The 72089-nt window shown below is 38.4% G+C and overlaps 1 protein-coding gene across 6 annotated transcripts; it reads left to right on the top strand.

Annotated features, from left to right (window-relative positions):
* The first annotated feature begins 12660 nt into the window (after nt 1–12660).
* Nucleotides 12661–66258, top strand: ephb3b (eph receptor B3b). 6 transcript variants are annotated; one of them, XM_039668633.2, is made up of 16 exons: nt 12661–13177; nt 42383–42447; nt 46798–47470; nt 51026–51181; nt 52067–52402; nt 53861–53985; nt 54358–54520; nt 54695–54803; nt 55735–55787; nt 55897–56019; nt 57033–57280; nt 57605–57820; nt 57923–58072; nt 58157–58350; nt 60007–60162; nt 62054–66258. In XM_039668633.2, the coding sequence occupies exons 1-16, from the start codon at nt 13114–13116 to the stop codon at nt 62160–62162; spliced, it is 2940 nt and encodes a 979-aa protein (XP_039524567.2). In that variant the 5' UTR covers nt 12661–13113; the 3' UTR covers nt 62163–66258. The 6 variants fall into 6 exon arrangements, with proteins under 6 accessions (XP_039524567.2, XP_039524565.2, XP_039524566.2 ...); XM_039668631.2 differs by having other exon boundaries at nt 55897–56103; XM_039668632.2 differs by having other exon boundaries at nt 55885–56019.
* The last annotated feature ends 5831 nt before the right edge of the window (nt 66259–72089 follow it).

Below are 72089 nucleotides of genomic sequence, written 5' to 3'. Positions count from 1 at the left end.
TTTATTACATTCTTTAAATTAGTTTTTGTACATTTTTATTTCAGTTTTAGTTGTAGTCATTTTAGTACTTATATTATGTTGGCCAAAAAAAATAAAAAAAATAAAACTAATCAATACAGAAATAGAAATAATATCAAATAAATAAATATTTTATTTTATACATTTTGTTTAATCTCAGTTAAATTTAGCTTTATTTTAAATAATGTAAGTGTTTTAATTATTTATTTAGCACAATTAAAACAACACCAAGTTGACCAATGTGCTTTATAGTCACACAGACAAAAAATAAAAAGATTATATATATAGACAAGCATCACATGGGCAACACATATAATAAAACCATCATTGAACTTTAGATTTATCCTACACAGAAAGACAAAAAGGCAATAAAAATGTAAATTTAACAGTTCCTTGCATGTATTGCACTTAAGACTGAATTAACTTTTCATTTTGTGGATGCCTAATACATTTTTTTTTTTTTGTGGACAAAATAACCCCAATGTGTCACAAAAGTCTCGGTCTTCAAATAAATGTATTTTGCCCCTAAAGTGGTTGTTATAAATCATGCATTTATAAATGCATTTTTGCATTTATGCAAAAAAAAAATGCATTTTTGTCATTTATTTATGAACATTTCCAATGATGAAATGCAACTGGGTTCTGTCCTCTGTCATGTTTTTTTTGTTTGTTTTTTTTTTGTTTTTTTTTGCATACAAACTACATAACCCAACAGCGACCATTAGAAAACAAAACATTGCAAAGAAAAATGAGTTCCAACTAAGATATAGGCGTGTAAACATGAGGTCTGTATATAATTGCCTATAGTGTTCCTTATATGCAAATACAAAGGTGCATCTTGCACTTATTGGTTCCGTGTTTGAAGTGTGCACAATGATGTTAAATGTAATCTGAAGTAGGTGGTTTTAACGATGGTGGTCGGGACACAGTTCGTGGCTGAATAGGTGTATCACAGAACACAATGGCAGCTAGTTTTCAAGTAGATCTGAAATCATAGCTAATAACTTGGCAGCACTTAGACCTTCTTATGACAAACTTTAAAAAGATAGCAGGGCTTGTATATGTTGCAGCGGAGACTCGGCTTGTTTATCTGTGGGTGGGCGTGGAAAGTGTCAGCGTGGCGCTGAAAGAAACCCAGTATTTACTGCATGTCAACAGTGAGGAAATCCAAACACTGAAGCGTTCAATCCGTCATGTGACATCATACCAGTGAACCGGGCCAAAAGTGTACCAGCTTAATTCAGTCAATAAATACGCCCAATCTTCAGGGAGGATGAAGTCAATTTTGACAAAAATTGCATTTTATTTGAGACCGTCTGTTTGCTCTTTCCATCTAACAGTATCCAATATCCAATATCGGATATACGATATACAATATCCAATATCCATCTAAAATATTGCAAGCTCAATAAAAACTATTGCTTTTTAATTGGCTTTCTTGAGTTGCTGCATACTGTAAAAAAAAAAAAATCATGATTTGTTATCATAAAGTTTTTTTCTTCAACTCAACTTAGATAATTTATGTGGTTCGTTCAGATAACATAATATTTGAGTTTACATCAATCTCCGTTGTATTAACTCAATTTTTCAATTTCAATGAACTTAAAGTTTTATGGCAACCAGGTTACTTAATTTTTTTAAGTTAAACCAACAATATATATATATATATATATATATTACAGTGACGTCTTTTGCAGAATGCAGCTGGCATCTAATGCATCAAAAAAATGTAAGTATTTTGTTGTTGTTTTTTTGTTGTTGTTTTTCTTATGGATCAGTTGTTGTGTCTATATATCTATTTTACTTTATTTTCCATCCAACCATCCATTCTCCAGATGGTTTATCATCTGTAAGTTTGCAGTTTAATTTAATTTAATTTAATTTTATTTTATTTAAGAAATAATATAAGTATATATCTCTAAGAAAGAAATTAAAAGAAAGATATCTATACCATCTACCAGTGATAATCATGCATTTATTAAATAAAAAGGTATTACAAATGTATAACAAATAATATTAAACGGAGCAATTCCATGAGGGTCCTCACACCATCGGTGCTCAGGCCCTAAATATATTTTATATAAATATAAATATTTTATATACAATATTCAATAATATATTTACTCCAAAAATACATTTATTTAATAATAATAATAATAATAATAATAATAATATACTTTATATAGTATAATTATTATTATTTGTATTATTATTTAAATAAAAGATTACCAATTTAAATATTTTGATCGCATTGGATTTTCAATGCAAAAAGTGTTTGTTTATTTGTCTGTTTTACTTTTAGTTTACATTGCATTCATACTTCTTGGAGGAACGTTCAATATTAATGAGCATGACACTACTGATTAGAAGCCTGTCCTATTTGAGGCAACAGGGACAGCATCTGTCCTCAGACCGAATCAGGCAGTCTGTGTAACCTAGTCGTGTACTTTACTCAGAAATTAGACTAAACAAGGGACCAGGTGAGCTTTAAAACACCAGAGAGAGAGAGAGAGAGGGAGAGAGAGAGAGAGAGAGAGAGAGAGAGAAAGAGCGAGCCTGTTGACTGTCACAGCCAGGGTCCACTTTGAAATACCAGGTGCTTGCTTGGTGACGCCAGGCGTCCTGCGTGTTTATATTTCATCATAGGAGCCAAGAGAAACTCCAGACACCCTTGTTCTGTGGTTTGTGAACGCTACACCTTCCCTAAGGTACGGCAGCAGAGATGGCTGACCGCTCAAAGCCCATGATGGCCCAAAGTGAGCCTGATGTCTTTCCCTACAGTCTGTCAATGACCACACACAGCCAAGCGTAATGTTCCCGTTTTCCACCACTTGACCTCAGCATTCTTCAACTAAAATTTGTGGGCAAAAAAAGTCCATTGTCTCTCATTAATAGTGTAGTGATGTATGAAGCCCAGCTCACACTTTCACAGCAAGCTGCTTTCTGTTGTTCAACACTGTGAATCTGCTTCAACTCACTGCTTGATCTGCATTTCAAAACATTTCGTCCTTATTCCATTCCCAATCGTATGGAATTTTATTCCTGCCACAAAATTAAAAAAATTAAAAATGGTAATTGTGACTTTTTGTTAAAAAATTTCTCTAGCAATTGTGAGTTACATTTAGCTATTCTGTGTTTTTTTCCCTAAGAATCCTGATTCTAAGCAATTCTGACTCTGAATTATGAGTTTCAGAATGAGTTTCGCAATTCTGACATTTTTTAAGAATTCTGAGTTAACAATTCACAATTCTTACTTTTTTAAAGAATTCTGAGTTTACAATTCGCAATTCTGACAATTTTTTAGGAATTCTTTGTTTAAAATTCGCAATTTGTACTTTTTTTCTTCCTAATTCTGACTTTTTTTTAGAAAAATGTGTTTACATTTCACAATTCTGACATTTTTTAAGAATTCTGAGTTTACAATTCGCAATTCTGACATTTTTTAAGAATTGTGAGTTTAAAATTCGCAATTCTGACATTTTTAAGAATTCTGAGTTTACAATTCACAATTCAGACATCTTTTAAGAATTCTGAGTTTACAATTCACAATTCTGATATTTTTTTAAGAATTCTGAGTTTACAATTTGCAATTCTGACAATTTTTTAAGAATTCTGAGTTTACAATTCGCAATTCTAACATTTTTTAAGAATTCTGAGTTTAAAATTTGCAACATTACATTACATTTGACATTTGGAATTTTCACAATTTTGAGTTTTTTTTTCTGAGTTCACATTTCGCAATTCTGACTTTTTTCTCAAAATTCAGAGTTTACATCTTTCAATTCTTTTATTTTCCCCAAAATTTTTAGACACCTGACCTGACTGCACATGCAGAATTCTGAGGAAAAACTCACAATTACTTAAGTATAAAAGTCATCTACAGTAAGCTTGCATACAATTGAGTGTATTCCAGTTGAAATGGCTGCATTTGGCCTGAAATGTGACCGCAACTTTAGAGGTGAAACAAACTGCAGTGACATGAAACTTTAATTGAAGTTGTTTTCCGCAACAATTCAGGGCTTGTGCACTGACAAACGTTGCTTAAGGGCAGTTTTATATCAGATTTATTATTTCATAGTTTTCTATCAGCTGCGAGCAGTTAATCTTTTGCGTTTGATGGATTGCTATCTGTCAGTCTCATTTCCAGCACCTGTAAGATGCACAAAACAGGGCTGGTTGTCTGATTGCCGTCTTGGCAGCGACGGGACCTGTGTGTGTGTGTGTGTGTGTGTGTATGGGTGGGGGTACGTGTGGATTACCTTCTCTCGCAGGAATCTTACCCTTTCTTGGGTTGGAGTTCTGTGTCACAACACGCTCCAGTGAGATTTACAGGCCACACATTCTACAATTGATATGAACCATAGTTTCCATGCTAATCCTGACTATGGGAGCCAAAAGAGTGCCTTTAACATATGTGTGTAACTCACAAGATATACGTTCAAGACTTCAGGCATTTTCTAGAGTCTAAAATGAAGGGTTGATAATAATGGGCTGATGTGGTGCTCTTTTAAAGTTTATTATCCCATGTAATTTCATTAGCAGTCCCAGATATTCATATAAAGTGTGGTCTAGCACAAATACATATCTCTATGTTTGAATAGACACTGAAACGTACATAAAAAGCATACTGACAGCATCCAAAATGTAAGAATTTTATGTATTGACAACTTTAGAGAAGTATTTATGTCTATGGAGCATTTGAAGTTCAAAAAATATTGAATTTATTGAAATAAAAGGTTGATTTTATTGAATATTTGCTCAATGCCATTACATGTACTGTCCTTTAGTTGACATTATACAGTTTAATTCTGTTCTGTGAGATTTCTGGTGCTGTATTCTTGTCACGTAAAACTTATTTCAAAGGATTTCATCACATTTCCCAAGCCTAAAACTTAAGACGGTAGCATTGTATGAAAATTGTGTCTTTAAAGGGTTAGTTCACCCAAAAATGAAAATTCTGTCAGTATTTACTCACCCTCATGTTGTTCCAACCCCGTAAGACTTTTGTTCATCTTCAGAACACAAATTAAGATATTTTTGATGAAATCTGAGAGCTGGATCACTCCTGCATACTAGTCCATAGGCTTCTTGAGGAATTGAAACTTGCAGGCATCGAAAAGTTATTAAAGACATCGTTAAAATAGTCAAGTGACTTCAGTGGCTCAATCTTAACTCTATCAAACGACGAGAATACTTTTTGTGCGCAAAAACAAACAAAAATAACGACTTTATTTCAACTATTCACTTCCTTTTGGGCCTCTTCCTTCTCTTAATGGTCACACTTCAGTTGCTTCTGTTCTAGTACCATATAATAAATGACAGGTTAATTTAGGCAGAGAGGATTTACTGTTTCACTGTATTTTTGATCAAATAAATGAAGCCTTTAGTGAGCATAAGAGACTTATTTCAAAAACATAACAAAAAAATAAAATTAACCTCTTGTCCAAACTTTTGACTGGCTCAGAAATACTAATAAAGTCATGCTGGATAACCCTGTTGTTCTCCAGTACTCGTGAAGAAGACCAACCAGCATCACTGGTTTATGGCTCACTGCCTCAATATCTCTCTCATACTGTTGCATGTTTATTGAGTTCAGGCAGTTTTTCCTGCAGTCGCAAGTGAACTTTATCTGCATTTGGGTTGCGTTCATAAACGTTGCTCAATATCTCCAGGTGTTCGCTATGAAACGAGTTGCAATAAGATTAACGAGTTCCCCCAAAACAATCCGACACTTGGAGACGAAGAACAATGATCAAGTGTGTGGATGTTTTGTCATGCCGGGGTTTCTCCCTCCTGAACGCATGCATCAGTCAACAGCCCCCTGCTTAGAAGATCCCGGGGAACATCAGTTTGTGCGTCCCGGCTGTGCCCAAACATCCCCGACGACTCTGGTTCCCATTACCCAGGAGTTCCTGAGCCGAGAAACATGGGTGGTTTGATCACACGCTGCACGGCCATGGGGGAGCATGTTAGAAGTAGCATGGCCTTAACTCAAACCAGACGTACTTGCGGCTAGGTGCATTACAGTAAATACTAAAGAGAGCTTTTCGCGAAAGGTGCGAGAATAACTCTCTGAAAAACATAAAACGAATTAAACGAGATCTGCACAATCGCGAGGGGCTCGATGACAGATGGGCTTTTAATACCCGTATGTGTAATGGACTTTTCTGGATGAAAAACTTATCAACTTCCCTGACCTCTGGATCACCTCAATCCCATAACAAGCGAGTGATCGTATCCGCAATGCATTTGGAAATGAAAGTGAATTCCCCCTTGCCCCCTAACGTCCCGCTTCCTCTCAGGCTTTAGAGGGTGTGTTGACATTGACCTATTGTGATCGACTCTTAATAGCCGCTGTACTGGTATTGCAGTGGTATTACGGTATATGTAGGAGAGGCCAAAGGTCAAATAGGAGAGGCAGAATGAGATTGAGGGAACGTCACTCAGTACTTACATTCGGTTTCGATTCTACGTTCAGTATTGGTGGGGTCTGAGTGGCTATTTGTCATTGTAAAGATGTTTTACTATGGATATTATATTATGAGTCAGACATGACTTTTTTTATAAGACCTTTTTGGCACCGATCTGAAAACTGAATGCCAGCGTTCAGTTCTGAGAACTGTATCATTGTTGTCTGTTGGCATCGCCTCTCTCTGTGGCATAGCAATTATATTTTGTTCTGTCAGACAATGGATTTGCAAAGCCCTATACTTAAAACGGGTGAAACATGTCAGCAACCATTTCACGCTATATGCTCTTATGCACAAGAGTCTATACATGTCAAGTATGTGTGTGTGTGTGTGTGTACCTACTTAGCCAAAATTTTGGGCAAATTTGTACACCGAGTTTACTTTTCGCAATTCTGACATTTTTTTTTTTTTTTTAAGAATTCTGACTTTTGTTTTCCAGAATTCTGAGTTTACATTTCGCAATTCTGACTTTTTTTTCTGGGTTTAATTTTTCTCAATTCTGAGTTTTTTTCCCTAAGAATTCTGACTTTATTTCCTCAGAATTCAGGCTTTTTTTTTCAGAATTCTGAGTTTACATTTCGCAATTCTAAATTTTTATCAGAATTCTGAGTTTACATTTCGCAATTCTGACTTTTTTCAGAATTATGAGTTTACATTTCACAATTCTGACTTTTTTTAAGAATTATTTTTTTACATTTCATAATTCTTATTTTTTTTTATTAAGAATTCTGGGTTTAAAATTCACAATTCTGACTTCATTTCCTCAGAATTCACAATTTTTTTTTTAGAATTCTGAGTTTACATTTCGCAATTCTGACATTTTTTAGAATTCTGAGTTTACAATTCGCAATTCTGACTTTTTGTAGAATTCTGAGTTTACAATTTTCAATTCTGACCTTTTTTCAGAATTCTGAGTTTACATTTTGCAATTCTGACATTTTTTTCCGAATTCTGAGTTTACAATTCTGACTTTTTTCAGAATTATGAGTTTACATTTCACAATTCTGACTTTTTTTTAAGAATTATTTTTTTTACATTTCATAATTCTTATTTTTTTTAAGAATTCTGTGGGTTTAAATTTCACAATTCTGACTTTTTTTCCTAAGAATTCTGACTTCATTTCCTCAGAATTCGCACTTTTTTCAGAATTCTGAGTTTACATTTTGCAATTCTGACATTTTTTTTAAAGAATTCTGAGTTTACATTTCACAATTGACTTTTTTAGAATTCTGAGTTTATATTTTGCAATTCTGACATTTTTTCAGAATTATGAGTTTACATTTCGCAATTCTGACTTTTTTTAAGAATTCTTTTTTTACATTTTATAATTCTTATTTTTTTTTAAGAATTCTGGGTTTAAATTTCACAATTCTGACTTTTTTCCTAAGAATTCTGACTTAATTTCCTCAGAATTCTGAGTTTACATTTCGCAATTCTGACATTTTTTAAGAATTCTGAGTTTACATTTCACAATTCTGACTTTTTTTTAGAATTCTGAGTTTAGATTTTGCAATTCTGACATTTTTTTTTAAGAATTCTGGGTTTACATTTCGCAATTCTGACTTTTTTTCAGATTTATGAGTTTACATTTCACAATTCTAACTTTTATTAAGAATTCTGGTTATATATTTTTAGAAAGAATTCTGGGTTTAAATTTCATAATTCTGACTTTTCTTCCTAAGAATTCTGACTTTATTTCCTCAGAATTCAGACTTTTTTTCCAGAATTCTGAGATTAAATTTCGCAATCCTGAAATGTATTTTTTATGAATTCTGAGTTTAGCAATTACATTTTGTTCTGTCAGACAATGCATTTGCAAAGCCCTATACTTAAAATGGGTGAAACCTGTCAGCAAGCATTTCACGCTTTATGCTCTTATGCACAAGAGTCTATACATGTCAGGTATGTGTGTGTACCTACTTAGCCAAAATTTGTTGGCAAATTTGTACACGGAAGTGACCAAAACCTTATAAAATCTCCTTAGGGCATATGGTAATTCAGATCAACCTCTTGAAAAGGAAATGAGACATTTGTCCCAAGTCCACCTTAATTCATATACTTTTCTAATATAGACATTTTAAACCTGCTTTTAAACTGCACAATATGATTGCTTTCCTTAATTATTACATGTAAATTATTCCACAGCCTCGCGCCATTTACAGATATGCACATGCTTTTGAGTGGTGTGTGCAATTGATTGGGAGAGATTTCCTCTCCTTCTTAAATTGTATCTACTATGTATAAAATATACATTGTATCTCGGTTCAATATATGTCTCACTTTACAAAATATACCATTAATCTTTGCCAATTTAGAACTAATATAGTTGACTTGAGGTTTCCAGCTCAGTTTATGGTCAATTATTACTCCTAAAAAGGAGTTTTCATAAACTCTTTCTAATCTAGAATTATCAGTACTTCAATAGTTAAAATCTTCGGGAATTCTACGTTTCCCAGAGAGCATTTAGTCTTCTTTATATGAGATAATTTGTTTAAATCAAACCACAATTTAAGCTTAGCCAACTCTTTAGAGACAGTCTTCAACGAATGTTGGAGATTCTCTCCTTCACAAAATATATTTGTATCATCTGCAAAAATGACAAATTTCAACAAATCAGAAGTTTTAACAATATCATTTATGTATAATATAAATAATTTTGGTCCTAGAATTGAACCTTGTGGTACACCATATATTGTATTTTGGAGCTTCATCTGCACATATTGTTGTCTATGTTCTAAATAGCTTTTTATCCAGTTTAGCTCTATTCCCCTAATTCCACAAATTTCCAATTTTTGAAGCAAAATATGATGATCTTTTGTATCAAAGGCCTTTTTAAGGTCTATAAATACGCTTATAGCAAACTTCTTGTCATCAATATGGTTGTTAATTCTTCCACCTAGTCTATTAAAGCCAGAGATGTAGAACGGTTTGTTCTAAAACCATATTGACTATCATATATGACTGTTTTGTGTGATGGATAGGTTTAGGGGTTAGAGTAAGGGGAGAGAATATACAGTTTGGACAGTATTAAAAACCATTACGTCCATGGAATTTCCCCATTTAGATAGCTAAGTGTGTGTGTGACGGAGAGATCATAATAGAGATCAGTACGGTGTGCAGATAAGAGTGTTTGAAGTGCAGAGCAATGGGAAGACACTATAACTGAAGACAGTGATAAAGAGCGGGGGAGGGTTTCTGGAGGTGCCGGGACATCAATTAGCAGTTCCCCTCCAACTCGAGTGCCCAGACCACGACATGCAGAAACTCATCAGTACATCAAAATCTCATTCTAGAACTACTACGAGATTTGCAAACTTAAACGTATTTTTAGCATCCAAAGAAATTGCTTTACAATGCAAAATCCTTAGACAATGAACATTTTCTCTCACTTTTTTATTATTTTATTTTGTTACTTTTTACAAACCGGGCACTGACACCAGTATAACATCATCCTGGTGGTGGTGGTGGACTAACTTTCAGTCATGTCCCTATTGCTTCAGCCCTAGAGTTTGTTAGTTCAGCATCAAAGTTAGTGCCAGGCATGCAGTCCAGTAGTGGAAGGGGATCGGGTGTAAGTTTGAGAAATTTCCATATGTCCACATGGCAATAAAATGTCTGCCACTTTACATATTGAGGTTGTAATAAATGCCAGGTGCGTAGTCTGTTTTTTTCAAGGCACTCCATGGACACGCAAGAAAAATAATGTTTAAAGAAATCTTGCTGTTTGACCAAAAACAGACTTTTCAAGCATTCTAAAAAACGCAGAACGGTTATTACCATTCATAGGGACAATAAAACAGAACCAAAAGTCCTCAATGAAAACTAGAATTCAAATAACATTTAACCTTTTAAAACAGTTCACATATAATGACAAATAACCAAGTAATAAAACGTTTGCTAAACAACATAGAACCTAAAGGCAGTGAGCCAATCAGTCTATTAACTTGAATTTTCCATTCATGCAAAATAGACCCCAGAGTTTTGGTCTGGGTTTTATATTTATGGCTGCACGCACATACTTTTTTACTTTAACAAACATTCTTATTAGAGGACTTCCTTAGTGTGCAACTAATCCCTGTTCTCATGACCCAGCCCTCTTTCAGATCACACATAAGATTTCATTAAAACACATGACTGCCTAAATAATAAATCAAATCTCACTTGTGTCTTTTTACAGCAGCTCCATACATAACAAAATTGGGACAGAAATCTTGGAACTGCAATTGATACGCTCTCAGAATGCATTAATGTTAGCTGAAACACCACTTTTGTCACAGTATTTAACTGGTTTTTGTGTTTGTGTGTGTGTGTGTGTGTGTGTGTGTGTGTGTGTTAAAATTACTCTATACTATAACTGAAACTAAAACTGCAACATTATATTTATAATAATAATGTATTTTGTAAATAATTTGGTTTTAGTAGGCAAAATAAAAATCATGCAGCTCTATTTCAAGTTATTTATGACGTCAATATAACATTTAAGATGATAAATATGATGCCAAACACAACTTTGCACCAAACTCCTGAAGCACTTGACCTCTCAAGCACAGTTAAAATATCTAAATTCAATCTGAAATATGATAGAAAGCTTTGCTTTTATTGGCAGTCCGTGCTGATAAAGCTAAATTAAACATTTGGAGTGAATCAAGGCTCTGTACTGGGTCCTTTTATATTTCGGCCAGCTACACAATTATGTATGATTTTCTATTTCAGCCATACACACTATAGGTTTTAATGAACTGACAGTAGTGTCAAAAAACTTTCAGCTAAACATAATAACAGAAGCCCAGAAAGTGAAACTAAACAAAACCTCTTACTACACTCATTAAAAACAGCTGTGAAACTTACGTTATAAATGCTTTTTATCATTTAAATTTTAAAATCACAGTGTATTTTTTAGATTTTATCAGAAATACACAATTATTTAAGTATGCCTTCATTACTAGCAGACCACATGCTAATGCTCTCCCGTGATAAAAGATCAGACCATGAATATCTGTTACAGCACAAATACCAGAAAAAGAGCTAAAACTAAATATATAACATATATATATATAACTAAAATCAATGTTGAACACTTTTTTTGAAAAAAGTGTTTTGATGTTCTTGCAGCATGCAAACAAAACATATATATATTTATGATGTAGTTAATGTTGTCAAACTAACACTGAAGATAAGCTGAAGTTATTAAAGAGAGTCACTTTCCATTTCTTAAAAACATATTAAAACATTATAAATAAATAAACAACATTTAAATAAATAAGGGATTTGTGAATGGTGTTAATGGTCATTTTAAATATAAATTAACCTCTTCAATGTTCATTTATAATTTAGATTATGTAATGCCCATCTTAAACCGATGTTTTTACAAAGCACAATAGCGCAATCAGTACTTTCAAGGCAGAATCAATTCAATTTCATGTAATTACTATATTTCAAAGTGGCTTTAAAACTGTTGTCCTCTTGACAGAGACGGAGAGGGAGCGAAGGAGAAAAGAGTGTGAGTAAAATAGATCAAGAACGAGATGAAGAGAACAATATAACCCCTCTGATAAGCAAGTCTGCAAACCAATTCATGTAACACATGCTAACCGTGTGTTCAGTGAAATATCATAAATCATAACATGGCAAAATATGAACATACAGGTCAACGTGGCACATCCAAAACGTTTCCCCTGTCCACGCCAAACCTTTAACAATTCCCTCCGGCTTTGTGCTTCAAAATCCGTATGATTTAGCAATACTGAAGCAGACACTTGGCTGTTACTAGCGTACTAAAAATATACCAGTGTTCATTGTTCAATGCAATACAAATTAAAACAGTACAGTACTTACAGCGTTTTGTTGAAATAAATCGCGCACTTATATTTTTACAATTCTGATAATGAATAAGTGTTAAAATAATAGGCATGTGTAGCCTATGTTACACACATTGTAACAATAAATGTTACCAAAAAGAAGAGTAGCTATTAGAAACGTTTATTCGTTTCCACGAGAGCTTCTGAAGGCATGCAAGCTTTCGGACCCGCAAAGCGGCGCTCTCACCCTGCCAACTGCGCCGGGTCCTCGAGGGGGCGGGGCCACAGGAATGACTGACAGCTGATCTGAGCGTAACTCCTCCCTCCACCGCCTTTCTCTCTCTCTTTCACTCTTTCGCTGATTTCAGAGAAGCCTTCATTCCAGTGCACATGGAAAGGCAGAGGAGCAGCAACGGTCCGCGCTCACAAGAGGTAACGCGCTCAGGGATTTTACGCGTGAAGCCGCTATAAGGTGATTCTACGGGACGCGCTTTATTCTCGGACTACAGCAGAATGTTATTGGAGGACGAATGGACATTTAAACAACTGCTCTACGTGTAGGGATTTCACTGTGCAACATCTATAAACGGACACAAATGTTCTCCACTGATGAAATGCACCCGGTGGATGAGTTTTAAAGCTCTTTCTGCGCTGCTTTAGATAGTTCGCACATTGGATTACATAAACACTGCTGAAATTATTGCGGTTTATGGAAACAGAGCTGAGAAGAAGAGAGCTGAAGTTGGAGAAGAGGGTCTCTGAAGCTGGACTGAGGGTCTGAAGGATTTTACAATCTCCTCCACTTTCATGTGCGAAGTCTCTGGTTTATGACAATGGATTATTTGCTGTTTTTATGCGGCTTCTTGCTGCCTCTGTCCTCGGCTGTTGAAGGTAAGATAGCCTATTAAATAAAATGTACTCGCAAGTCGCAAATTCGCAATGCTTATCAATGGACGCGCGTCACCGATCGATGTGCGTCTATAGAAGTTGCGCTTGTAATAACAATAATAACAACAACACTATAGGTGTTTTAAGGTTTTATTTTTTGCGTTTTATTATTTATAGCATATAGTAATGCAGAAACACGCGTCTGGTCCCGATATTTCTTTAAAAAGCACCGGGGAATCGATCTGGACATTAAATGACACCAATACACATGCAATTACAATGCACAACTTCTCCCTCCTAATTGATGTCTATTTTCTTTCACCAACACAATAGTTTGTGTATTTCGTAAAGGAAATGTCTCTACAGGGAGTCCCACTTCAACAGTCTCTCTGTCAGTCGGACACAAACACAGGTTCCCTCAAAAGACTCATGAGGAATCTTGAGCTGTTTATTCATGAATAAATTTAAGGAAGTGTGGGCGATTTATTGAACCTATATTGACCACGATTAATATTTGATTTGCTACTATTTGTATATAGGCTAGGTTGCACAAGTCAGACATATTGTGAATCAGTTGGCCTTTTGTGTGTGTGTGTATGTGTGTGTATGCGTGTGTGTGTGTGTCTGTGTGTGTGTTATTTATAATCAATATTTGATTCATTTATTTTATAATGACTCAGATCGGTGGTTTAGTTGGCTTTGATTCAATTAATTCTTCAATGTCTGGACCCTCATTATGGACCAGGGGACATTTTGACACCAATAAAGATTAAAATGAGCGCGTGCGCGTTAATAGATTTTCATGGAGAACAACAATGTCATTTTATTTATTTATGCATTCAGTGTTATTTTAACCATAATCGGCGACAAGCGTGACATTGCGAACACTTACTTATTGTACCTTGACTTGTATTTGTGAATCTGCCCAGTGATATTCTTTAAAACAGCACTTATAATGCAATAAAAGTCATATTATAGGCCTGCTTTTAACGGGCGATTTATTTTATATGCAGTTGCCTTACGAAAAGCCCCGTATTTTTAAGATGAAAAAGCTTGCCTTTCAAATTACCGCTGAATGTTGGATTATTACTTTCTTCACAGTATCAATGCTATTATTCACTAAATGAGAGGTTATATTGCCTACTTTTCTTGTTTATTTTATTTGAATGTTTTAATGAGTGAAGTGGATGTCGGGTGCGAGATGGTTAGCTAAATTTATTTGTCTTATCTTTTTTGTCTATGCTAACCTTGTAAAAGTTTAAAACAAATAAACTTCGCTAATTTATTTATGTCCTTGTCCGATAACCCGCAGTCTTAAAGGTTAAAGGTTCTAAACGGTAGAAGAATCAATTTTGTTCCCCTAAAACATTTCAGTGAAAATTTATGAAAATAACCTTTTTTTTCTCTTGGTTTGAAGAACATTTGAATAATGTAAAGACTATTTTTCCACTATAAATAACTTTTTGTGCAACAACAAGGTTTCATTAACGTTCTTAATACATCGATGTCAATAATGAAGCTTTATTTTAAGAATGTAGGCTATCAGAAAAAAATGAATAGGCTGCATGTTAAATATGAAAGGCACAAACGGGCCTCGGTTACTAAATTTTCGGACAGTTTGTCTCCTTGTTTTGCTTAAAAACAACCAAGAGGCCTAATTGTAAGTTACGCAAGTATCTCAATGTTTAATGAAATAATAATATAGGCTAATGAACGAGTTTTACGAATAACCTAATTAAAAGTTATACAGTTATATTGTTTAGGGTTGTAAACACGATCTGTCTTATGTGTCCGTTCATACTGAATAATTTTCTGAAGTGAATTTGAATTAAACACTGCAGTGTTCTCGCTGAAAGCAATCATATTTGGTCTCTGGAGATTTAAGAGAGTCCGTTGAACCTAAAACAGGATCAAAACTGTCCAACATGCATTCAAATGATTTTTAAAATGCATTTCTAATTTCTTCTCTGATGTTGCCTAAATAAAACATTAGTTACGCTCCTATCTCTGTTTGAATGTGAAATCACACGCGTCAGTAGGACATTTCCCCTCTTTCTTTCTCTCTCTCTCGCTTCTACTCCAATTAGTCTAAGGCCTGGTTTTAATTCCCACTACCCCACTGCACTTATTATTTAGCACATACACGTGATAAACACATTTTGTCCTATATAATTACTCTGAGGTAACTACAGTCATTTTAAATGACATATTACATATCTCATTGCAATGTGGTAAAACAGACCTTCGCAGGACAGCGCGAGTAAAGTAAGACTATTTGACCCCATATATCAACGTACCAAAATACTGACATGATCCATGTTTATTCGTCCCGTAGAAGTGGTAGGCTGATTCATAAATGCAGCTAAAGCAAATGTAGCCCCTGTTGACAAAATAACAGACTCATTTTGAGGGTAAACAGCATTAGCATGAGAAACAAGAGAATAATTACAGGGCCATTCACTGCAGAAGAGCCGTAATGGGAGTTTTAGGAAAGGCCTGAGCAAACATTTATTTATAGGCTATTTAAAAATGTATTCATTCATGTGAGCTATTATGTAGAGGCCAGGATATATTTTATTTAAACTGTTTTGCATGATCTGATTGGCTATATGAAACGTTTGTTTGCACTTTTAAAAATAGTTTTTTTCCCACACAGTCTTAAGTCCGGATAAAACGGAACTGCGAATGCAAACAATCAATAATGAAAAAAAAAAATGAAATAGCGATGTCACATCTCATGAATTATAGACTGATTTTCATTAAATCATACATTTTTGCCTAAAATTCGTAATGTTTTTTTTTTTTTTTTTAAAGATTAGGCGGCCTATACGAAATTTAGGCTACATCACTATTTTTTTAAAATAGAGTTGATATTTTAATTCCTCGTAAATATTAAAAACATAAATCAATAATACTAGCCTAATTATTAATTATGATGATAATAGTTATTATGACAGCTGTTGAGCGAAACCCGACCTCTGCCATCGATGCGATTTCATCGATCTCTAAAATCTACGGTCAAAAGGTTTAAAACGAGGTCAAAGCATTGATTTGTTCTTCACACCTGTACGCATGAGTCAACAACTCACTGAATTAGAGAAACCAAATATAAGGACTATACAATAAAACAAGTAATAGGCCTATTTATGAGCCTATTTATTGCGTTTTAATTGGCCATAAGGACAGCAATTTATTTAAGATAAGAATCAAAATGATTAAAAAAAGAAAAGTAAATGAAATAAAAAAGCAATGAAGGTTCATTCAAGCGGAAGAACATGCATTTGCTGCTATGTGTAAAGATAAAGTTATTTATTAATAATAATTTTTCATATATGATTAAAATGGTGTTCCCCTCACTGGTGCCACAGCTTTGGCTTATAATTATATCTTTTCAATTATATCTAAAACAGTGCAATTTATTAATATCCAAGTCCTGTGTGTGAGCCATTGAAAGGTCATATGTTAAACAGAGTAGGCTATAGGGTGAACAGATGTCTGTTGGCTTTGTTTCAGACTCCCGTAAGGAGCTCAAAGGGGTCTCAGACTCAGGCTTAAAGATGCTATGAAAACCAGGCAGGGTTTTCCTAAGCGCACATACTCTGGTGGTCCGCGAAAGCTCACATACTGTAACTAACCCATAAACATTAGCACCGATAACCTTTTGGGTTCAGGAATGCTCCGGCTGTAAAATTCGCCAGCGTTCTGAAAGCCCATGCAGCGTGGAGCAATAACTTGCGCTGAAGGCCAATGTTTAACCGAGTATTGATGAAGAAGTGGACTGGACGCTGACTGGAATGTAGAATTCGCTCTTTTTTTTGGAGTGTCCACTCAAAAGGGCAATCCTGGCAGCTGACGCAAAGGCCTTTACAGAAAAATAGGTCTTTGACACTCACGACAGTGTGAGGAGAGAATGTGTCTGGGCCTGAACACTGCCAAAATCCCCCCGGTGCTGTCTGCAGCTACTGAAGCGGAATGAGAGAGAGGAATCGAGAGCAGAATGAAAGAGGGATTGAGAGAAAGAGAGACATCGGAGCTTGGTTTCTGTCTTCGGTTGGTCAGGAGCAAGATGGGTGGCGCTGGCAGGGAATATATCGGCAACCAAAACGCCCTTTGAAAAGGGGGACGGCAGCCCAGAGTACCCAAACAAAGTCACATGATGACAAGCGCAATACATTTTTTCTTCCCATCTGAAAGGTTTTCCCTGTCCACAGGGATTTTTACTTTTGAGACTCGGACTGCACGCCTTCATTGGTTCAGTGAATTTGCAGTCAGAGCCAATTTGATCGGATAGATAGTTTCCCTGCTCAGAAACGTCTCAGATGTGTTTTTACCTCTACAAGATCTAAGACTAACAGCACTGTGACCTGTTCTCTGCATAAGTTAGCGAAATAATCATTTGCTTCAATTTCAAGCGGCAACTCCGTCTTCAATATGCATGTGGTGTGTCAAAATGCAAATAGAAGTAGCACGCAGAAACAGGCTACATGAGCTCAGACTATGGAAGGGAGATGACATGCGATCTGACACACACATGGAGTCCCGCTATGCTCCTGAGAAATGACTAACACATTTTTACAAGAATACCATAGACATTACTTTATAGCGAAGCCGTTGGGCTAGAAGGAGTTAGGAAAAGTTTTCAGACTCTTGATCCTTTGATGGACAATGTTTATGAGCATTAAACCAGTCTGGCTTGTTCTGCTGATAAAGCAGGATTCTTTGATATGAATTCATTATAATTAGAGAACAACAAGGAGAGAAAACACAATCCAGAACCTAATATTAGCTTTTAAACCCCGAAATTGTATTTTAAGATACTGATTGATTTATATTAAACTGTCAATGTGCAAAACAGCGAAAACAACTGTAACTGTCAGTGCTAGTTTTCAACCGCAGTTCAATTGGAGGGAATGTGTGATGTTAGAAGCCCTGCAGGAAATGGCTAATGCTAACGCTAGGTGCAAATGTCTGCTTTGATTAGCAACATGGGCATGTGCGGACAGGATGGGGGGATGCAAGTCTAACGACAGCTTCTAAACTCCACGCTAGCAATCAAACCAGGCCTCTAGATGGTTGAAACATGCTCTTAATCTCCACATCAAACATCGGGAGCCCCAGGCAAGGCCCCAAAAGCACACTGGCCCTTTGCCCTTTCTGTTAAATCTAGACTCGAATTTGCACTTTTGAGCCATACTGTTCAATTACACATCTGTAGACTTTCTTAGCCATTCATTTTGTTGATGCGTATGTGTACAAAAATGAGTTCTGACTGGTTTGATTTTGGCATTTGGGGATTTTTGAGGAAAAGCCGAAGAGTCTTAAGTTTGTTATTTATAGATTTTGTGTAATGTAAGTGAAAACTATTTGATCACATTTTCATTAGGTTTGTATATTTGTATATATTTTGTTCAAAACTATTTAGCTAGCTAATAAAACAATTTACCCTAAAAACTTACCCTAAAATCTTTGTAAATGGATTCAGGAAATCAATCGGATATTGCAAAAAGGTATTATAATATATCAAGTCATCAGAGTTTTATTGTGGCAACAATAAGTGCAGCAACTATTTTAGTGCAAACTATTTTTACCATGGTATGCTTGTGTAAGGGTAATTTGTTTTAGCCGACAACACAAAATGCACTGGTGTTAGGCAGGAACTATTTTACTGCTTACGCGATCTGTCACCTCTCCATTTGGTGTTCCTTTGGCAAGGTGCAAATGCAGGTACTTGTGAAAAACAGTTGGTTACGTGTCGTAAAAGTCCCTGAAGGCATTGCACGTCTGTCAGTTGTAGCTGTACTGCGGGAAATCATCCTTTAAGTAAATCCAAGATTCTGAATCTACCACACTTTTCTTTGGTCAATTCTTGTTTGATTGCCATGCATGTTTGAGAATAAACAGTGTTGCATGTAATCCGTTAGATAATTGCTTCCCTCAACGTCCCTTCTCATACCCTCTCCAACACCAGATCTAGTTTCAACAGGGTCACCATCCTCATCCAATCAGGGATTCTCAATGAATCCCTGTGACTCGTTGTCAGGCTTGATCGATCACACTTCCTTCTCACTTAGCCTTTCCGGTAACTGCCCTTTCGAAATGTGCCAAGACTCCTAGAGCCTCTCATTACCAGCTTTTTTGGACTTATAGATGAATGGCAGGGTAGAGGAACTGATGAGTTTGAAGATACAGCAGTATCTGTCCAGTCATCTTCCCATCAACTCCCTGTGTAGCTGACATAGGCCAGAACTGCCTTGGAGAAAGGGCGCTAGTCGGGTCTCAAGAGCAACCCTGTAGATGAAGTGACATGTTTCTTCATCAACTTCAGAACTGCCCTTTTCCAGCCTTGTTTCAAGTCTAGAGAAGATTAGATATAAGAAAGACAATCGTGCTCCTGGAGATCTTTCTGCAGACCTTGGATTAAACCCTTAACCATAGGCCCAGCTCCTGAACTAGATAATCAAGGTTTTGGGGTTGATTAAAAAACATAGAGAGGTATGTTACAGCTCTAAACTCGACAGAAAGATAGATCTCCAGGAGCAGGACTGAACACCCCTTAATATAAGGCATACCTTGCACCCCCAAGTCACTTGCGATCTGCGATGAGTGGCTTATCTGTTATTAAAGTGCCCTCAACCTGAACGGGAGAGATGAGGACATAGGCGAACAAAGGGACAGAGAAAGACTGAGAGAATTGTCCGGTCTCCAAAAGGCACTTGGTACAGTATTGGTTGAGCAGTTCATCTGAAAAGGTGCTGAGAGGAGAGACAATGGAAATACACTGGATCTGGTCAGATGGGGTTATGAATGCAGTGGGAATTGAGGCAAAGCTCAGTACAGCGAGAGCAGAGAGTTTTCATCTTCTGTCTTGGACAGCTGCCATGGATCTATCTCTGCATCTTAAAATTGACTTGCTCTGCCTAGCTATGCCTGAGAGGAGATCATTGTTTCTGCCTTTTCATTCTCGGTCTCTCTGTCCATCTTTCTACCTATCACTCTTTTTTTTCCAGAGCTAGTCTAAGAAACTCTTGATGGGCAAGGGATATGCAAGGGTTTTTAATGAATCTGAAAAGCCTGCGAGCATCAATCAATGACGGCCTTGAGTCTGCACATGAAATGACAGTGGGAAAGTAGAAAGGGAGGTTAAAGCCTGCATACAGATTAAAGGAAAAAATTGCTTTCCAGTGTAACAGACAGATGTTATCTCTTATGTCGCAACATTTGGTGGCTTGAAACTGTCACTATTGGTACTCATTTACAGGGCTATACGTCAACCATAAATGGGATGACAACCTGTTGAAAACTCAGAGAACAAGTGTGGGAAGTTCAGAGGCCTCTCCCCCAACAGGTGGGCTTTATCCCGACAGAGAGGGTTAAGACAATGCACCTCTTTCTCTACTCTGTTTACCATCCCTTTCCCCACTTCCCTGTCACTTCTTTGCTACACTTTCCCACCATCTTTTTACAGCCCCCTTCCCTGTTCTCCCTGGATACCTTGTGCGGCCGTTTCTTATCAGGGAGATAATTCTAATTGTGGCATTATTTTCCCTATCTGTTATCTCACCCCTTCAGTGATATCAGAATCCCAGAACAGGACCAGAAGCCTATTTACCCACAAAACCATTGTTGTATCCAGTCATTGATAAGATTTGTGACTGTGTGTGTGTGTTCCTACAACTCTATTCTGTCATGTAATCCTGTGGGAGCTAAGTGGTATGTCTAAAAGCAATGTAAGTCAAACTCTTGCCGTATATATTCGGCATGTTCAGTCTCTTGATACTTCATCGCCCATGGCTTTTAAGAAAATCTGAGAGTAGGTTCTCACTTTTGACATGTGAAATAATATGTGAAGATGCAAGAGCAGCCCCAAACCGGTCTAATTCCATACTCTGCACGGAGGAGAGTCAAAAAGAGGTCTCTAACTAAGAACACGCGCAAAGTCGGCATGCTGATGTGACACAGACCCTCATGGGGTGTGAAAGCAAGCATATTGACGTGAAATGGAGCTGGAACTAGAAACAAATTAAAATATCCCATGGCCAGATGGGGATGGTGAACTGAGGGGCCATATTTGTATCATGGGTGTGAGATGCACCACAGTGAAACAGCTTCATTGCCACTTTTGCCCTGCCGTGTCCTCTGGGAAATGACCTAAAAGGATGGCGATGATTAGCAATTCAATTTAGCCAGCCGTCGGTCAATATGGCAGGCCAAGAGGAGATGGTTGTTGATGCTGCCTTGCCATCGAAATGTGTGGCGATCGAAATGTCTGGGGACTAGATTTCTTTTTATTGGTTAATTAAGCAGGCACTTTGTCACTGTACTTACTTATTCATAAATCTTCCTTTCATTTTAAGACAGCTTGGTCTGAAGAAGCCAGCTAAGTAGCCAAGCACTTAAGGGTAATCTATAGAGTTCAACATTGGACGCAGCTTTGTGCCTGGTTAATTAATCAAGACACTGCGTGGTGTCATTAACACAAAGGCACTTGTGTGACTAAAGCGTAACAAGAGGGTAATATCTAGATAGTCTTATTTTAGCTGATGCATCTGTTGGCACTTTTATTGATACAAAACAGATAGGACAGGAAATGAGCCATGAATTAATGTGTTGTAGCATGTTTTCTAACTGTCAACGCAGCAGCTAAAAACTTCCATACATTAATCTATTCTTCAAACCGATTGGAAATTTGTAGGGTCACAGCGATACGGGTGCTTTTCCCAACACCCCAAAGGCAGGGCACCACCATGCACAGATGGCAAAAGTCACAGAGCTAGCAACTTCATACCACACTGGATATCTGAAAACTAAATCCCAATGCTAGCAGATCTTTAGCCATTAGGACACTCTCTACATGTCTCATCCCAAGACGTCAGTTATATGATATCTTTTGACCATACGTCAATATCCGCCTTTTTAGGGCCCCCTTAAACGTCGGTAGATGACGTTATCGGATCCTAACTCTACCCCAGACCTAAACCTACCCCGTCACCTAACTGACGTTAAAGGTAAAGCGTCAGTTGTATGATGGCCCAGGATCGTCATCTACCGACGTTTAAGGGGGCCTATATTGACGTATGGTCAAAAGACATCCCAAGACGTCAGTTATATGACATCTTGGGATGAGACTGTGTTAGTCTATAAATAAAGAATGAACAATCTGTCATGCCATTGTTTCGCATCCGTACTCGCCTACCCTCAGGTTATGAAGTTTAGACTCAGGGAAACATGTCCATTCATGCATCCCTCTTCTGAGGAAGATGTAAATACAGGGTTGAAACCAGTTCAAATGGTCAGTCCTCCAGTGATGGAACTCCTGTACAGCTGACTTGTTCCTATGAGTAATCTATGCTGAGGTTCAGTACACACCCTGTGGTTCTTTTGATGAGCGCTCCCAAGTTGAACTTATCCCGCTTGGAGACCACCAAGAGATGTAACGTACCTGAAGCACAAAAGTTCACATGCAGGTTCCAAGCAATCAAGGTGTGGTTAGCAGGTCTGTAATTAGTGTTGAGGCCACCAAGTCTTTGTGACGGCATGTCTGTGTGTGTTGGATTTAGAGGATCTATGTGTGTGTGTTCCAAGTGTGTGAAAGAGAGCAACAGCAGACAGTTCCCAGACTTCTTATTATCTCTATACCTGACAATTGCATTGCTTAGCACCTGTACAGTACTTCCTAAATTGAAGGGTGTTTCCATATAAAATTATTTTCTCTGTAGTTGTCTTCATGCCACATTTTCTATCTGGGCCGTTGGTTTCCCAGAAACAAAGCAGTGTTTATACAAGACACAATCTTATTGAAGGACTCTATTGGTTCAGTGTAGACGCTGTGGTTGATTTATCAGTCAATGATTGACTCTAGATTGCTATAACCTTCCATGTCACCTGCACTTCAAACAGATGCCCAGTACCAGCCCTGCATTTCCCATCACACGTACACAGTTCTTGTTGATTCAACTATGTTATCTCATGTGGTCATTTCCCTTAGTTCTTCAATCAGCGCCACTGTCTTCACATGCAGACTGATCTCATGAAGTAGCGTGTGTATGACACGCCAATTCGTGTTTCCATTTTTGGCGCGCTATCAAGACGCATAATCGCTTTTCAGCGTGTTTATGAACGCTGTTGACTTAACGTTATTACTGTATATATAAATATATGACTTACCTCAACCCCGTCCCTAAACCTAACCGTCACTGGGGTTAATGGCATTAATGAGTGTTCCCTTGCCATCCTAGGAAAAAAAATGATCGCTCCCCAGATGTAGATGTACATTTTGCTTCGTTTCGCGCAGACATTTGACGGCGTGTACGGACACGCGGAATCACTCGTACGCATACGCGCGGATACACACGGCTCAAAATGCGTAGAGATAACACGCCACTTGACTCGAAAGTGGCGTGTATGTTTACGCAAAAGTCATGATGTCATGTTGTCACATGATAGTATACCCACATTCTGGCCTTAAAAGTTTTATTTTATTTGCAATACGAGTGGGAAGTATGGATAAAATAATGTTATTTTAAGCAGGCAATTCGACCTAATTTTTCTTTCAGATATTGCATAACCACGTAGTGAAAGCATATTTAAAAAACGAAACCCATCTCATGTCGAACTCCATCCCCCTTCTCACCAGGCCCTCTACTGAGACCCATAAATCAATGGAGCTCAGTAGCCTGTCGGGGGTTTACCGTCTGTGGGGGGTATTGGTGGCCCAGGCTCCCCCGCCGTTGGTTTTAGTTACACATCAATGAAGGGTGAATAATACATTAGTCAGCCCCTGACAGTACAGTTATATGCGGGCAGGCAGACAGAGCCTCCCCTGGCCCTTCATCAGCGCATCTGTGCCATAATCAGCCTCTGGAGACATACCTTAGCTTTGGCCTTCCTCTCTTCCACCTGATTTACTTACTCTCTATGCTAACATGATGATATTTAAACGCCTGACCTGTGGGTAAAAGGGGTAGATCTCCCAAAAATGAAAATCTGGAACAATATAAGCTTGAGCAATCACGTAAAAAAGGAGAAATCAACGCATTAAATAATGCATTTGCCTTTTTGTTTCTTCATACTAGGGTTTTATAAGGTGAGCTGATTCGTATGTAATGCAAAGAAATTGCACCATTCCTTTCTTTTAGGGGTCAAGAGCTGCAAGTGACACCCATAAAGTCTAGGTTAATAATTTTAAGCGGGCAGGAAGCATTGCAACTGACCCAGGTCAGACTGCAAGGACTGTGGAGATGGATTGTTGTGGCATAAATGGCCCCAGAACTGTAGCCTTCTCAGTCCAGCTGCGCTGTGTACTGATTTATAGCCGAAGATTTTCAAGTCACTTGCCCCCTTCCTGGCATGCACAATTACAGAAACATTCACAGTCTCCTTCCAATGTATCAAGGCTTTTATTTAATTGTTCAGAGACATCTAAACCCCTGGCCATATGGGGCACCCTAGAATTGGATGTCAACCGTTCTATCAACCTTCTCCAGCATAATTGCCCAGAAATGAACTTCCATCGCTAATACCTTCTGTCACAATCTGCGAGTCAATTTGCTGTAAGTGAAACACTTAAGAGCATGATTGTGTGATCGCCAATGACCTAGACGGCCACGTTTTTTTTTCTTCTGGTTTTAATCAACAGTCTCAGAGGTGGAGTCCATGACTAAATTACTCCGATGACCATCTTCCATACACTCCGCCAGTCTGCGCCAGTGCGTTAAAGAGCCGAAAACCATTTAGAGAGGTCTAACGAGTCAAGTTATTACTGCAGCCAAGTGTGAGATTAATTAACTGAGCAGCAATTAAGAACGTGGCTGAAAAGATCTAACAGATAAGCATGGGGCGAATAGTAACTAACATATATATATATATATATTTTTGCTTTAGCCAACTGGGAGGAGTAAAAAACACAAGGAGTAAACATAAATAACAAGCTACTGTAGCCTCCAACTACGATCCAGGCTCATTGAAAAAACGTGGCTGTGGCGACATTTTTGAAAAGTATTACAATTTATTGGTACAAACCCAATTTATTGGTGTTGGCTGCCACCAGTGTTAAAGGAGTAGTTCACTTTAAAAAAAAAATTGCTGGTAATTTACTCACCCCCATGTCATCCAAGATGTCCATGTCTTTCTTTCTTCAGTCGAAAAGAAATTAAGGTTTTTGGTGAAAACATTCCAGGATTTTTCTCCGTATAATGGACGTCAATGGGAACCAAATGGTTCAAGGTCCAAAAGACAGTTTCAGTGCAAACTACAAACTGTTCAAAGGGCTTTAAGCAATTCCAGACGATGAATAAGGGTCTTATCAAGCGAAACGGTCGCTCATTTAAAAAAGAAATAATAAAGTTTACGTTTTATAAGCTCAAATGCTCACCTTGCTCTGTTCTGTGATGCGCTTTCGTGACTCAAAAACGAATCTTTTTTGTGTCATTCGGTTCATTCAACGAGCGAAATGAACGAATTGACTCGGGAAAATGTTCGTTCATTTTGACATGAGTGATCGTTTCGCTTGATAAGACCCTTTTTCATCGTCTGGAATCGTTTAAAGCCCTTTGCAGTTCGCAGTTTGCACTGAAACTGTCTTTTGGACCTTGAACCGTTTGGTTCCCATTGAAATCCATTATACGGAGAAAAATCCTGGAATGTTTTCATCAAAAACCTTAATTTCTTTTCGACTGAAGAAAGACTGACATGGACATCTTGGATGACATGGGGGTGAGTTAATTATCAGCAAACGATTTTTTTTAAAAAAGTGAACTACTCCTTTAATTTCAGCTGGAAACTGCAGTGAATTGTGTATAGGGATATATTTGTAGTTTTGCCAAGCAAAAAAAAAAAAAAATGTAAGCAGAGGCACATTCTAGGTAATAGGTTTATAGGTAATAGGCACATTCTAGGTTAAAATGATTTTTACCGAACAACATTCCCATCAACAGGTCAGTTCCCTCTGGTTTGGGCTGTAAAATATTGATCCAGGAACATGCTTAATGGGGTAAATTCATCTTGTGCATTAATATGAATGCACATTTGTATATTTCCGTGTCCTACTTACTTTATTGACATATTTCCAAAGTGCCAGAATAGGGCAGAAATTTCCAGGAAGAGTATTCTCAAAAACAGAATGAATGATAGTGAACCTTTCACTTCCTTTCAGTTCCAAACCATGTTTTAGTCACTGTTTTAGCGTGTGTATTCAACAGTCACAAAGGCCCTACCCAGCCACATTCTTGTCGCTATAACTGCCTAACCTTTCTTTGTTGCTGCGGCTCTGACCTGACTGTGATAATGAGTGGGCAGGTAAACATTAACGAGTGTCTCTGGGATTAATGAGCTAACGTGAGAAGAGGTAGTCGAAAGAGACCTGCGCTGCCTCAGGCTAATGTGTCACATATAGCAAGAAATGTAAAAAAAAAAAAACATAATAACTCCTATTACCTTGTGGTGTAGCTGGAGCCATTAGAGATGTTTTCTTTGTTCGAGCAGGTAAACCACAACATATCCTGATAATTAGCAGGCAGCATGACAGCTAAAACTGAGCTTGTTCCCATGTCTTCAGCAGTAGCTGCCAATGCTAATATGTGACAGCACTGGGAAGCCAGCAGGGTTCTTGCCCTCACAGTTTGGGGTTTTCTTTTCAAGAAATGAAAAGGAATCTAAACCTCACTAGCCGCCCCAGACGGTATATTTGAAACATTACAAAGCGATCGAAAGCCGCTGGAACGCTGGAAATGTGGACCACATCAGTCCAGTAGCTGCGAACAAACAGCTGTCCCATGATACAAAGCAGAAATCTCAAATTTACCAGCCATTAGAGGTTATTTGTATGTTTGCATTGTAAGACGATATTGTATGTTTGGCTGATGACTAAAGCAGGAGTAATTGTATCCTGACATATACATCTCAATCCCTAATTCATAGCAGAACTGTAAAGAAAAAAAGTTATAACCAAAACATATACATTTATATACGCTAGTGTTATAGGTCCGGAGTGATGCAAGGATGGATACACAATTTAATTATACTGGGATGTTTGATTTGTATTAATTGTCTTTTTGAATCATTTTGAAAAACATTATATGATATTACGTCATATTATATTGTATTACACTGTAAAAAATAATATGATAAGTTGTCGATATATATTTTACATTTCTTCAACTCATCAAAATAAGTTAAGCAATTTTTTTAAGTTTTTTTTCTTTTTTAATTTTATACACTGGGTTGATTTAACCCAATTTTGGGTAAAATGGACAAACCCAGCCATTGGGTTAAATTTTTTAATTACATTTTTAACCCAATGGCTGGTTTGTCCATATTTTACCCCAAATTGGGTTAAAACAACCCAGCATTTTTTTAGAGTGTACATTATTCAACATTAAAACTATGTTTTAAGCCAGTTTAATGTAATTTCAGTTGAAATTACTTAAACATCTAAGTTGATTGTACTTAAAAATTTAAGGTAGCATCTAATTACACTGTAAAAAAAAATGTTGGTTTAACTTAAAAAAATAAGTAACCTGGTTGCCTTAAAATGTTAAGTTGATTGAACTGGAAAAAGTGAGTTAATACAGTGAAGGAGATTGATTTAATCATCAGAAACTCAAAATACTAAGTTTTCTGAACTAAATAAATGATTTAAGTTGATTTGACTAAAGAAAAAATGTTGTGATAACAAATCTTGAAAATATTTTTTACAGTGTATTTATTTATTTTTTTACAGTGAAATTGTTTTTGTTAACAACATTAACAATTATTTTTGCTACTTTTCTTTTTAAATATCATAGTTTGGCTATTGTTTCAATGCCTTTTACATGGGCTATATTTGTATATAATATAGTTTTAAAATGACCACACTTTCATTTGAATAATATGGAAATATGACATCTTTAATAATTGAAGAAACACCCATATATGTGTGCATTTCCCTGTTCCTCATTGTGTGTGTGTGTGTGCACCGTTATCGACTAGAAACCATAATTTTAGCGTTGACATCATTCCCGACGTCTTTTCACAAACATCTTATCTCAAGATTAAAGGGGTTGGAGAAAATGAGAGTTTGGGGGCATTTCAACATCCGCCACACTCTGAAGTACCTCCTTAGTGTTATAGCATGGCAAATGCCTTCCAGTGGTCCTGAGGGATCGTGCCATTACCATATATTTAGCCTAGATGTCTGTTGGCTGCCTCTGCACTGGCATAATGAACGTGTCAAAGGGAAGCAAGTACGGCAAACGGGCTGTTGCAGAATGCAGATGAGTCCCTGGACAGCGGCTTCAGCCGACAGCTCCTCTCCGAGGCTGACAGGCAAGGCCAGTGGGCAGCACGGTGCCAAAATACCTCCATAATGAACCTGGAATGGAGGCATGAGGAAGTCAGCGGTGCCTCCTGACCCGTTCTTTATGGCTTGGATTACAAAACACCGGATGGGAATACAAAAATATTGGTTGCAATTTATTTTACAGTACATTGCACTTACCTAAGAATAGTACTTGGGAATAAAAGTCAACTACATGAGTTAAAGGGATTGTTCACTTTGAAATTAATTTTTGATATGTTTTATCTTACCTCAAGGGCATCCAAGATGTAGGTGTCTTTGTTTCCACAGTATTTTCAATTTTGATATTTTTAGGTCAAGCCGTTCTTGTCTGTCAGTCATATAATGGAGGTCTATGGTCACCACCTCAAAGAGCATGCACAGAGAAGTCAAAATTAAACATGATTTAATGACTCGCAAATGTAAGTACACACTGATGGCCTAAGACATGAAACGAGCGGTTTGTGTGACAAAACGAACAGTATTTATATCGTTTTTACCTCTCGTAACCACAGCCACGTCCAAGTGATCTGAAGGAAGTGATCTCTTTCGTTGTTGCGTAAAAAAAAATCAATGTTGTCTGTTGATATATCGAAATCATCTTCCATTGCGATTTCCTGTATATCTAAATATGTTTAGATCTCCACAGTGAAGGGTAACACTTCTGAAATCTCTGTGTAATGGGACTTTCCGGCACTTACGCAGACCGAATCGCCCTCGCCCTCGCCCTCAGAATACTTGGACGTGGCTGTGGTTACAAGAGGTAAAAATGATATAAATAATGTTCGTTTTCTCACACAAACCACTCGTTTCGTGTCTTAGGCCATCAATGTGTACTTACATTTACGAGTCATTAAATCATGTTTAATTTTGACTTCTTTGTGCATGCTCCTCCATTATATGACTGACAGACAAGAACGGTTTGACCTAAAAATATCAAAATTGAAAATACTGTGAAAACAAAGACATCTACATCTTGGATGCCCTTGAGGTAAGATAAAACATACCAAAAATTAATTTCAAAGTGAACTATCCCTTTAAGCTTTGGTTTAGGGTTAGAACTAGCTTTTTTTTGCCACAGTGAGAGATACTGCAAGATATAAACATGCAATTTTGAGAACCAAAATCAGAATTGTGAGTTTATGTCTCGCAATTCTGACTTTATAACACACAATTGCATTTATTTCAAGCAATTATGATTTTATAACTCTCAATTGCGACTTTATATCTCACAATTCTAACTATATAACCCACAATTGAATTGTGAGATAAAAAGTCACAGTTATCTTTAAACAAGCTTCCATTTAGTGCCTAGTTGTTACAATTACTATAATACGTACATGGGGAACAGGACTGTAAAATAAAAAAGGGCTACCAAAATATTTCCAAACACAACACATTTGGGATTTTAGGGTTTTCCAGTTTCTGTTTGGGCATTATCTTTTTCACTTTTAGTGCTGTGGCGTGAAACATACCAATGCTATAGGTTCTTTTTGATTTATGTAAATACTATCTCTGTCAGATTTTGGGACATAGCTTGACTGATAATATGAGTTGTGGGTAATGATGCATTGAGCTCTCTATTGAGCGTGGAGGAATATCTTAGTTTCAAAAAAGATTTGTTTTTCTTCAGCAGTATTGGCAGCCTTGCGTCCCTGGCAGTTTATTACAGCCAGAGTTGAATTTCAACCAGAACGAGAAAATCAATCAAAACATAGTTATCGTGATTATAGTCCTTTTAATTTTTTGGCTCGAGGAGAGAGAGAGGTGTTTGACTGTTGGTTACGCTAGACTCAGCCAAACACAGGACTGCAGTTTTCGTCTTTATTTTACATTTAACCAAATGTCTTAATGATGTAACCGAAGCAAATATCCAACTAAAAGTTAGTCTCTGAATCAGAGTTTTAAAAATAGCAGACACCTTTGACTGAATAGTACGTATTTCCGTATGGACCACAATAAAGCAAATCGGTGCTCCTACTAAACCTTTGCTTGGTTCGCATCACTTTTTGACTTTTCTCAGTGGCTTTTATGACATTCTTTGTGACTCCAAACATTCTGTAAACCGATTTACTCTCACTTGCATTTTTCAACCGGCTAGTTGAGTCATCTGTATTTATTCCAGCTGGCCCTGCCTCCTGCTGAGAGTAATGGAGAGTCGGGGAGCATGATAGACGGGGAGAAAACGAGAGAAGGGGTTTCAGAGATATGAGGGGAATGAGAGAGAATGAAGTGGATGGAAAGGAAGGCTGTGATCAGCTCCGGCCTGTCAAAACACTTCCTGTAGACTGATACACACTCAGACACCGAGGAAAAGAAGGCCGAGATAGAAAAGGAGTGATTGAAACATTAAATAGAGAGAAAGAAAGAGCTTTAGTTCACTTTAAAAAAAAAAAAAACTTTTGCTGATAATTTACTCACCCCCATGTCATCCAAGATGTCCATGTCATTCATTCTTCAGTCGAAAAGAATTGAAGGTTTTTGATGAAAACATTCAAGGATTTTCTCCATATAATGGACTTCAATGGGAACCAAACGGTTCAAGGTCCAAATGACAGTTTCAGTGCAAACTGTTCAAAAGGCTTTAAACGATTCCAGACGATGAATAAGGGTCTTATCATGCGAAAATATCGCTCATTTAATACAAAGTTTAAGTTTTATGAGCTCAAATGGTCGCCTTCTTCTGTTTTGTGTGACTCTCCTGTTCAAACTCATTCGTCAAAATGAACAAATCTTTTTCCGAGTCATTTGGTTCATTCAACGAACAAAATTTGAGCTAATAAAGCTAAAACTTTGTTATTTTTTAAATGAGTGATCGTTTCGCTTGATAAGACCCTTATTCATCGAAAATTATCATTATTATTATTTTTTTTTTTAAAGTGAACAACTCCTTTAAGCAAAGGATGGCTTCTTTGAAAAAAAAAAAAAACGTTTTAGGTCGGTTTAACATTTTTATGGTTCCTATGTAATTCTGATAATTCCACTTGTTTTTAATGTTCTTGCCACCATTCTAAAATGCAGAACATTTTAATATAAAAAAAAGAGTACCTAGCTGTGTCGAAAGAAAAACTTTCAATGGTTTGGCGTTCCCGCTAAAGTTTTGTCTTTCCCTCAGGAAATCGTAGAAACTCAAAATCTTTGCGTTCGTTCACAACATCTTTGTGTTCCTTCGCAAGAACCTCAGGGACCTTTGTGTTCCCCTGAGAAAATTTGTTAACGTAGTTGCAAAAGTATTGCACCCCCCTGAGAAATTTGGAGTTCGCTTGCAAAATCTTTGCGTTACCTCGCGTTGCGTTCCCTCAAGAAACTATGCGTACTCGCAAAGTTTTTAGCAAATGGACGAAAAGTTCTCTCTGGGAAATGTAAACATTTTCAATTTTCAATCTTCAATCTCATTTTTGTTTATATCACCATATCTCTTACGCGTTCCAGAGTCATCTTCTATGATTATGTATAAACCCCAAACAGAAACACTTGCTTAAATGTCATGACCATCTACAGCAGTACCGAAACATGTCTTTGATGAGTATCACATGTTCTGACGCATAAATTAATGTCTAGGAAGCCACAAAAAACACATCATGTATCATCATAAAAGTACAGCTGTCATTCTCTCTGATCATCAAACACTGTCATTAACGTTGCGTAATGATGCCTGAAGCGCCAGCGCTAGCGAAAACGTCATGCTTTTACATTTTTAGGGAAAGGTTGAAAAAACCACAAGGTGCTCATATTCTGAATGGAAGCCTTAGATATTGATTAGTGGAGAACACATTTGAGCTTTTTTCTAACCAACAGGCCAAACTAAACTTATGAACACAGACGCGCTATACAATAATTCGCTTCTACAAGAAGAAACACGAACGCATTAATTGATTGTACTCCTGTAGCAACGTCTAACAGACGGCTCCCGTTTAGTGTGAAATCTGTAATCGGATCAACGCTCGGTATCAGAATACGCCAGCGTGTTAGCTTAAGTGCTCATTAATAGCTGATCGTGCTTTATCTCCATCTCAACGCATCTTGTGTCCTGTCTAGCCACAACAGAGAAACTGATGTGCGGTATCGTAACTCTTTCTCTAAGTGCTTTAGGGGACATGGCAATTGTCTACAATGGTTGAAATGGCTTGAGGAATTTTATTATCATGGTATTAGTATTGTATTGCTTGAATATAGGAGTTTTCACTAGAAATGTAATTTCCAGATGTTTAGTGTATCGCATAACCATGTAATAACACCTTTATTATAACATTGCAATATATACATTCGGAATTCAGGAGTGAAGCAGCTTTCCCCTTGTCCCAGTAGGCTTAAAGGGGCTTCTTTGTATTGTATTTATGCCTAAAAGTCCAAAATAGTACCTCAAGGGTATATATTACTACTCTAAGGTATGAACATACACTTTTTAGCGGTTAAATACCACCAGTACTTCAACTCTTGAGAGAGGGAGACATTCAAAAGCTCTCACTGGGTTATACAGGTGACATGATCCCCCTAGTCATTTAGGAGCTCTCGCACATGTGGCGGTGGCATGGATTGCTAGCTAAGGACGCACATTCTGGCACTCTGAACACATAGTTGTGAGCACACCTGGTTAGCAGACAGTCGCTCCAGGGTCTGCCTGTTCGCCAGATTGACTCTGCTCTTTAATTAAAGACCTTGGAAAGAGGAAGAAAAGAGAACCAGTGTGGGTAAGGGGGTGTGCAATGCCCATTCCCATTTTTGACACAAGGCTTGAATATTAATCTGGGTTGTGGCTCATCTTTTGCTCGCCGTATGAACCCGCGTGCTTGTCTTCACGCTGTCTGTGAGTGTGAGCGGCATGTTTGATCAAAGCAAAAGGGCTCATTTTCTACAACCCCATTCCCCTGAAGATGTCAGCCTCAAAATCAGACCCCCTAAGACTTTGCGTCAATCCTAACGTCAGCTGAAGAACTAATTAACACAACAAACAAAAATGTAGCAGGCGGACTTATGCTCTTTGTCATCTTCCTGTCAATTGCTGTCATCATAACCGGCGTCGAGAAATGCAAGATGTACTTAAGTAGTGCAAGTGCATCTTTATATATAATTTCCTAGTCACTTCTATTGTCTTTGAAATGTGGTTACTGCCGAATGTACTGAGAAGCATTTATTGAAAGCTAAAATGTACTTTAATGACATTTCTATTAAAATTTGTAAGTGTATTTGTAATTACACATTTTTAATGACATTTAAATGTACATTGAAAATATATTAAGCTTAAATTTAATATTGAATAACAAAAACTTAAAATCCTATGCAATTCAATATCAAATGAATAAAAAAAGTGTAACTTTTTAATAAAAAAGTGTAACTTTTGTTTTAAATTTTTTGTGTAATTTTTTTGTTTGTAATTTGTGATTTGTAATTTATTTATTTTTTTAAATTGTTTAAAACATTTAAAAAAATATTTTTTTTGTTTCATTAAAAAGTGTAAATTTTTAATAAAACAAAAAGTGTACTTCTTTAAAGCATGACACAATACCATTACAGCAATGATTTAAAATCTACTTAAAAGTATATCTTTTTAAAACTGTCCTTAAGCGTTTTAAGAATGTGTTGTGGCCTTATATTTCATTTATATTAAATTATTTGCCAGTATACTTGCTAGTGTCTTTGTTACATATGTTACATTTATACTCCACTTTTTTTGGAAATAGGCTCATTTTACCACTCTCCCAGAGTTAAACAGTTGGGTTTTACCGTTTTCAAATGTATTCAGACGATTTTTTTTTTTTTTTTGATATTTAGAAGAATATCAGTAACCAGACAGTTTCTGGTCTCATTGACTTTTTATAGTTTATTTTTTTCCTACTATGGAAGTCAATGAGACCAGAAACTGTCTGGTTACTGACATTCTTCTAAATATCAGAAAATCGGCTGGGGGAGTTGTAAAATGAGCCTAAGTGGAGTATAACTTTAAAATAAAGTGTAACCCTTGAATACCTTATAAGTAGATTTGAAAAAAGTCTGGTAGAGATGAACATGAAATTGATGCAATTATACGTTACTACATGTACAAGTAACTGACCCTAACCGTAACTCTATAGTAAGTACATGTAGTTAACTGAGTAAGTACAATGTAACTGCATCGCCATCAAATAAAGTGTAACCCGATAGTCAAGTCGGAGAAGTCTTCGTTTTCCCAAAGTTAAGAGTTTCCACTGTACAATTACAAATTCAACAAAGACACGGGTGATTTTAGTGGTCGGAAATTACAGTAATCCCGTCAAGAAATGAACGCTACATCTGCAGCTTTGACAGTGGGCCTTGTTAGTACGTAAATGTCCCGGAGAGTGACAGGCATTGTGCCGTGACTGACGGCAAGTGGACGGATGGGGATAAGGAGGCTCCTTTCATGGGATTCCCATGGAGGATTCAGGGTGTTGGAGATCCAGCATCTACATCAAGGACCGTCAGCCAATTAGAGGTAGCACGCCGGCTCGCCAAAAGCAGCCTACTCCTCTAATCACCACACTCCAGTGTGCCACAAAAGCCCGGGACGCTCACCACATTTCAATTTAAATAGAAGTCCCCCCCACCTCCGTCTTCTTTCAACGACTTTCCCCCTCTCTTTCCCAAAATATCCCCCCCCCAACACTTTCAGCCTGCTTTCACCAAACCCCCCAACAGCTAATAAAAGCAGCAACAAAAGCACATACAAAGCAATCAGTCTAATAGCTTTAATACGTTTTATGCAGTGTTTTCCCCACGCTGTTGACACATCTCAGTGTTGGGTGGCAAAACAGAGCTCAAGTGTTTGGAGACGGAGAGTGACGTTCCTTTTTTTGTCCTTAAGCCTGTTGTTTGGGACGATTCCACAACAGTGCAGCAGGAGACTGGCGAATCAAGATTGTTTAGATAGATCTAAATATCTGAGTTTAGATCATATATATATATGACCAGCCTGGCACAAGAACATACACTCTTATGGTGTGTTCACACCGAACGCAAATTTAATTACTTGCGCGAATAGATTACAATGCAAAGACGAGAATAGACGCATCATTGGCGCTGGACGTTGCGAATGACGCGAATTGGGCGACGCGTTTGCCGTGAATGTCTTGAAAAATTTGAACTCGAGCGAATGTTCAAGCATCTAACTAGACGCGTATTTGACGCTCTATTCGCGTTGGGTGTGAACACAACATTAGAGTTCATTGGGGTTCTATATATAAAGCATAGGATTCTTCACTCAACTCCAAAGAACCTTTTATGCTAAAAAAAGTTCTATAATGACAAGAAAGAACCCTTTTGGCACAAAGGTTCTTTATAGGCTATTATTCATTCATATATTACATTATCCAGCAACATTTTGTAGTTGTAATTAAAGTATTGTTTAAACTGTTAATATCACATTTTAATCATGCTGATTTTTGGAGGAGAAAAACTGAAATGGCACTCTTCGTGTGATATTGATTAACTACATAAAATGATATAAATATAGACATTTTCCAACCCCCATATCTTGAATTTTGTGATCATTCACATGCATTCATAAATACATTTTAGGGTCTTCATGTTTGTCAATAATATGAAATATTTAATCTGGAAAGGACAAAACAAATGATAATGAATGAACCCAAAAGGTTCCATATAGAACCTTTTTCCTGGTTCCAAAGAACCCTAAAGTGTTCTTAATATTGAACCCTTAAAAGGGTTTTGTATAGAACCTTTTAGGGGTTCCAAATACGTAGCACTGATAGAACCTTTTAAGTTTCTATGTAGAACCTTTTCTTCTAAAGGCCCGTACACACTGGGACGAATATCGGTGCATGTTATTCGTCAACATGCAAATTCATTCCCTGACATTAGATGGCGCCGATTTGCTCTGCAATACCACTCCATACAGTTCTCTTTCATCAAGATGTGTGTAGTCGCTGTCGCTTTTGTCATATAGTTCATGTTCTAGCACCAACGAGAACAGCAGCTCTACATTTATCTTGCCTCGCATCTTCCTCGTCTTATTTCTTTCTGGCTGTGTAGACGGCGGCGCGTATATCTTCTTCGCCGTTGCATATGTGTGCTCGGCAAGACCGTTTTGTGTTTGAGCGCCACCAAGTTATGTTTTACTGTAACTTCAGAAGCAACAGACACGTGAGAAAAAGCACCAATCCAACCCGATCTCACGGGAATTCGTACGAATTTTACGAGGTGGCTAATTCGTAACAATTCGTACGACCTCACTCGTACGAATTAATACGATTTTGCTAAATCGTACATATTTTACTAATTAGCCAATTCGCATGAATTCGTACGAATGACCAACGCATTCTCATCCCAAAGTGCCATATACAACGCTTTTGCAAAAGCGTAAATATCCAACGCACATGGCACCCTTTAACGTCTAATGAGACGCTTCGGTTATGGTTAAGTTTAGGTATGGTGTAGGGTAAGGGTTAGACCACTAGGGGGCGCCTTCTGCCCAAATATATCTGCGTCTCATTTGACGTTAAAGGGTGCCATGTGCGTTGGATATTTACGCTTTTGCAAAAGCGTCCTATATGGTGCTTTGGGATGAGAACGGGCTCGAATGACCTACCCCTGACCCTAAACATAACCGTCACATGGGTTTAGACAAATCGTACAAATTTGTACGAGTGAGGTCATATGAATTAATACGAATTAGCCACTTTTGAATCACTCATACGAATTGGTCGTGAGATAGGGTAGGCCAATCTCAATGGTCGGATAGTTTTTTGACGTTTTAATGACGCTTTTACGCGTCGGTGTGCACACTCACATTGGCGCCCTTTGTTTAGTCACGAGGGGTTAAACGTCGGCGAATAACGCCCGCGAAATTCGTCCCGGTGTGAACAGGCCTTAAGAGTGTACAGTTCACCTATAGCATAAGTTTGGGAGGGGCTATTTGTTTGACTGACCAATGTCAGTCTTTAGAAAACTGGTTTAACAGCATCTCTATTTAACTAATAGTGCAGTAAGTACACAATTCGCCTTTCATTTTCTTACATGCAAAATATGTATGTAAATGTAATTCTTATAGTCAATCAATCTGCACAATCCAGTCTTTGCCATTTCACTTTGAGTTTCCCTTGCTTTCCACGTGTCCTAACCTCCAAACAACACGGAAAAAAGGAATTGCTAAAGCTGAAAGCAGTTGGGCTGAATCCTGCAGTAATCTCTCACCTGTCTGCCCACACGGCACTGAGTCAGTTTCTAAATCCACTGAACATTCTTTGTATCAATAGAGGTGGGTTTGTTCACATACCCCTCTTTTTAAAGAAGATTGCTTACTGGAACAAAGAAATATTTTCAGGCGCTCGTAAACCCGCAGAATGAGTGTGCGTGTGTGTGTGTTTCAGAAACCAAGTGTTTCTCTGTCTTCCTCTGTTATTTACGCTGCTCTGTCATTAGAGCATTAGAATGAAAGAGCTGACCTTTCTTACATCAATATGTGTGCGTGTGTTAGTGTGATTGCGTGTGTGTCTGTGTGTGTGTGTGTGCGTGTGAACATGCAATTCTGTGAATGGGAATTTTCCTCTAAATCTATGTCATGCAACTTTTGTATTTAGTGTTTGAAGCAAAAACAATGACTTATTGTTTAGTAATTTACACATACTTCCATATTATGTCATGTATACACACGCATGTGGTTTGGTAACCTCAAGTATGTGTGTCTCCGTGGGAATTTTGCCTCTTTGAGACCTTATTAATAAGCAATTAAAATATTTCCACATTCCAAAATAATTTTATGATGCTGTTATACATGGTAAATTATTATAAAGTAGTACCCATTTACACATTACTTAAAAAGCAGTGACAACACAATACACTCTAAAAATGCTGGGTTGTTTTAACCCAACTTTGGGTCAAATATGGACAAATCCAAACGTTGGGTTAAAAATGTAATTAAAAAATTTAACCCAATGCCTGGGTTTGTCCATATTTGACCCAAAGTTGGGTTAAAACAGAGTGTATGGTGAAATTATATAAGAACTATAGGCCTATGTTATTATAAAAAAATCACTATTAAAATATATTATTATTAGTTTATACTGTTTTTAAGTATAAATTAATAGTATTAATAGTATGCGATTTAAATTTTTAAGTACAATCAACTTGAATGTTAATTACTTAAAATAATATTATGTTACATTAAAAAAAAAAGTTTAGTATTTGGACCAAAAACAAATCTACAGTAATTTTACGTCCATATTTGTCTCTAAACATATGGCTGCAAGTTATCTTTGATGTTATATGATATGTGCTTGAGTAACTTCAAATATTTACATTTCCTGAGATTTTGAAACTTTATGAGAATGTTCAAAGCCTTACTAAAATATATATGAAACATATGATTATATTTTGCTAAATTATGAGTAATTATAAAGGGCAACCCGTTTATCATTGTACACATTAGTGACATTAAAATGCATATTATTACTACAAATATATAGTATAGAAGTAGTTAATTTAGTGTGTACTGCTATTTTTTTTTTGGTGTTTTATACTTTGAAAAAACGAAATATTTCAATTCAACACTGTAAAAAATATTCCTGTAAAAAAAATGGTAAACTACTGGCAGCTGTGGTTGCCAGCATCATACTGTAAGAATACAATGTGTTACTGTTTTTGAAATTAACAGCTAAATACCGTATTGTCAGCTAGAGTATAAAACTTGAATTTAACAGCTATATGCTCTAACACAAAAACAGTAACACGCCGTATTTTTACGGTATGATGCTGGCAACCATGTAGCTGCCAGTAGTTTACTGTTTTTTTTACAGGATTATTTTTTACGGTGAACTTTTAGGAGAGCTAAGTCAACGCGAGGTGAATGAGGTTCAGTTCTGCGTTAGTGGCAGCCTGCCTTTTCAATTTTCATAACAGTTCTGCCTCTCTAACTTGAGTTTAAAGCTGGTTGCTTTATATCGTTGGGCTTTCAGCTCAAAGTTTGCTGATGCTCCACACTCAAACATGCGATTGCAGACGGATTGCGCAAGGGAAGGATTTTTGCAGAGCACTCGTCAATCAGGTTTCGACATCCTGCCAGAAACTGCTCTTACTGTTCGGTTTTACCTCAGAAGTGGGAAAAGCAGGAAATAAGCCGTCGGTTCTCTGCTCCATGAACAAAATGTTCCCTGTGTGGAGCCATTTTAACTGTAGAGGAGTGCGTAATGGAGGCTGGAGGCTTCATGCTGGAGTGTGAATGAATTGTCGCATTGAGGGCACGGCCTCCCGCCCCCCCTGACTGCGACGGGCCGGGGTGAGGGGTGGGTCACCATCCGCTGTGTTCGCTCTCTCATTGAGCCGAGACTTGCCTCCTCATCTATAAAGCGCGCTCAGCTGACACAATGCTCGGCTTTGCTGTTTTACAAAACGCAAACAAAACAGAAGGCTGCAGTCGATCGCCGCATGCTCCCGAACGTTCCCCCTGTTTCACTGAGTCAGATCTGACTTTCACTCCATTCCCCTTTTCTCTGGTTCTGCCCGGCGTTTTATTTGCACTAGTACCTGCGTGCTAGCTTTCCCACAGCTGACAGATGACTTATGGTTTTCTTTTAAACGACAAAGTGTTTTGAATGTCAGCGGACCTGTAAGTCAATGACTGACGCGATGAATGACATCCCAACAGGAAATCAACGGCGTGAAAGCTTTAAATGGTTTCTACTTATTTTACAAACCTGTGTGTTGGAAACACGTCAAGTAGCCACAATCAAGTTCGATATTTCCAGTAGAGGAGTGATGGATCAGACAGATTGCCGTGTCCAACTTTATTAATATTCGGTTTGATTGACAGGCGAGTAGGTGGTCCTCCACTGTTGTCCGGGATAAATCAGCAAAGACTTTATGTAAACGAAGACTGTGCATTAGGATTGGGTGAAAATAGGGTAAAGCACGCAAAATGACTGAATAAGTCCATCTTTGTAAGTGTTCTGAGATGGGGTTAACTGCTTTATAGACTTTAATCAATAAAATTGTGGCAACAGATTACAAGCAATATTATTAATTAAATCGAACAAATTAGAATTGACTAATAATTAATCAAAATATTCCTTAAAAGTTAACCATTTAAAATGAGTAAAGTTTACACCAAAAATAATTAACAAAAATCTCTGAATAACAGATGAACGTCAAAGATTAATTATTTTATATTATCTTTATTTTATATTGCCAACATTGAAGACACCTGATGTTAACAAGCAGAATCACTGAAGGAGAAAACCGTCATTTTAAAACAAACAAAACAAACACTGATCACCATAATGGTGACTTAAAAATACTTTTTTAAAAAGTGTTACTTATTTTAAATGGTTAACTTGAATCAATTAATTTGATTAATTGTTACTCCATTCTATTGTTAAATTTAATTAATAATATTGCTTGTAATCTGTTGCCGCAAAAAAAATGTATTAGATAAAGCGCATTAATTTTACAGTGCAGATGAAATTCGTACAAATTTGTACGAATTCGACGAATGATTAAAAAGTGTGTAATTCGTACGACTTCACTCGTACGAATTTGTACGTTTTGTCTAAACCCACATGATGGGTAGGTTTAGGGGCGGGGTAAGGGGTAAGTCATTCGTACGAATTCATACGAATTGGCCAATTCGTAAAATATACGATTTAGCAAAATCGTACTAATTCGTACGAGTGAGTTCGTATGAATTGTTACGAATTAGCTACTTTTTAATCATTCGTCGAATTCGTACGACTTGGTCATGAGATCGGGTTGGAATTAACACAACTGAACTGAATAAACACTGAACTGACTTCAGCATTATTTTCCTGTTATTACTGGAAAGCTGCTTTGAAACAATCTGTTTTGTGTAAACAGTTTTTGTTTTGTCATGATTTGAGCGTTTAGAAAGACTTCAAATATGAAATATGAACGTAAGCATGGTGGACATCTTTGGAGAATTTGATGTTTCAAAAGTAAGCACAGCAAAGTTGGATTTGTATTTATTTATTCATTTAGTTTGTTTGTTTTTTTTCTTATTTTTGATTTTTAATTTATTGAATTTTGCCCTCCAAAGAGTTCAAATGAATTTCTGACAACAATCAAACCCTGTTTATTCCTGGGACGGATGTTAATACAAGGAGTAACTGGGTTTAGCACTCACTTCAGAGGACAATAAACTTTGTCATGATTTCAGTGCACTTTTAAACACTCTCATCCATCTAATTTACTCAAACATAGTCACAACGTGCAATCGTAACTGCGACCGCCATGCATAAACAGCAGAAGCAGGTGGTGGAAGGTAAAATGGTTGCCTCAATATGTTCGAGTGAGCGTGCTTTCATTGTAATAAAAACAGAGAGCTGCACATATGGCTGGTGGGATAACAACAGAAAAAAACAGACAGGCAGAGCATATTGGGCATTGAGGAAATTGTGAAGATCTTCCTTTTGCAAGTTTTATGGCGCTGTTCAAGAACTCCTTTGCTCTGTTATATATCCTCTTGAGTTTACAGCTGCTAGCTTAAGGGTGCGAGTGTGTGGATGGTGTGTGTGTGTACGTGTAGGAAGGGTAGAGGGTTGTCTTTCAAAAACACTTAGCTTTTCTTTCCCACCCAGCAAATACACGGCTAATTAAATCTAATTAGAGGAGGGCTGTCATAAATCTTTGACAATGTCTTCTGGATCACCCACAAAGCTGTTTTGCCTTTCTTCCGTCTTTTCACCGTTGATTAGCATGATAGTGTTTCTCTGTAACAGCACTCGTGAATTTACCACAATGCAGTAATTCCCATTAACAATATGGACAGTGACTGTTATGTATTGCTCAGCTCGTCCTTCACTGTGTGAAATCAATTCCTCCCAAGGTTTTTCTCATTTTATTTTTTGCTGTCAGTTGTTTAGGCTCATATTGTTCCTCAAACTTAGTGGATCTTTTCTTTTTTTTCCCTGCAGAAACACTCATGGACACCAAATGGGCCACCACTGAACTGGCATGGACCTCACAACCTGAAACTGGGGTGAGTTACTGCTGTTGTGTGTTTGACTTTGGTTAACCTGAGCTCATTATGCTTATATGATCTGCTCCTTCAGTCCAAATAGTGAATCTAAAAAAAATAAAAAAAAATAAAAAACCTCTCCATGTCATATTTAACCCTAACATAAAACAATAAAATTACTGGTTCGTTTGTAGGAACAGTTTTGTTGACATATACAGTATTTACACTGTAAAATGAATATGCGTTATCTAATCTATAGAATTGTGGCAACAGATTACAAGCAATATCATTAATTAAATTTAACAAATTAGAATTGAGTAATAATTATTCCGTAACCATTTGAACCATTTGAAATGAGCAAAGTTTACACCAAAAAATTAAACAGACAGACGTCAAAGATTAATTAAGAACTCTTTATTTTATATTGCCAACATTGAAGACACCTGATGTTAACAAGCAGAATCTCTAATTAAGAACTCTTTATTTTATATTGCCAACATTGAAGACACCTGATGTTAACAAGCAGAATCACTGAAGGAGAAAACTGTCATTTTAAAACAAACACTGATCACCACAATGGTGACTTTAATTTCTGTTTTTTTTTTTTTTTTTTTTTTTTGGTGGTTGTTTTGCTCATTTTAAATAGTTAACTTTTAAGGAATTAATTTGATTAATTATTACTCAATTCTAATTTCTTACATTTAATTAACAATATTGTTTTTTTTTTGATTAGATAAAGTGTATATCATTTCTTTCCATTGAATTCTTTCATTTGAGGGCTAAAAAATGACTTTCTGGCAGATTTCGTGAGATTCTCTCATAAATGTCATAGTTAAACTACCTTTAAATCAAGAGGCATTATAAACGGTCCTTGTTGAAATATAGCGTGTTAAACACAGGAAGCTCTGAGTTTCATCAGATAAAGGCAATGCCCAGATCAGATTTCACCCTAGCCGTGTTACATTCGTTCTCCAAAAACGAAATTTGTGCCCACAAGCTTTTGGCAGACACAGCAGAAGTATCCTTTGCTCAGTATATCTTCCACAATACCCAGAGACTGCTGCCTTTCCTTACTTTTTTTTTTTTTGTCTATTTCTTAGTTTTGGATATCCTCTACTTCAGGGCTCTGCATGTGTCCACTGCCCCTTCCTGCCCCCAGCCACACCATCTCAGCTGTTGCAGTCGCCCCTCCCCAAAACCTTTACTTCCGAGTAACTTAGCACCAATGAACACCACAAATCAACTGCCATTTCACCTTCCCCTTCTATATATTATTCTTGTAAATATCCCTCGCCGCCCCCATTAAAGCACTAAAACTCCCCAGCACAATGGGCCAAAGCACAACCCCTCGACACCCCAACAGATGCCTCCTTTCAGGACATACATTGCCCAATTCTTTCCCTTCTGCTCTCTGTCATGCACTCAGCTATACATTTCACCCACACCGCCCCACTGTATTTTAAGACAGACATGGGAAATGTGGCACCAGTGAGTCCTTTCCTTAAATATCACAGTGTTCTGGATGTCTATTATTTCAATCTCAAGTTTTCTGTGAATCCAATGAAAACTGTTCACATTGAGATTGGAGATTTACCCACTGGCTTAATTGGCAGTCTTACGCGACACTCATTTCTAATTTTTTCTGACATTAAGTTCAATGGTATGTCACACCCAAAAGAAACGAACCGGGAACTGTGCCCAGATAATAAAAACAAGGGCAAGAAGTTGGAATAATTCCCAGCCTGACTCAGCAGGCCTTTTTCTATTTTCATTCAATCTGCCATAAATAAATAAAAAAACTCTATTAGTCATTAGTCGTACACCTGTAACCTGAGAAATAAACACAGATAAATACAGACTTTAACGCCATTAAGGAAAAATAAACATAATGGCCTGCTGTTGCTTAAACCTGACCTGCTAATTCTTCCAAGATAAACAAACTGAGTAAAAAAAGCAATGCACTTACATATTTATAAATAAACCATCATTCCAACGGCTCCATCTAAAGTGAATTCATTCATCCCCCCAACGAATCAAAGACAAAATCAATGTGCATAAACATACAAGTGTTTACGAAAGTGCTCTTTGTTGCATCAAAGTTTAACCCAGCAAACACAGAACGTTCCCCTAATTTTCCCGAATGGTCCCATGGGGTTATTTTCTTGGGAACCAAACAAGAACGTTATAGGAACGTTCCATGTAGGTTGTTTTGAGTTTCCATTTTTATAACGTAAGGAGAATGTTCCGGGAACTTTCCCTTAACCTTAAGGGAACCAAAAACTAACGTTACCAGAACGTTCCCAGAACCTACATTTGTTTGCTGGGTAATATGCAGAGATCACAATTTGTAGGCTTATTTCCCTGATATTGAGTTGAAATGAAACTGATTTAGCATCTTAATCCTGGAAAGTGGAATGTTTCATTGCGGCAAGAGGAGTCCACACCAGTGCAATGTGTGGGGGCCGCTTCGTCTTCCCCATCTTCACTCTCTCAGCAATTTATTCCACTGAACTAAATGCCCATTTACACTTCACTCTTTCTCCTGTCCCATTGACCAGATGCTTTTTATTGATTTCAGCACCCTTGGCTCAGAAAGGCTGTGATAAAGCAGAGACTTCTAGAAGCCCCGTCTACCTGGGGTCCCTGGGGTCCCGTAGGGATGAATGGCCTGTCCGCACAACATCCATATCGCTCTGTTAATTAAAGACTTCACCCCTACACAAACCCTACGCTACTCTCTCAACAAATCTCTCGACGCTGCGCTAGTTTTCTTTTTCGGCTACAGCTCATTTTCTCCTTTAGAATTGCCTTAATTTGAACTCGCCGTAATCAAAAGAAGTGGGCCGAGCATGTATCTAATTGTTTCTTTACCAATTAGAAGATAAAACATTTCTCGTTGATATATGCTGTTTGTTTAAGCAAGAAGAGTTTGATGTAAAAACCCTCATTAGCTGCCAAGATTGCTAGTAGGCGTTCTTCCTCGACCACAGTATGCGCTCCCATTAGCAGTTGCTGAATAACACTGCTGATGTTGAACTATATTTAACATTTTCGACTCTCAAATTGGCAAATCTCAGTTTGTTCATTGTCACCGCGACCAGCCCAGCAAACACAGAACGTTCCCCTAACGTTCCTGAATGGTCCCATGAGGTTATTTTTTGGGAACCAAACAAGAACGTTATAGGAACGTTCCATGTAGGTTATTTTTGGGTTCCATTTTTAAAACGTAAGGAGAATGTTCCGGGAATGTTCCCTTAAACTTAAAGGGTTAGTTCACCCAAAAAAGTATTTACTCACCCTCATGTTGTTCCAAACCTCTATGTGTTTATTAGTTCTGCTGAACACAAAGGAAGATATTTGGAAGAATATTTTAATCAAACAGATCTCATTCCCCATTATGGTAGTCAATGGGGAATGAGATCTGTTTGATTAAAACATTCTTCCAAATATCTGCCTTTGTGTTCAGCAGAACTAATAAACACATAGAGGGTTGGAACAACATGAGGGTGAGTAAATACTGACAGAATTTTCATTTTTGGGTGAACTAACTCTTTAAGGGAAAGTTCTAGGAACGTTCTGGGAACCAAAAACTAAAGTTCCCAGAACCCAAATTTGTTTGCTGGGAGTATTCTCACTTTAAAGTAAGATGCACAATGCAGTACCACAATAGCAATCAACCTCTTGACGATACCTCTCACTTTTCTTTTGAAATGATGTATGTTCTTAAGAGAAACCATTCAGGTAGAGGATTGAATGTAGCTTGGAGATCTGCATGAATACAATGTAATCATGATGGCTTAATTGAACAGTAATTGATTGTGAAGTGATGCAGAGAGTACTCCACACTCGAGTTATGAGGTAAACATCCACTCGGTGGTTTATTTAATGGAGTTCTGAAACTCCACGGTAATTTTGATGAATTTGCCAGGCGGGTTTCTTCATTGAACGCCGAAGCAAGACCAGTTTGCAGCTCCCCACTTAAAGCCGCCGTACACAATGTGTAATTGAAAAGGCACAAAATTTAATTTCCCCTCTCTTTCATCTGCCCCATTCACTCTTTTTCTCGGCTTGCTCCCTCCATTATATTGTTTCTAAGCTGTGGGGCTGAGAAAGAGCAATTTATTGCCTGCCGTAGCTCAGTAGTGTAACACCTCAGAGTTCCAAAGCCCTGGATAACATCAAAATGAGAATAGTTTCATTTATAATACTGACAACGAGGCGTATTGTACCATACTTTAGATAAAACGTGTTATTGCTATTGTTCCGTGGAAGAATGTGGTATATATTAAGTGCTATCTCATTCCGAAGGTGAACTTGTAAGTTGTTGTATATCTATGGCTTACAGTGTTTCCCTCTCTTTTTTTTTCTCAGTGGGAGGAAGTAAGCGGTTATGATGATGCCATGAACCCCATCCGAACATACCAGGTGTGCAATGTTCGTGAGCTCAACCAGAACAACTGGCTTCGCAGCGACTTCATCCCCCGAAAGGATGTTCTTCGTGTTTATGTGGAGATGAAGTTCACCGTACGAGATTGCAACAGTATTCCCAACATTCCAGGATCATGTAAAGAGACCTTCAATCTGTTCTACTATGAGTCTGACTCGGATTCAGCCACCGCCACCAGTCCATTTTGGATGGAGAACCCTTACGTTAAGGTGGACACCATTGCTCCGGATGAGAGCTTCTCTATGTTGGAGTCTGGTCGGGTCAACACCAAGATTCGCAGCTTTGGTCCACTTTCCAAAGCCGGCTTCTATCTGGCTTTCCAGGACCTGGGTGCCTGCATGTCTTTAATCTCTGTCCGAGTTTTCTACAAGAAGTGTTCCACGACCATCGCCAATTTCGCCGTCTTCCCAGAGACGGCCACAGGAGCCGAGGCCACGTCACTAGTCATTGCCCCCGGCACTTGCGTGCCGAACGCTCTGGAGGTGTCTGTACCTCTTAAACTCTACTGCAATGGAGATGGAGAGTGGATGGTTCCTGTAGGTTCCTGTACTTGCATGGCTGGGTTCGAGCCTGCAGTTAAGGAGACACAGTGTCAAGGTGAGTGCTGATATATGTGTTTTGTTCTTCTCACTGTGCAGTTTGTCTTATCTCCTGGTATCACATTAAGTCGAATGGACAAATCGTCCTGTTTTTTTATTGAGGTGTTTGGCCTAACAGCAAATTTAGTTATTCAACCTGAATTTAAGCAGAGCAAAGCAATGAATAAGTAAAATAGTCTGTATGTCCATCAGACTGGAACATTCTTGCTGAAAAACATATCAGGTTCAGAACTGAGGTGAATTAAGCCAGCGTGTAACAGAGCCACGGTGAAAGTGAGCGGAGCAGACAGCGGGAGGTCAAGGGTCAAATGGAGGGCTGGGAGTGAGAGGAGAACGGAATCGATTTGCGGACCAAGGGCAAGGGCTGCAGTGAAACATTAATGAAGAGCACGAGATGGAGATAGAAAAGTAACCCTGACAATCAAGGCACCAGAAGTGAAAGGTCTCAAAGAGACAGTTGCTTCCAACAAATTGTAAGACCTACAAAGACAGAGTCACTGAGAAGTGAACCTCTGGGGTAAAGACCTAAATCGAACAGCAAATTATTTGAGTATAGAGAAAGGAGGATTATTATGAGAGTTGGTTGAGAGTCGCTTAAAGCAGTAGTTCACTTTTTTTTTTACTTTTGCTGATAATTTACTCACCCCCATGTCATCTAAGATGTCCATGTCTTTCTTTCTTCAGTCAAAAAAGAAATTAAGGTTTTTGATGAAAACATTCCAGGATTTTATGGACTTCAATGGGAAACAAACGGTTCAAGGTCCAAATGAGAGTTTCAGTGCAGCTTCAAAGGGCTTTAAACGACACCAGATGATGAATAAGGGTCTTATCTAGCGAAATGATCGGTCTTTTAAAAAATAAATAAAAAAGTTTAAGTTTTATAAGCACAAATGCTCGCCTTGATCTGTTCTGTGATGCGCGTTTGTGACTCTCCTGTTCAAACTCGAAATGAACAAATCTTTTTTCGAGTCATGACTCGAAGGGTCCTAGATAAGACCCTTATTCATCGTCTTGTGTCGTTTAAAGCTGCACTGAAACTCTCATTTGGACCTTGAACCGTTTGATTCCCAATGAAGTCAATTATATAAAAAAAACCTGGAATGTTTTCATCAAAAACTGATACGTTTCTAGGCAGTCTATTTCCGATGATAAATCAGTGGAAAAATCCTGTACGTTCATTTAAGGAGGGACTTGAGTATCATGAGTATCTTGAGACAGCTAGAAACCATGCAGTGACTATAAGATAAACAAAAATAACAAGCAAGAATGCCTTATGAACCACATTGCAACACTTTGACAACCTATTACCAAACCCCAGCAACCAGCCTAAAATGAACACCTTTGGAAATGCAGAGCAATGCCATGAAATCCATTTACAACACCTTGGCATATAACACAGTCTCATCCCAAGGGGTAGGTTTAGAGTTAGGTTTAGGTCTGGGGTAGAGTTGGGATCCGATAACGTCATCTACCGACATTTAAGGGGGCCCTAAAAAGGCGGATATTGACGTATGGTCAAAAGACGTCCCAAGACGTCAGTTATATGATGTCTTGGGATGAGACTGTGCTGTAGCATACATCTCCAAGCACCACTCTCATTATTATCATTATTATCTTAAGAAATATGTGTAGTTGTCAAAGTAATAAAGGAGTTTTCTACTACTGCCAACTTGATATTAAACCAGTATACCCGTGGGGAAAGTGGGCAGTCCTGATGTATAGTTAAAAACTCATTTGTTTGCTTGTGGTGGCTCAAGGTGAAATCCCTGGCAGCAGTGACCTGATAAAATGTTCTCTAATCAAGCCACCCGGAAACCAAAGGAGGGATAAATCTCTCTGTCACCTCTCTCTTGCTCGCCTTCATCTGAAGGCCGTTGGTCTCATTAATACCCTGCCAGAGCACAGTTAGGATATTCACATGAATATTAATTGACAAAACCTTTTTTTTTTGGCCTTAGCGCTGCATATTTCTACTATCCATTCTTTCTCCTCGCTTCCAATTTCACCACAAATTCTAATCACTCCCTTAAGTCCTATGTTCTGCTCTCAATGAGGGAGAGAGAGAGAGTAAAGAAGGTTTGGGCAATAGAGTGTGGGCAATAGACTGGAGAGAGTGTACAACTCATGAAAAAGCCACAGGATTTGCATTTCCTTTGCTGTCTTTCACCTCTCCTCTCTTTCTCTCGCTCTGTCAGGAGTGCCGCTAGAGGAAGGATGAGGATGAAAGGAAAGGGCTGACTTCTTACCTTCTTGGAAGCGATTAATCAGCACTTTCAACCTTTCAGAAAACAGCCAGTTTTTTGAAGGGGAAGTTCAAGCAGTCTTTCATATGGTCTAGAATCTAGATGGTCTCATTTTTGTACATTGATTTATGTACATCTAAATGTGAGGCAAAACACTGAGGACTCATTAATCTCCAAAGCGATACGTTACGTGTGATAAACTCAAATTCACAAGGCCTACACACTCTTTCATCTTTATCACTGCGACTGTTTTCTATGTTCCTTCGCTAGCTACCTACCGCTGCCCTCCCCTGATTAATGATTAAACAAATAAGCCCCCAGACAACCAAGTTAACAGTATCCCTGCACTAATGAAGCCTTGTGTCAATATTGCAGATTCTGAGAAAGGGAACTAAGAAGGTGACCCCAGGAACATCACCAGAAGTGTGTTCTGCTTTGAACACTATCAGTCCAGAAACCAGATGTTCAAATCTTTTCCTAAAAAAACAGTGACTGTTCATTATTTGCTCATCCTAATCCTTAGAGACTACTGATAAAATGTCTCAGAAGGCTGGGAACTGGTGTCGTACTCCTTCCCATCCGTTAATAAACAAAAAAACTGGCTCCTTGATCACTTTACAAGACTGTTAGATGACATTCCGAACAAAAAGATCACATAGATGAGATACAATGTGTACACAATTTCCGTAAATGGTGTCGGAGCTCCACAAAGGTCAAAGACCTGTGAATGACACACCAATCTTTGTATTCATAAGATAACGGCTCACACTTTACTGTGCAGCCTTCAATATGGCTTTGTTTATCTTCCTGTGGTACAACATCGACATTCCCTGTGTTTGAGTATTGATTGTAGGACTTCATTTGGAAAAGTGCTCTTGTTTGGAACAAACAGGCATCTGTTTGTAATTGAAGTTGACGGTTAGCTCATGTGCGCATGGGGTTTATGCAAGGCCAGGGTATGTTGCTGGAACTCGTCTAGTCACGAGGGGTTTATTTCCCTGGAGGAAAGCAACAGCAAACTAATGGTGCCAAACAAATACGTAAGCAACAACCTGTGTGCCTTCGTATTTTACAATGCCAAGATGGAAAGGATTAGACTGCATACTGCGGGCATGGAAAACAAAAGGAAAATTAAGGCAAACAGAGATGCTAAGTGCAATGGGGAAATTGCTATCGATTTTGCTGTTGAATGCAATGAAAAGCTTTGTCACATTCCTAGATGGAAGCAATTCATTGAAAATGAGTTGTAAAAAGGTACAATATGCAACTAAGCTTTGAGAGTAAAAGTAAGCAACTCTTTCTCTCTTTAGCTTGCAGTCCAGGCACCTTCAAGTCTAAGCAGGGTGAAGGGTTTTGCTCCCCATGTCCGCCCAACAGTCGAACGAGTTCTGGAGCCGCCAGCATCTGTTCCTGCAGGACAGGCTACTATCGGGCAGACAGTGACTCACCTGACTCAGGATGCACCAGTAAGTAACACATTAGACAAAAACCTCCTTTTCACCCATCATGACCTCATCTAATCTTAAGCAGTGATCAACAATCCACATTGATCAACTGTATGTGCATTCATGTTCGTCCATATGTAAACCAATTCCTCAGTCAATAGTCCAACAAGTAGGAGAATGCTGGGATTGTTTTCGAAATATTTCCCTTTCTCCTGTTTTATATAAGCTTATTTATGTTCATTGTCAGTACTCTGAACAGATACATCCAAAAAATGTTTTCCCAAGTGAACACCGCAGCTATTTCTTGCCATTTTTGATGTTAAATTAGCAGCACAAGTGGGGAAAACAAGGTTTTGCTTAATTTTAGTTACATGAAAGCACTTAATCTGCATTGAGTGTAAAGGAAGTCCCATTTGACCAATTTTATTTCAATTTTCTTGCTTATAAAACATCTGAACCCAGTCGGTCTGATGTTCTTAGCTGGGTAGCACTGCTTAGTTGAATAGTTTTGTTGGGGGTTAGGGAACTTGTCAAATGGCCAGTCTGGGAAATCATACTCTAAAAATGCTGGGTTGTTCAAATACGGACAAACCCAAACGTTGGGTTAAAAATGTAATTAAAAATTTTAACCCAATGGCTGGGTTTGTCCATATTTGACTCAAAGTTGGGTTAAAACAACCCAGCATTTTTTAGAGTACAGCTGCCCAAACAGCTAGACCAACTGAACACCAGCTTTACTAAACACGGAGACCAGACAAACCTGTCGGAAGGCAAGTAAACCACGTTAGCCTGGTCTGTTAAATAGGGTTATTATGAATGCTAAATTATCAACAAGCACTTAACTAATTTGAATGTTTAACTGCGTCTTCAGAAGTATAACATGACACATCTATTTTATTTTTGCAGCTGTGCCCTCATCTCCACGCAGCGTCATCTCCAGCGTAAACGAGACATCGCTTGTACTTGAGTGGAGCGATCCACGTGACCAAGGCGGAAGGGAGGACCTTCTCTACAACGTCATCTGTAAGAAATGCCTGCCCGAACGTGGTACCTGCACACGGTGTGATGACAATGTGGACATCTCTCCCCGCCACCTTGGGCTTACTGAGAGACACGTGACGGTCAGAAACCTTCAGGCTCACACCCAGTACAGCTTTGAGATTCAGGCCGTCAATGGAGTCTCCAACAAGAGTCCCTACGCGCCCCACTTTGCCTCTGTTAACATCACCACCAACCAAGCTGGTGAGTTCAGTGAGTTGTTTCTGTTTCAAGTTGGTTATCAATCAACCTGTATTATGGTTTGAAATAAACTACCATGTTCCAAAACACAGCTACCAGATTTATAAAACGTTACAAATATTCTCTTCTCAATTCTCTTCTCAATAGGCCTTCTTAAGATACTTTCAACCCACACAACTATATTCAAATAGCTCAGCCCACTGAATGCATCAACACCAGACAGCTAATCTACTCTAGGCTTGAGCATGCTGGGTTTAATGATTTGTGGAGATGCATTGACTTTGTGGAAACAGCCTCTTATTGTTTAATCCAAGTTTTGAATTGATCACTGGACTCAGGATAGCTTTCAGAGTCATACATATGCTTAACTCTCTCCTTAGCACTCTATGCTAGCACCAAGCTCCAAGAATGCCTCTGTTTGCTATCAGGGATTGACCACAGGCATTGTAATATGACCCAGGCTGTTGTTGCACATAAGTCAATCTCAGGGTGACATGCACACCCACACAGCAGCCCACCCCCATGGTTCCAAATATTCAGGAAAATCTGTGAGCAGATTATCTCCTAGGACTGTGCCTGAATATTCATCCACTTTTTAAGACAAAAAATAAATACGGGCCGTCAGCTCAAGGGACGCCATGGTTACTTCCACTGTCTCCGCAGGATGAGGCCCCTTAATCCCGGGGTGAGAGTAAGCAAGCGGGCTGCCCAGGGAGTATTGTCTTCAGGGTGAGGCTCTTCTGAGCAAGGCCTGGGTTAGGAGGTTGACGGTGTTGGGTTGGGGGAGAGTGAGCTTTTGGGGGAGGCGGACAAAGAGACAGACAGAATAATAAAGAGCTACTAGGGAAAGGATCAAAGAACCGGACCTGGGGATTAAAACGTTTTTAACAAAGAAAAAGTGAGGGAGAGAGAGACAGAGGCAAGAAAGTAGGGGATGTTGAGAGCTATTGTAGTGTGTGAACAGAACTTGATAACATCAGAAACCGGAGACGGCAACATCAGGTCTGAGGACAAATGGGGACAATTTAGATTATGTAAAGCTGGGTGCTAAAATAAGTAAGCTGCTAAGGAAGAATTTGCGCCAGTGATTTGGGGAAAGAATATACAAATACTGTATATAAATAACAGACAGTAAGAAGAAGGCATCATGGGCCGTAACAAGAGATTAGGGAGTGAACATAGGGTGTGTGGAGCTATAAACAGATTGTGTGGACTGGATCTACCAGATACCAAGCCTTCCGGTTTGTCTGTCATGGTGCTTTTCACAGGAGAATCTATTCTGTCTGTGTAGCTCGAGAGGCTGGGCCCCTGAAAGTGCCAAATACTAAGGGCTGTCTAATGCTTATACTTCAAAGTGGCTCTTTGGTAATCCTAAATGTGACCATGCTCTGAATGTGAAAACAAGAAAAAGAAATTCAGTTTTCATTAAAATGGGATTTCTCTCATTTTCCACCCACATAGCTCCCTCTGCAGTTCCCACTGTCCACCTGATGGGGGCCTCAGCCAACACCATGAGTCTTTCCTGGCTCCCTCCTGAAAAACCAAATGGCATCATCTTGGATTACGAGATTAAATACCATGAGAAGGTAAGAGCCAGTGTAAGTCAATGAAGCGAAGGGCATTCAATCACAATTCCACCACTGTCATCCTCTGCTCTATACATAATCGTTCATCCTGACAACAGCATCAACCCTTCCTGTCTCTCTCTCTCATACCCTAACACTCTCCTCCCTAACTCCTTCCTTGATTCATCCCCTTCTTTTGAACGCTGATACTGCAAGGCAGTTGGAGCTTGGCAGGGATGGAGGCAGGAGGATTTGCATAGAGGAGAAGAAAGAGCCAGGCATATCTGCTCCGTGTTTGATGTGTTGTACTGACAGATTAAACTGGAGCTGCCAGACGCTCACTTTTGGGTGCTGGCTGGTTTTATATGGCTTGTTTTATCACTGTTCCCACAGGACCAGGGAGAAGCTATTGCCCACACCATGACAGCCCAGCGTAGCTCTGCACGCATCGAGGGTTTGAAGCCAGGGACGCCGTATGTGGTGCAGGTTCGAGCCCGAACGGTGGCAGGGTATGGCCGCTATAGCAGCCCTACCGACTTCAGCACCAACCACCAGGGTATGTAAAGCACATTAAAATGATGTCTTTCCAAAGCATATCAAGCATTGGTTTAAATCGAAGTGAAGTTTTTGCATTAATAATCCTATAAATAACACTCTATAAATAGATGTGAGAAATACGATCCTTTGGATATTTCCTATGATATCTTCTCTCTTTGTGTGCCTCACACAGCTGATGCAGACAAGACTCTGCAGGAGCAGCTACCCCTCATTGTGGGCTCTCTAACGGCAGGGCTGGTCTTCATCATTGTTGTTGTGGTTATTGCCATTGTCTGCCTCAGGTAATTTCACTTACCTAAATAATATTCAGTAATTGCGCTTATAAGTGGATCACATCAAATGTAGAAGAAATAGTTACGTCAAAGTATACCTATGAAACAACACAATTATTTGAATGAATTTATTTTAGTCACCCGTAATGCTTTCTTGGAACCTCAATTAGGGACACCCAAACGTAGATTCATTTTGAATCTTTTACTTTGTAAATTGTATCCAGTGGTCTCAAATGTACATGTTCCCTGCATTGGAATTCTGTAATATCCCGGGGATCGTTGGCTCTGGCGGTTTCCATCTTGTGGCCACCTTTACCATTTCCACAGCGGAGGGCAAGCCAGCTGTGTATTTAAAGCCTTATCATGCAAAAATTCTCAATTTGCACTCTCTTCCTTTCTAATCAGCAGTGTTTCTTAACTAGTCTGCAACTGAAAAAAAATGTAGGCCTTGGAATACTCTCAAACTGAATTTGAATTGGAAATGAGATACAAATCACCAGCGGGTATTATTGGCCCGGTTACTAGTTAGACAACAAAGGGATTGCATTAGCATGTAGCTACTAGAGGGGGTTGAAATTGCATTGCATTTAATGGACTTATAGTGGAGAAAGTGTGAAGGAAAGAATTAAAAGACAGGAGTGAATTGAACAATGTGGCAGTAAAGATTCTAGGGAGCAAGAATCTGTTTTTCTTAGCTGTCTTTATGTAGATTTCACTTCCACCATTCAGTCAACTAAAGTGACAATGGTCTCTTGAGGCTGAATCTGTTGTTCTCTTAATTGTCAGATAATTCCCCTTCTTTAATCGACCTCAATTCATGTCCCTAAAGGGGCTGGCAGGCAGTGAAAAAAACAGATCCTTTTCAAAATGCTTATTTTGCTATTTTTAGTTAAGAAATCATGAACCTTTTGTAACTGACTGTATTGTCTTTGGCTCACAGGAAGCAACGTAATGGCTCAGAATCAGAATACACAGAAAAACTGCAACAATATAGTAAGTCTCTACAGAGTTTACTTGCCATTGGATGACTAAAATGCTTTAAATATTGTGTATTATGGCAGTGTGATTCATACGGCTATTCGCACTATTGAATCCCCTATAGTCACTCCGGGGATGAAGGTCTACATTGACCCATTCACCTACGAGGACCCAAATGAGGCCATCCGCGAGTTTGCCAAAGAGATTGACGTTTCCTGTGTGAAAATCGAGGAGGTCATTGGCGCAGGTAACCAACAAAAGCTCCTGAGCAACAGGGGGAAGACAGCTAGGCACACCCAGGCCATACCTTTAGAGGACTTCACTCCAAGCGGTACTTCAATCAACTCATCCCGCTCCAAAATACAATCCCTTAGCACCTTACCAATGTCTCTAACAGCTTTACTTACAAAATGGAGCTTCTGAGGTTATCTTCAGAGCTAACTATAGAGCTACCATTCCTGCTAACTTACCAAACCTGTCCTGAGCCTGATTATACCTCTCGGACAACTAATTGTCCTCCTGCCCATTTGACCTGTTAACTTCTCCATCCATGGTGCTCCTTCCTGCCCTTGAGTCCCCTTTGTTTTATACATTTTGCTAGATCTTAACATTAGTGTTAACAGTTTAGTTTCTGAAAGCCAAAAGCAAAGATAAGTAGGATTCTGGTTCAGTAAGAGTTGAGGAGCCCCATGCCACACTCCAAAAAACAAGGCTTTTAACATCTAACGCTGCTACCTGAACCTGTTGTTTCCCAGCTTTGTCTAAAGTGATGAACCCCTACCATGTCCTCCCCTGATCCCACTGTTTCTCTTGCACCTGCTTACACATTGGCCTAGACTGCAGACGCAAGTCGTCCAATCCTCCCAAGCTTCTGTCCCCACCTACTTCCTACACTCTTACCCTCACTCCCTCCACACCCTAGCATTCCCTGCTTCTGCCCTTTACCCCTTCCTCTATTGCCTTACTTTTACCATTTCCTTTTTGGTACCTCAACCCCCAACAATGATCCGAAAGCCTTTTCCATTTAAGCATTCCTGACCTCACCCTACCCCTTCCCTCGCCCCCTGGGGATACACTCTAATAGCATCACCTTTAGCCCTGGCTTCTTTTGCTGTCTCCCCCTGCTTCCCCCTGGCTCCTTGATTCTAACCAGTAACTGTCCCTCTCCCCTTTCTCTCCCACACTCCTCCACTCTTCCCTCATCTCCTCTCTCCACTCCACCCTTTCTGCCTCTTTCTTGTCTGTCCATTACCTATGTAGGAGAGTTTGGAGAGGTGTGTCGCGGCCGTCTGAAGCTCCCTGGAAGGCGTGAGATCATTGTAGCCATCAAGACTCTGAAGGCAGGCTACACAGAGCGCCAAAGAAGAGACTTCCTTAGTGAGGCCAGCATCATGGGCCAGTTCGATCATCCCAATATTATCCGCCTGGAAGGGGTGGTCACAAAGAGTCGGCCAGTCATGATCGTCACGGAGTTCATGGAGAACGGAGCGCTGGATTCCTTTCTCCGGGTTAGAGATGATTACTACCTTAATAAAATGTATTTATAATTACTATTATTCCTGTTTGTGGACATGCAAGTAATATTTCGTTCAAATTGATCTAATTCATTAAACAAATATCATCATTGCTGAGGTCTAGCACAAGTCAAAAAAGTAGGTTTTTACCTATCCCCTTGAAAAAAAAAACACATTCTAAACTGAATAGACATGACAAATAGCGTAGCTGCTAGCTGGGACATTCAGAGATGAATCAGCTAGGTCATGAGTAACATCCTGGAAATTTAAAAACACTTTATGAATGGCTCTGTGATTTTTCCTCTCTCTATCCAACAGCTAAATGATGGACAGTTCACAGTCATCCAGCTCGTCGGTATGTTGAGAGGGATTGCAGCTGGCATGAAATATCTATCCGATATGAACTATGTGCACCGTGATCTGGCCGCTCGCAACATCCTAGTCAACAGCAACTTGGTCTGTAAGGTGTCCGATTTTGGTCTTTCTCGTTTCTTGGAGGATGATGCCACTGACCCCACCTACACAAGCTCATTGGTCAGCATTCACACCTTGATCCTTTAATATGTATAGCAATTAATAATGTTTCAGCTTCTGACTGAAGTTAAAAAAAAACATTGTACTCACTTGCATCTACAGGGTGGAAAGATCCCTATTCGCTGGACAGCCCCAGAGGCTATTGCTTATAGGAAGTTCACCTCAGCCAGTGATGTCTGGAGCTACGGCATTGTGATGTGGGAGGTGATGTCATATGGCGAGCGCCCATACTGGGACATGAGCAACCAAGATGTGAGTTTACACTCTACTGTGCCTCTATTCAACTTCATTTGAGAGTAAACCAAAGCCAAGCAACTATTATTTTTCAATCAACAGGTGATCAACGCAGTCGAGCAGGACTACCGACTGCCCCCACCCATGGACTGCCCTACTGCCTTGCATCAACTTATGCTAGACTGCTGGGTGAAAGAAAGAAACTTGAGACCTAAGTTCTCCCAGATCGTCAACACCCTGGACAAACTTATTCGCAATGCCGCCAGCCTTAAGGTGGTCACCAGCACACATTCTGGGTAAGGGCACACATGGACTGACTCATACCGTCATGCTAATCAATATGTTTGCATGATTCTTATCTATGCAAGCGGTATTGTAGACTTCCTCAAACTGGTTCTCTCATTTTAAATTTAGAATTAGGCCAAAGTTGCAGAGGCACTTGAATTAAGAGACCATTGATTTCAGATCATTTTCAATTGACAAACAATATTGTAAGCTGAGAAACTCTGACATTATAGAAATTAAGAGGACCTTCAGTCAATAAAACATTTGGTTTAATTGCACCATCACAGGGCTATTGATTGTTTTGCCTGAGATGCTGGCTCGGGTCTAAACTTACAAGAGCCTTTTCTGTTTGAGATATTTAATGACATTATCTGCCTTCTAGATGCCAGTCACTATAAAACAGAATCGATACACATTTTTCTACAAATTTATTGTTTCAGATGTGTTAGCAAGAAGCCTCAGGGTGGTTTTGACCCACCTTGGGGTGCCTGCCTCTGGGCTGTAGGTCCTGGGGGAGGGCCTCTAACAACCTGGAAACTGTGGGAGCCTGTCTTTGTCTACTCTGCAATGATCAGAGTTTAAAGAAGGAATAATTAGTTCATGTAATTCAGAGATGGGAATGGTTTTAATTAGCAAGTAACAAGATTTTAAAGGGGCCACTGGATAGGTGGCCTGCCTGCTGAGCTTAATGAAAGAGGGAGAGAGGGTTCCTATTGTTGCAACTTTGTGTAGAAAAGTTCATTTAGTTAATAATTGTTCTCAGTTTTGAGTTAGGTTAGTTATGCATGGACATTTATCCTTTTGGTTTTCTCGTACAGTTGAACTTAAAGTCAACGTCCCGAAGACGTGAGAGCCAGGCCAGCTTTAACAATGCTCCATTAAGGAAAGCTGCCTTCCAGGTTAATGACCACAAACCCTTCAGCCCTAAAGGCAGGAGCTTATTAAAAATCACTCTTCCCATCCATCTACAGACCTTGTCTTCAATAGAGCCTCTGTTCCATTCTTATTAACTTTTTTTTCTTATGCTTTTAATTGTTAATTAATCTAATGCCATCAAAAGACAGCTAGGTTCAGCAGAGCAGAGAGCTTGTGTCTTTGCTCTGAAACTTTGCCTCCCAATCCCCACTGCCCAGACATCATTGTTCGTTATTAAGACCCCAGTCTGGGCATAGATCAAGTCTGGTCTCGGTGGATTTTGTCTAATATTATTTAAAATGGCTGCTTTTGTGCATGACATTAAATATGGTTGTGCTAAAGTGCAAGAAGGATCTTGTTTGCTTCCATGCAGGTAAGCATGATTTGCCCAAGTAGATCACAATATGAGTGCTGCATAAGCAAAAAGTGATTTCTAGAGGAATATTGAATCAGAAAATACAATTAATGTAGAGTTGCAGCATATCAAGTGTCAATAGATGTTAGGCAACAAATCTTAAGAGCAGAAAAGTGCTTTTTCATATGGACCTGGGTCCTGGACCCACACCCACAGGTTCCTCGAAGTTCTCTCTTGGAGGTCTCCAGCCAGTAGGCCACAGTGGCAGGTCCAGGCCCTACAGGCCAGGAGAGGTGGTGATGGTGGGGGGTTTGGGGGTGAGGTTTTGGTGGTGGAGGCCTGGCGTGACCTAACCCTCTCTCTCTCTTTTTATCTCCACTCCTCTCTTTCTCTGTAGGGCCTCCCAGCCGCTCCTCGACCGCTGTGTGCCTGACTACACCACCTTCACCACTGTGGGCGACTGGCTGGATGCCATCAAGATGAGCCGCTACCGAGACAACTTTCTCAATGCTGGCTTTGCTTCTTTTGACTTGGTGGCCCAAATGACTGCAGAGTGAGTGTTTGGACCAATTGTTGGAATGCTCCTCTTTGTTTTGGTGTTTTGGTGTTTTGATTTTTTTGGGAACCAAACAAGAACATTATAGGAACGTTCCATGTAGGTTATTTTTAGGTTCCACTTTTATAACGTTAATCAAAACAAATCAAATCATTTTTTATTTCTAGAGCACATTTAAAAACAACACGAGTATAAGTGCTTTACAGACCCAACTGTACACAACAATTAGACAAATACACATATAACTAAGAGCAGTTAAAAGCAACCGAGAAAAGATAGGTCTTTAACCTAGACTTAAAGCACTCGATGGAATCACAAGATCTTATGTACAACGCACGATCTCCCTTGGTTTTTAACCAAGCTCTTGGTACATTTAAAGTAAAGCTTTGCGAAGATCTAAGTGGTCTAGCCGCAACATGCTGCTGTAACAAACTCGAAATATAAAGAGGGGCGACCCCATGTAGACCTTTAAAAACCATTAATAGGACCTTGAATTGCACTCTATACTCAACGGGAAGCCAATGCAGAGAAGCTAACACCGGAGAGATACTGGACCATTTCCTGGTGCCACGTAAGGAGAATGTTCCGGGAACGTTCCCTTAACCTTAAGGGAAAGTTCTAGGAACGTTCTGGGAACCAAAAACTAACGTTCCCAGAACTAAAATTTGTTTGCTGGAAAGGATGATTTTATAACAGAGCTTGTGGCATGGACTTGAGCCAACTGCATGGAATCGAACTGTGTTTCAGACCAAGCATTCAAACCAAGTGTAAAAACAGAACTTCAATAGGCAATTAAAGAGACAAAAATCAATATTTTAATGATCAGAATGGGGTTAGTGATATAGCTTTTGAGCATCCAATTATTCTCCTCGTCTCGCTTTAATTTACTCTAACATTTCATTCTCAAAAATAATTTCACGAACAAAGAATCCTACAAAGGTTGCACGATTTGTAACTAAGTTAAATGTCTTGACAGATGCGAAGAGAGCAGTTGGGATCAAATAAACGAATAAAGAAAAAAATATAATAAATTCATTACGCCCATTAAATTGTAATAAAGGATGGAGGCAGGGGTAATTTGTTTCAATTTGGCAACTTGACAGGTGTACCAGTCGGTGGTTTTCTTGTGCTCTTAATGACTAGTAATTCTCCTAATGGGCTCCATTTATTATCATTTTATCCAACGTTGTTGGCTTGATGGAACCAACAGAGGAAAAAGAGAGAAAAACACTTTTACATTGTGTGAAATTACTCTGCTAATGTTGTGCGATTGTAGAGATGAGAAGGGCAGACAGACTGGGGGCCGCCACGGCGCTGGTTGCTCCCTGACAACGTCTGTCCTCTTCCAGGCTTTCTCTTATCGGAAGGTGAAAAAAAAAAGTAAATGACGTTTCTATGCTAGCCTTTAACTGCACATGTTGCTGTGTAAACTAAAACCTCACGAAGGGATTAGATTACCATTTAAGCAACAGGAAGCATTTTTATCATAAAGCCTGTGGTAACCTTTACACCACGCTCATTCTACAGTATAAAGACTGCTGTCTGTTGCACAGTGAAATATCATTCCAAGTCATGTCTGTGGTAACACTAATTACTCTTTCTCCATGTGAAATTTGACATCTGGTAGCCCTAGGTGCAAACCCTTGCAAATCATTGACCAACGCTTGAACTATCTCAAGTTTGAGAAGTGGCTTAGCACCACAAAGCTGTCTCAGTTTAGCAGCCAAAGGGTGGGGTTCTTCTATTTGCTCAACCTAGTAACAATTTGCTAAAGGGATTTGCTCACCTGGCTACATTACCATGGGAGTTTATTGGTTGAATGACTTACTTTCTCTCTTTTAGAAACCACTTTGTTATTAAGTATTCGTTTTGTTGTTGTCTTCTACAGAGATCTGTTACGGATAGGTGTGACATTAGCTGGGCACCAAAAGAAGATTCTCGGCAGCATTCAAGACATGAGACTGCAAATGAACCAAACGCTGCCCGTCCAGGTCTGAAAAGGGGGTGGAACTGTTCTACAGAGAGCTAACAGACGACCCTAGATGCCTGATCATCTCCACTAATCAGATGAAACTGGCTTGCAGTGCCTCGGACAACTTTTTCTTTTCCATTTTCCCCGTTTTCCTGTAACGACTGCATTATTTTACACCCGACAGGATTAGATAAGATTATTTTGTACTTATTTTTAAGAACGGAGAGGAAAGCCCATATCCCAACGCCTGCCTTGCGAGGCTCCGGTATTGGATTGGCGATTGCATGCGTGCGTGTGATACTTTCTTTTGCGCGGCTGGCTGGGATTCGCCCAATCTTTAAAGCCTCCCATAATGCATTTCTCCCTGAAACTGACTCTGAGGGACAGACTCTCCTGGAAGGACGGACATTGCTTATGGAAGAGAAACTCTAATAGTACGCATAACTTGAATATAAAGACAAAAAAAACGAACTAAAAGTGAATATAAATCCACAAAGCGTGTGGACACGAATCCCTCCAGTGCTAGCAGATGTTCTATTGTGCGTGTGATTTTGTGCTTATTCACCATCTTCATATTGAAGGTGTTTTATTTAAGGGCACATGCCTCAAACGGACAGGAGGGAGAGGCACAGCCGAGGGCGAAAGATCACGGATGTCGCAGGACCGGATTTGAGGAAGTTGCATTTGTCCACCAGGTTTAAACTGACAAAAGGACTTCTCAGAATATGCCTGGTGAACTCAGGATGCTTTTCGTAGTTCAGCTTTCACAATTTCACTTTTTTTATTCTCTTTTGTTGTTTTCCCTGTTTAGTTTCTGTTCCACGATGGGTTGACATTTAGCTGGTCATTAACCATTATATCAGGATTTTTTTAGCAGTTAGAAAAGAGAAGGACTGTGATAACTTGTAAAACACTGCGATACGTAAATTTGGTAGCACTTTATTTTACAGTCCCGTTCCGCATGTACATACTATGTACTTATTATAGCAATTACAATAACTGGGTAATAACTAGGCACTAAGCCTGGACCTACCACTAAACCCATGTAGTTACCTTATATTACCAGTACTTTTTTTTAGGTAAGTACACTGTAAGTACATGTATTGTAAAATAAAGTGTAACCATAATTTTAAATCAATATATTTGTCTTTTTCCAGGAAAAAATATCTAAGCATCCTTACAAAAGATTACAAAATGGTGCAATATATTAACTTTTTTTTATTTTTCCAGAGAAGATATCTATTTCTTTTTTTTTTTATAAACTTATGATTAAAACATAAAATAATTGTCAATTGGGTTAGCAAACAAATCTAATGAATACTGTTTTGTTTCTCAAGTAAATGTATCTTGCTTTAAGACTGTTTCCTGGAAAACAAGACAAAATACTTTCAGTGTAAAAACAGTGCTAATCACTGACCATCTCTAAAATGAGTGTGTGTACGTGTCAGAATGACTATGTTGTAGTGTGTGTGTGTGTGTGTGTTTCTCTCTGTGTGTAAGTGTATAAAACAAAGGGAGAGTATAAGGATTATGCATACAAATTCTGTAGATGAACATTTCAATGCACAAAATGCATGAACCAATTTGTGAGGAGCTCCAGTTATATGATATGTCATTACTTACGAATCGGTGATATTATGTGGAGAAATACCAATTTATTAGGATTTTTTATTTTATTTTATTGTAACATATCCCAAGAGGCCAAAAGGAATGATTGATATAAATTTGAAGCAGTATACACTGTAAAAATATGATATTATCAACATATGTTTTGACATTGATTAACTTCTTAAGTAAGATTAATGCAATTTAAGTTTAAATGACTTAAACATCCAAGTTGATTGTACTTAAAATTCAAGTTGATTGAATTAAATTATTTTTTTTACAGTGTATGCTGACATTTAAAAAGAGACATGCAACAACAACAAACGATTTTGGAATGACATCATGATGTTTCTTTGTTGAAGAGGAAGTGCATTGAAAATGGTTTAAGAGAAATGAATAGAGGTGTTGAACATCTCATCAATGTTGGGCAGATCCCTAGTAAATCTCTTCAATATTAAAGCTAAGCCTTTCCGTCATCACCACAAAGAGAAACTGTTAGTACCAATGCTTAAACACATTCTTTTGTAAAAGCTCACTCGCCAAGCGTTTCGGTAATTTCTAGAAATCATATTTTTGGAATTACAGGATTTCCGGGGGTGTTTTCAAATGAGATCTTCAGTTACAATGGAAATTCATGTTAATGCTCTGCCGGCGGCAGGATTCGTTATACTTCCTGAAACTGTCGGTTAGTATTCCACTTTTTTTTTTTTAAGCCTTCACCTCGTTCATCTTTTTCTTGGCAAATACACTGTAAAAATGAATATGCTTTATCTAATCAATGAAATTGTGGCAACAGATTACAAGCAATATTATTCATTAAATTGAACAAATTAGAATTGAGTAATAATTATTTTACGTTATCTTTATTTTATATTGCCAACATTGAAGACACCTGATGTTGAAGGAGAAAACCGTCATTTTAAAACAAACCTAAAACAAACACTGATCACCACAATGGTGACTTAAACATACTTTTTAAAGAAAGTTTTACTCATTTTAAATGGTTAACGTTTAATGAATTAATTAACTGTAAAACAATATTTTCAAGATTTGTTATCATATTTTCTTTCGTCAAATCAACTTTATAATAATTTATTTAGTTGAGTTTCTGATGATTAAATTAATCTCCTTCATTGTATTAACTCACTTTTTCCAGTTCAATCAACTTCAGGTTATTTACTTTTTTAAGTTAAACCAACAATATTTTTTTTACAGTGTAGTAATCATAACATTTTTTCTTTTGTCAAATCAACTTAAATAATTTATTTAGTTCAGATAACATATAATTTTGAGTTTCTGATGATTAAATCATTCTCCTTCATTGTATTAACTCACTTTTTCCAGTTTAATGAACTTAAAATTTTGAGGCAACCAGGTTATTTTTTAAGTTAAACCATCAATATTTTTACAGTGTTTGATTAATTATTACTCAATTCTATTGTTACATTTAATTAATGATATTGCTTGTAATCTGTTGCCACATTTTTTTTATATATATTTATTTTTTTGATTAGATAAAGCGCATTCATTTTTACAGCCCGGTCTTCACGGCCCCACTTCAAACAGGAAAGACGTACAATATGCAAAACGGTAGCATATCTGATGGGTTAAGAACTAAAGCTAGAAGCTAATTCAGAATGTTATTACTAAAATCTGTATCTAGAATAGGAATATGTTGCACTTTGGGCAAATGGTATATACTCTGGACAGTACTCCTCTGTTTGTGGTTTTGTTTCATAAGTTCACAAATCATTTAAGGGTTCCCTCTTTTTCTCAATTACAAGAGTCCCATGTAATATAACACTCTGAAGCGATTTTATGATGACAGACATTATCTTTTTTGATCTTGATGTATATGAACCCTGTTCCTTAAAGTTCCTGTCTTGCACTGCTACTAACTCACAGAGCCGTCCGGGAACTGAACGTAGCTGCTTTTCATCATGTCTGACAGTATATTCTCTCTTAACTGGATTTGAGTGTGTGTGTGTGTGTGTGTGTGTGTGTGTTTGTACGTATGACTGTATTTAGGTAAGGTGCTATTGTCATTGTTTTTTATCGCAGCAGTTTTGGAACACAACTTGCATGATTTTTGTTCAGTAACTCTGTGCCAATCTCTCGTACTCTCTCTTTCTCTTCCCTCCACTCCTGTTCCTCTGTGACATCCCCCCCCCCCCCCCCCAGCACCGGAGTTTCAAAGTTACTCTCTTATATTAAAAATCAAGCAAAAAAACAAAAAACAAAAAAACTTTTTTCTTTCCAAGCAGTTGAAACGGTCTTCTCATCACATCGCAAACCACTGACGTTCAAGAAGGAAAATGTCTGCTGAGTGCTGTACTTATATTGAGAGAAGCAAGACACATTTCAAGATATTTTCTTTTCTTGTTCTTTTTTTGTTTTGTTTTTGGAAAGCATTGAGATGTATTTAATGGTGAAGACAAAAAACAGCGATTAAATAATGCATTCTTGTAGAAATATTTTTAAAAAAACCCTTTTGCAATTAAATTATTTAAGAAATACCTGTGTCTGGTGAGTCTGTTCTTGCGTGGTTTACTTTATGGCTTCTGCTGAAAGTGATTGTGTATCAACATGCTCAATTGTATAAGTCTTCAGTTGTGGTAGCTTCTTTTTTTTTCAGGAACGTTGAGGCCACAGATTCTTGTTTAATTGAAAGGCCTGAGGATTTTTATGACCATCCTCCTCTATAAAACATTCTGCCCTGTATTTGAGTGAGGAAGGCTTTGATCTTTACAGGTCAGGGAACCTGCCTCGCAGATACAGACTGTGAGAAACTATGTGGAGTTCATGTGCTGTTCAGACGGCTCTGCGCATTCAAAATGGAGAATCTTCATAACTGCCGACATCCTTGAAGTTGTATTACTTCAGTTTGAATCGATTATCTTAGAAATATGTGATTTTATGGCCTTCATAAGCATGCCACTGGTAACTATAAAGGGCTATTTAAAAAAATAAATAAAAAAATCATCATTGCCCCTAAGTCACACTTAAAGGGATAGTTCACTTTGAAATACATTTTTTTACATGTTTTAGCTTACCTCAAGGGCATCCAAGATGTAGGTGTCTTTCTTTCCGCAGTATTTTCAATTTTGATATTTTTAGGTCAAACCGTTCTTGTCTGTCAGTCATATAATGGAGGTCTATGGTCACCACCTCAAAGAGCATGCACAGAGAAGTCCAAATTAAACATGATTTAATGACTCAAAAATGTAAGTACACATTGATGGCCTAAGACACGAAACGAGCGGTTTGTGTGAGAAAACGAACAGTATTTATATCGTTTTCCCCTTTTGTAAACACAGCCACGTCCAAGTACTATGGGGGCGAGGGCGCTTCTATCTGCGCAAGTGCCGGAAAGCCCCGGAAGTTATCTCTCGCACGTGTACGTCACTCATTGTTTACACAGAGATTTCAGAAGTGTTGTCCTTCACGCGCGAGAGATCACTACCGGCGCTTGTGCAGACCGAATCGCCCTCGCCCCCATAGTACTTGGATGTGGCTGTGATTACAAGAGGTAAAAACGATATAAATACTGTTCGTTTTCTCACACAAACCGCTCGTTTCGAGTCTTAGGCCATCGATGTGTACTTACAATTATGAGTCATTAAATCATGTTTAATCTGGACTTCTCTGTGCATGCTCTTTGAGGTGGTGACCATAGACCTCCATTATATGACTGACAGACAAGAACAGTTTGACCTAAAAATATCACATTTTGAAAATACTGCGGAAACAAAGACAGCTACATCTTGGATGCCCTTGAGGTAAGATAAAACATGTGAAAAATTAATTTCAATGTGAAATATCCCTTTAATGTTGTCCTACATTTTTTCTTCTTCAATTTTTGTTTCATGCGTATCATCATATATTTTTGTATATTTCATATATTTTTGTTGTTGTTTTTTTTTTTTTTTAAACCTTCTTTTTCAGGTAAAGATTAAATCGAATATTTAAAAATGGCATGTGTAACATCAGTAACACAGTAGCATTTTTTTGGTTTGTGTATTATATTTAGTTTATTTCTTGTTTACTTTAGTTTTGTTGTTTCACCACATGACTTATATTTAGTCCTGTTATGGTTTTGTGGTTTACATTTTGTTAAGTCTTTTGAGATTTGTTTTGTGTGTACATTTCTGCATGTTGGTTACACGGCATGTTGGTTACACGATTTACCAGAAAGAAAAAAAAAAAGTAGGTCGTAAAATATGAATAAGCATGAAGGAACCTCAATATGAACGCTTTTTTAAATTTATTTTTGAAATAATTAATAAATCTGAACAAAAAAATACGTTTTTTTTTCCATTGCATTAGATAAAATATCAAGTAGTGTATGCAAACAAGTGATGCTGGCAAGTGAACTATTTTTCCAATAACAAAGAAAACCCATTCTTGGTCTTTTCATACTTAGTCCTCTTACTTAGAGCTGTGTGCTGTTGCACACTTTCTGCAGGACTGTGGCGATATACTCAGAGGTCCTTAAAAGGAGGATTACTTGTTTGTTGCCAGCACAGAATGGAGTGAGAGAGAGAGAGAATACAAAAGAAATCTTACCACACCAAACCCTGTTCCTTGGGCCGCACCAGATAATAGATTCAGTTAAGCAAGCCCTGACAGATATTACGGGGCAGGAATGTGATGACACAGTGCTTGTATTGTCTGCTATCTCTTGATTTGCAATGGCAACCAGTCGCTGTCAGTCTCTGCGGTGAGAGCCGTGACATTACAGTGGCTGGCGCGCACACAAGAGCTGTTGTCAGATTGGAAAGGGAAACAGAGGTGCTTCCAGACGGAGCAACCGCACATCCTATATGGCAAAATGTTTTGACAGCAGCAGACGTGAAAGGTTCTTTACACCAAGAGATAGCGTTTGCGAGATTTATGTGCTTGCAGAGCCGTATTGCTTTGCATTTGCACTGTTCCAATAGTTTATTCATCCTTCTGTGCAGAGGACAAACAGAGAACCATGGAAGCTTGTTTCCGCCACTGAATAATAAATAAATAAATAAATAAATAATTGTGACTTTTTATCTCACAATTGCGAGATATGAAGTCAGAATTGTGAAAAATAAAGTCGCAATTGCGAGATATAAAGTCAGAATTGCAAGATATTAAGTCGCAATTGCGTGATATAAAGTCAGAATTGGGTGATATAAAGTCAGAATTGTGAGATATAAAGTCAGAATTGCGTGATATAAAGTCGCAATTCTGAGAAAAACAGAATTGCGACTTTTTATCTCACAATTCTGACTTTTTTTCACTTAAGAGTTTACATCTCGCAATTCTGACTTTATAACACTTAATTGCGAGTTTATATGTCGAAATTCTGACATCCTTTCTCAGAATTGTGAGATATAAACTCGCAATTGCGAGTTATCAGACCAATTCTAAGGGGGAAAAAACTTTTTCCCCTCAGAATACTTTAAATCTCACAATTCTGACTTTGTCATGTATTTCTGACTTTAGAACACACAATTGCGACTTTATATCATGCAATTCTTACTTTATATCTCACAATTCTGACTTTATAACACGCAATTCTGACTTAATATCTCGCAATTCTGACTTTATATCTCGCAATTCTGACTTAATATCTCGCAATTCTGACTTTATATCTCGCAATTCTGACTTTATATCTCGCAATTCTCACTTTATATTTCCAATTCTGACTTTATATCTCACAATTCTGACTTTATATCTCACAATTCTGACTTTATATCTCGCAATTCTGACTTTATAACAGGCAATTGCGACTTTATATCAGGCAATTCTGACTTTATATCTCACAAGTCTGACTTTATATGTCGCAATTCTGACTTTATATCTTGCAATTCTGACTTAATATCTCGCAATTCTGACTTTATAACAGGCAATTGCGACGTTATATCTCGCAATTCTGACTTTATATCTCGCAATTCTGACTTTAAAACAGGCAATTGCGACTTTATATCAGGCAATTCTGACTTTATATCTCACAATTCTGACTTTATATCTCGCAATTCTGACTTTAAAACAGGCAATTGCGACTTTATATCAGGCAATTCTGACTTTATATCTCACAATTCTGACTTTATATGTTGCAATTCTGACTTTATATCTAGCAATTCTGACTTTATATCTTGCAAATCTGACTTTATATCTTGCAAATCTGACTTTATATCACGCAATTCTGACTTTATATCTCGAAATTGCGACTTTATTTTTCACAATTCTGACTTCATATCTTGCAATTCTGAGGCCCCGTCCACACTACTGTGTTTTCGTTTAAAAACGGAGAATTAAAACGAATGCGATCTCCGTCCACACCAAAACACCAATGTTTTATCTGCGTATTAGAAATGATCTCCGTCCACATTAAAACGACTGAAAACGCGGATCACGTGACGGATCGGTGTAAACAGTGGTTGGCGAATCAGGAAAGGATACGTCATGACTGATAACACCCAATCATAGAGCCAAGCGTCAGCCTCTGCGTTTCTGAAGTCCTCCGTTTTGTCTCGTCTACACTAAAACGCCCTCCGGAGATTCAAAACGCAAAACGGAGCTGCAGCGTTTCTAAACTTCTCCGTTTTACGTCTTCGTTTTTCCCGTTTTAGTCTGGACGGGAGGTGCAAACATAGCAAAAGGTCTCCATTTTAAACGAAAACGCTGTAGTGTGGACGGGGCATGAGAAATAGATGTAAACTCAGAAAAAAGTCAGAATTGTGAGATAAAAAGTAATTACCTTTTTCATTTTTCATTCTGTGGCGAAAACAAGCTTCCATACAGAACTCACTATGAAAGCCTAGTGAAAATCTGAATTCAAAATGGTGGAAGGGAGAGAAATGTTAAATATTTGTGAGATAGCGTTGGTTGTAATTAAGGACAAAACTTGGTGGATTTTATGCTAATTGGAGTACTGGGTTGTTAGCTTAGCACCATGCTAACATCAACCTCTACTGGAATCCATTGTGAGTGGAGTCCCTTGTGCACATCATCATATTTTGCACGAGAACCTACAAAATGATTATAAGACGGCTTTTACGAATACATAGTGATGTCTTACGTCAACCTTTATAATGCATTATAAACGCAGGCTTCACAGACTGAGCTTTTCCAAGCATCCTTTGATGAATATTGTGGACCATGTTTTGGTTAAAGAAATGATCAGTACAACCTCAGAAAATACAGAAAGTACAGAGAGAGAGAGAGAGAGAGCAGCCTTACACCTCCCTCCCGAGGCAAAAGCCTTTCTATGTGTTCTTTGCTCTTATTCCCATTAGATTCGCCTGGTTCTCCACCCACTCCTCTCTCCCCCTCACCCTGTTTTCATCCTCGCCCATCTCCTCCGCTCTAATCCCTTTTTCTTTCCCTCTCTCGGTGCAGAGGTTCGGCTAATTGGTCACGTCTGTGCCATGACACAGGGACCTGACATAATTGTTGGACAAATAGTGTGCCGTTTAGCATCAGGCCTGTCTCGGCTAAGCAACAGCAACTGACTGGAAACGCTAATTACAGGACCGGCACCACAGCGTTTAATTGGGAGAGGGTTCCCACAAGAATGGGGGTGTTTGTGTGCTCATGTGTGCCTTTCAGAGGAGGAGTTGACAGCGAACTGTGTTCGCAGACGAGGCCGATGCCAAGACCGGGCAGAAAATACATACTCCTCCATATGGGAAATTAGTACACAAGAATGATATATCTGCATCATTAAGGGTTTCAAATGTTTTTCCAGTGGTCATCTGTCGAATGGTCACAAATCACATGTCTTATTATGCACTATTTCATATAGTGTTTCATTAGGATTTCTGATAGAACAACCGCAATCTTACCAGGGGACTAATAAAACGTGTTTTATTAATTCTCATCAGCTCTCCAGTTTTGTATTTACCACGATTAATGACCTTGAATGCTTATTTTGGAGGACTGTACGCTTCCTGTTGATGTGGCCTAAGTTGAATTGCAGAAAGTGTTGGCGACATTACATCGTCCTCTGGTTTCCCATGTCGTTGAAAGTCGGAAAACAGGATTTTATCTAGGCAGGGATCTCTGGAAGCGAGGCTTTTCTCCATTCCGACTTCGCCGTACTTTCCCATCGACGTCAAGCAGGATTATCCCATTCCTACCTCCAACCCCCAAAACAATTCTGTTCGCCTTGACTGATCCATCCAAAATGGCAGCCTGCACTGACAGTGGTGCAACAAGCAGGCCTTTGTTGAGATCTTTGAACGCAGCTGCGCACCCCAAACTGGATTAGCTTGCCATGCACTGTCATTACTCAAACAATATATTAATTATGAGCCACCATAAAGTCTGGAACTTGTCAAGCAGGCTATTACTACATGTTACTTGTATT

This window comes from Pimephales promelas, chromosome 2, assembly GCF_988280905.1.
Source record: "Pimephales promelas chromosome 2, fPimPro1.hap1.1, whole genome shotgun sequence".
NCBI classification, from domain to species: domain Eukaryota; kingdom Metazoa; phylum Chordata; class Actinopteri; order Cypriniformes; family Leuciscidae; genus Pimephales; species Pimephales promelas.
This window is presented reverse-complemented; position numbering and strand designations above follow the sequence as displayed.

What these genes read in the sequence shown, in the direction of transcription:
- ephb3b (XM_039668630.2), top strand. Translation starts at nt 13,114, where the DNA reads ATGACAATGGATTATTTGCTGTTTTTATGCGGCTTCTTGCTGCCTCTG. An exon ending in CCTCACAACCTGAAACTGGG is followed by an intron (nt 42,448 to 46,797) that starts GTGAGTTACTGC and finishes TTTTTTTCTCAG; the next exon opens with TGGGAGGAAGTAAGCGGTTA. An exon ending in TAAGGAGACACAGTGTCAAG is followed by an intron (nt 47,471 to 51,025) that starts GTGAGTGCTGAT and finishes TTCTCTCTTTAG; the next exon opens with CTTGCAGTCCAGGCACCTTC.